At 44.3% G+C, this 72,089-nt stretch overlaps 1 protein-coding gene across 1 annotated transcript; it reads right to left on the minus strand.

Moving 5' to 3' along the window:
- Nucleotides 1-20,560: 20,560 nt before the first annotated feature.
- On the minus strand, nt 20,561-39,237 carry LOC142802940 (uncharacterized). The gene is made up of 6 exons (XM_075888024.1): nt 39,155-39,237; nt 38,244-38,429; nt 37,115-37,399; nt 26,286-26,355; nt 21,715-21,836; nt 20,561-20,716 (listed from the first exon to the last, which is right to left on the minus strand). Exons 1-6 carry the CDS (start codon nt 39,155-39,157, stop codon nt 20,561-20,563), a joined length of 822 nt encoding a protein of 273 aa, XP_075744139.1. The 5' UTR covers nt 39,158-39,237.
- Nucleotides 39,238-72,089: the final 32,852 nt, after the last annotated feature.

The following is a 72,089-nucleotide window of genomic DNA, read 5'->3' on the forward strand; positions in this document are numbered from 1 at the left end:
ACGACATCAGTGCCGGCAGGCTCGCTCTGCGACATGCTGCTAGACAGTGGGCGCAAGCGGCGGCCTGAACGAAGCTCCAGGGGGTAGAGTAGGCTGCAGGGAGGACAGAGGACCAAACATCCCCCTCCACCACGAATGACGTCTTGGTTGCGACAGTGTTTATTCGAGAGAAGACCTCGCAAAATGAACGGGCCGAGTCTGTACATAAACGATGACGATGATGAAGACACACAGAGGCGATGAGGACGAGACAAATTATGGGCGATGGTGATTATGATCATGCAGGTATGAGGACAATAAATGGCCACTATATATATATATATATATATATATATATATATATATATATATATATAGGCAGGCATGGTGGTTGAGTGGCCGTAGCGTTGCATATAGTCTAGTAGATCCTCCGTGAGTGGTCACAACGTGGTTTATTTCGACGTTTCGGCCTAGAGTCTGGCCTTCATCCGGAATAAAGATACAGTTTGTCGGTGCTCAGCTTTATACAATCTCAAATCAGAGGGCACGGTAAGAGGGAAAAAAAGAAAAGAAAAAAAAGAAAAGAAAAGAAAAGGAAAGAAGAAAAAGAAAAAAGAGAAAAATAATATACGGTGAACGCCCCTCGGGTGCCCCCCTTCCACTTTTCCCTCCACTCCCCCCCATCTCTCTCCCCCCTCTCCCCTTCACCTTTCTGATGTCAGCGGTCTGTGTATGTTTCCGTTCACTAGCGCATTCCTCCCGATCAGACGGTCCCTCCTGGCACTGGCGGTTCGGTGTGGGGCAAAAAGGAGCTTTTCAGGAAGTCCTAAGCCTTTAACTGCTCGGGGTCCCGTAAACAATTCGTCGTAGAAGGACGGGGGCCGCGTATTGTGGCAGAGGCTGGTCAGCGGGCATTTTAGGAAGTTCTAAGCCTTTAACTACTCCGCGCCCTGTCAACATTTCGTCGTAAAAATAGGGGTGCCCCGTATTGCGGTAGGCTGTGCAAGCGCGTGCAATGCGAATTCCTGGCCCGCTTCTAAATTACGCGTGTCGTGGGGGCCTCCCGGCTGTGCACATGGTTGCTGTTGGGCATGTCGTGCATGGCACAATTGATTGGGTAGTAAAATAAAACAGAAAACAGACGACAGCTGCACTTAGGAAGAGTAGTTACACTTGGAATTGTTTTAGGTTGTCCAGTGCCCTTCGCAGCTGCAGTGCCGTGAACTCAGTTACTATTTTCATCGTTGCCGTTATTGTTTTCTAATGATTTAATTGCTGCAAGTGTACCAGGATTCTCATTTATTCCTCTATCGAGGGTGTTAAATCGGTGGATAAGGTATGACTCTCGTTGTTCACGTTCTCGATTTGATTTAAATCCCGTCTCTAAGAGCGTTACTGATAGTTTGTCGAATGCATGGTCGGGAAGATTGAGATGTTTTGATAGAGGTAGACTTGGGGCTGATTTCGCATGGGCTCTGTGATTATTGAAGCGAATCCTAAATGGTGTTTCTGTTTGTCCGATGTACTGCATACCACACACGTTGCATTCGAGTAGGTACACCACATTAGAAGAATCGCATGTTAGGTTTCCTCGTATGTTAATCGAAAACTTGGATTGCGTGCTGGTTGCTTTGTCTGTTTCTCGCATCGCCTTACATACAAGACATCGTGGCTTTAAGCAAGGGCGGCATGAATTATTGGGTGGTGATGTGTTAATTTGGGAGTGGACAAGGGTGTCTTTGAGGTTACGTGGTCGTCGGTAAACGACGCCTGGAGCGGATGGGAATGCGCGTTTCAGACGTTCACTTTGTTCCAGAATGTTGTACTGTCGTTTAAGGATTTTGTTTACATTAGGGAAGTTTGTGCTGTAAGTCAAGCAGAGGTTTGTTCGTTGTGGGTCTTCAAGTGGTGGTCGCTTCATAAGTAAGTCTTCACGCTTTAGTTTTCTCGCTTTTTGAACAGCGTCATTAATTACATGTGGGGGGTATTTTTGTTGCTCGAGCATAAGTTTTAGCCTCTGTGAGCTCGTGTCAAAGTCAGCGTCTCTAGAGCAGATTCGCTTAAACTGGTGAGCCTGGCTGTATGGAATACTGTTTTTACAGTGGCGTGGGTGATCGCTTTGGTAATGAAGGTATTGTTGTCGATCCGTTGGTTTGCGATATAGGGTTGTAGAGAGCTTCTCTTCTTCTATCGTTATGGTAACATCAAGAAAATTTACGGTAACTTGCGAGTATGTGTGTGTGATGTGTATGTTCGGGTGTACAGCATTGTAAGTGTCTATAAAGCTGAGAAGTTCGTCCTCGCTGTGGGTCCAAATAAGAAAGATGTCGTCTATGTATCTTCTGTATAACATTGGTTTCAAGGAACTTTGTGCGAGAAATTCAGATTCTAGCTTTCCCATAAATATGTTGGCATAATTAGGTGCCATTTTGGTGCCCATAGCGGTCCCGCTGATTTGTCGAAAGTACTCTTGGTTAAACTCGAATGAATTTAATTCGAGGACCATCCTCGTCAATGTTGCAATGGCAGAGAAATCTGGGGTGTTAGATTGTCTATGGTTTGTGTACATGTTTCTTAGTGCAGCTATGCCGTCATCGTGAGGAATATTTGTATATAATGAAGAGACATCAAGGGTAACCAAGTACGAGTTTTTCGGCACACAGATACCCGCAATGTCTCGAAGAAAATGTGTGGTGTCTTTTATGTACGACGTGAGGGTGCATGGAATGTGGCTTATTAGTTTGTCCACGTACCCTGATATGGGTTCAGTTATTGTACCGATGCCTGATATGATTGGTCGACCTGGGTTGCCGTGTTTATGAATTTTTGGGAGGATGTAGAAGCGACCTGGACGAGGGTATGCTGCTTGCATCAGTTTGTGGTCAGTGTTGGTTATCTTTTCTGCGTCCAACAGTTTCTTTAGTTCTGTTGATACGATACGTTTGTATTCGTCTGTCGGATCACCTGGGAGGCGTTCGTAAAATCTTGAGTCGTCTAGTTGGCGGTATGCTTCTTGTAGGTAGTTGGTTGTATTAAGGACTACAATTGCTCCTCCTTTGTCAGCGGTTTTATTGTTATGTCTGTCCTAGATGCCAAATTTTTCATGCTTATTTTTTCAGATTTGGTCAAGTTTTCTCGGTTTCCTTTCTGTCTGTGGTATTCGTGTACTATATCTTTCTGTACACCCGAACATACACTTCACACACACATACTCGCAAGTTACCGTAAATTTTCTTGATGTTACCATAACGATAGAAGAAGAGAAGCTCTCTACAACCCTATATCGCAAACCAACTGATCGACAACAATACCTTCATTACCAAAGCGATCACCCACGCCACTGTAAAAACAGTATTCCATACAGCCAGGCTCACCGGTTTAAGCGAATCTGCTCTAGAAACGCTGACTTTGACACGAGCTCACAGAGGCTAAAACTTATGCTCGAGCAACAAAAATACCCCCCACATGTAATTAATGACGCTGTTCAAAAAGCGAGAAAACTAAAGCGTGAAGACTTACTTATGAAGCGACCACCACGAGAAGACCCACAACGAACAAGCCTCTGCTTGACTTACAGCACAAACTTCCCTAATGTAAACAAAATCCTTAAACGACATTACAACATTCTGGAACAAAGTGAACGTCTGAAACGCGCATTCCCATCCGCTCCAGGCGTCGTTTACCGACGACCACATAACCTCAAAGACACCCTTGTCCACTCCCAAATTAACACATCACCACCCAATAATTCATGCCGCCCTTGCTTAAAGCCACGATGTCTTGTATGTAAGGCGATGCGAGAAACAGACAAAGCAACCAGCACGCAATCCAAGTTTTCGATTAACATACGAGGAAACCTAACATGCGATTCTTCTAATGTGGTGTACCTACTCGAATGCAACGTGTGTGGTATGCAGTACATCGGACAAACAGAAACACCATTTAGGATTCGCTTCAATAATCACAGAGCCCATGCGAAATCAGCCCCAAGTCTACCTCTATCAAAACATCTCAATCTTCCCGACCATGCATTCGACAAACTATCAGTAACGCTCTTAGAGACGGGATTTAAATCAAATCGAGAACGTGAACAACGAGAGTCATACCTTATCCACCGATTTAACACCCTCGATAGAGGAATAAATGAGAATCCTGGTACACTTGCAGCAATTAAATCATTAGAAAACAATAACGGCAACGATGAAAATAGTAACTGAGTTCACGGCACTGCAGCTGCGAAGGGCACTGGACAACCTAAAACAATTCCAAGTGTAACTACTCTTCCTAAGTGCAGCTGTCGTCTGTTTTCTGTTTTATTTTACTACCCAAATAATTGTGCCATGCACGACATGCCCAACAGCAACCATGTGCACAGCCGGGAGGCCCCCACGACACGCGTAATTTAGAAGCGGGCCAGGAATTCACATTGCACGCGCTTGCACAGCCTACCGCAATACGGGGCACCCCTATTTTTACGACGAAATGTTGACAGGGCGCGGAGTAGTTAAAGGCTTAGAACTTCCTAAAATGCCCGCTGACCAGCCTCTGCCACAATACGCGGCCCCCGTCCTTCTACGACGAATTGTTTACGGGACCCCGAGCAGTTAAAGGCTTAGGACTTCCTGAAAAGCTCTTTTTTGCCCCACACCGAACCGCCAGTGCCAGGAGGGACCGTCTGATCGGGAGGAATGCGCTAGTGAACGGAAACATACACAGACCGCTGACATCAGAAAGGTGAAGGGGAGAGGGGGGAGAGAGATGGTGGGGAGTGGAGGGAAAAGTGGAAGGGGGGCACCCGAGGGGCGTTCACCGTATATTATTTTTCTCTTTTTTCTTTTTTTCTTTCCTTTTCTTTTCTTTTCTTTTTTTCTTTTCTTTTTTTCCCTCTTACCTTGCCCTCTGATTTGAGATTGTATAAAGCTGAGCACCGACAAACTGTATCTTTATTCCTGATGAAGGCCAGACTCTAGGCCGAAACGTCGAAATAAACCACGTTGTGACCACTCACGGAGGATCTACTAGACTATATATTGCCACGAGGAATTGTTAAGGCGCAGTACAACGCAGACGTTGTTAAAAGAGGAACGCTGACGGCATCGCTACGACTCATGAAGCCCGCCGGAAGGCACGAGCCGGCCCAGCCTGTGCACGAGCTGCTACCGAGCAGCGGAAAAGAAGAGAAGAAGAGGACGACGAGCGTTCGCTGCTTTCTCCCAGCTACTGTGTAGTTCTTTTGGCTTTGGGCACAAGTTCGCCCTTATTAAACCTTGTAAATAGGACGTCCCGGTTGTGAGGTTGTTATATCCGTTACATTTTCTGGTGGAGGTGCGGGGTACATGATTCCGAGCCCCACGCAAGAGCGAAGTCCAAGCACTGACCAGCCGCAACCAGTGGAGCTTACACCGGTGCACCAACGAGTCAGCCGCCGTATCCGAGGAGAGTTGCCAGAATTTGGGCCACTCCCTTCTGTATCAAGGGCATCGGTGACGGAGACAAGCGCCGCCACCACCATGACGAGCCAAGTTACGCCGGCACAACTCATCGTAAGCCAACCGGTCATCCCAAAGGTGTTTCATGGTGACCCATACGAGGACGCCGAAGACTGGTTAGAGCATTTCGAGAGAGTGGGAAATCTAAATCAGTGGAACGAGGAAGGCAAGCTGCGTAACGTCTACATTGCGTTGGAAGACTCTGCACGAGTGTGGTACGAAAACCACGAGGCATCTCTGACGTCGTGGCAAGAGTTTCGGCGGCAGCTACTGAGTACGTTCGCCAACAGTGATCGCCGGGAAAAGGCGGAAGCAGCTCTCCGCACACGGATTCAACGAACGAACGAAACTGTCGCGATGTACATCGAAGACATGTCCCGCCTTTTCAAGCGAGCTGATCCTGGCATGACGGAAGACAAGAAAGTGCGCCACCTCATGCACGGGGTAAAGCAAGAATTGTTCGCGGGACTCATCCGCAATCCGCCCCGTACTGTTGCTGAGTTTCGGTCGGAAGCAACAACCATCGAAACGACGCTTCAGCAGAGAGCCCGACAGTACAACCGCGACGTAGCCGGTGCATCCGCAGGAGTCTACTCAGCAGGCGTCGTGGATAATCTTGACACATTGCGCGAGCTCGTCCGGTCTGTTGTCAGGGAAGAATTAAGGAAACTGCAGTCACCTGATGTCACCCCCGAGCTGTCTCTTGCTGAAGTTGTCCGAGACGAAATTCGACAGGCCATGCGGGAGCCGCGGAGTGATGTGCCGGCGACACGACGGGCGGTAACGTACTCCGAGGTGCTCAGGCGACCTACTCTGCACTGTTCGCCGATCGAGACACCAAGTACTTATGTGCAGACAATGCGCAGCCCGCCTGAAATCGTAGAGGCAACACGCACTCCACCTCGTGCGAGAGAGATGATGCCACGGAAGAGCGATGTGTGGCGAGATGCCACACGTAGGCCCTTGTGTTTCCACTGTGGAGAGGCTGGCCACCTGTACCGATTCTGCCGATATCGTCAAGCTGGTCTTAGGGGATTCGCCATCAATGCACCGTGTCCGCGAAACGGCGAAAGACCTTCCGAGATTGAAGAATACCTATGCTCACGTCGGGAATTTGACCCGCCTCGTCGTCATCAACCACGCTCACCATCCCCTATGCGCTACCGCTCGTCTAGCCCACGTCCCTTCCCAAGCACGTCTAGGCAGCGTTCGCCTAGCCCAAATCCGGGAAACTGAAGAGGGCGACCTGTGGAGGCGAGGCCGCTGGCGACTTGGGATGTGAAGATCCTCCACTGCGGTACGAGCCTGATAACGACGACTGTTTCCAGGTAAAGGAGTGCAGCACAGAGAAAATTACTTCAGACTTGCCGTTGGTGATTGACGGACTAGAGCTCAATGCTTTGATCGATACTGGTGCGGATTATTCTGTGATAAGTTACGAATTAGCGAAGCGACTCAAGAAAGTTCTGACCGAATGGGGTGGACCTCAAGTACGTACTGCAGGTGGTCACCTCATAACCCCTTCCGGCCGATGTACCGCAAGGGTCATGATACGGGGCTTCACTTACGTCGGTGACTTTGTCGTCCTGCCTGTGTGCTCGAGGGAAGTGATACTGGGAATGGATTTCCTACAAGCTAATGGTGCGATTATCAATTTACAGAGGTCGAGCGTGTCCTTTTCGACGGAGCAAGCTTTAAAGGTAGCACGATCAGATGAACGATGTACCACTCCACTGCGCGTCGTCGACGATGATGTGACTGTACCGCCACGGAGCAGTATAATGGTTCTCGTGCATAATGATGCATTCAGCGACTACGAGGGTGTGGCGGAGAGCAACGTGGATGTTTTCTTGAAAAGAGGCGTTTGTGTGGCACGAGGGATTATCCAGCTGCGAAACGGGTGCACAGACATCCTCTTGACGAATTTCGGTAACGAATTCCAGCACATCGCAAAAGGGACGGCAATAGCGTTTCTTCATGAGTTCTGTGAAGTGCCAGAAATATGCAGTCTTGAAACGACGTCACCGAATGTGAAACTTCCATCTGATGCCTGCGACACAATATACGTAAATCCTAATCTTTCAGAGATTCAACGTCAAAAGCTATACGACCTCGTGCGGGAATTTGGCAGCTGTTTCTCCAACAGTTCAAAGGTACGGCGCACGAGCATTACAAAACACAGGATCATAACGGACGAGACAACCAGGCCGGTATGCCAGCACCCGTATCGTGTTTCCCCTAACGAAAGGGAAGTCATCAAGAAGCAGGTACGAGAAATGCTTGAAGATGATGTTATCCAGCCTTCTAACAGCCCGTGGTCATCTCCCGTGGTGCTTGTCAAGAAGAAGGATAACACGCTACGGTTTTGTGTCGACTACAGGAAACTGAATGCTGTGACTAAACGGGATGTATATCCCCTTCCACGCATCGACGACACGTTAGATCGACTTCGGTGTGCCAAGTTCTTCTCATCACTAGATCTGAAAAGTGGATACTGGCAGATCGAGGTTGATGAACGTGATCGCGAAAAGACTGCTTTTGTTACCCCGGACGGACTTTACGAATTTAAGGCTCTCCCGTTTGGTCTCTGTTGTGCGCCGGCAACGTTCCAACGCATGATGGACACTGTGCTTTCCGGATTGAAGTGGCAGTGTTGCCTAGTGTACCTAGACGACGTGGTCATCTTCGCGGCTACATTTGAGGAGCACATCAAGCGCCTTCGGTCAGTGTTAGAGGCAATCCGTTCGGCAGATTTGACAATCAAGCCAGAGAAGTGCCGATTAGCTTTCGAAGAGCTTCGTTTTCTTGGGCATGTCGTCAGCGCCCAAGGTGTTCGCCCTGATCCTGATAAGACGGCCGCCGTCGCAAGGTTTCCGGTGCCAACAGACAAAAAGTCAGTACGGAGATTTCTAGGTCTATGTGCGTACTATAGACGATTTGTGAGAAATTTTTCAAAGATCGCAGAACCCTTAACGAGACTTACGAGAGAAGATGTGCCTTTCCAGTGGCAAAACGAGCAACAAAGCGCCTTCAACGAATTGAGAAAGAGGTTAGAAAACCCCCCGATTCTTTCTCACTTTGATGAGACAGCCGACACGGAAATACACACAGATGCCAGTAACATCGGCCTTGGATGCGTTCTAATACAGTGGCAGAAAGGTGAAGAAAAAGTGATAGCTTATGCCAGTCGGACTCTAACAAAAGCAGAGACAAACTATTCGGCCACGGAAAAAGAATGCCTTGCCGTCGTCTGGGCCATCAGTAAATTTCGGCCGTACCTATATGGTAGACCATTCAAGGCAGTCAGCGATCACCATGCGCTTTGCTGGCTGGCGAACATAAAGGAACCATCTGGACGACTAGCAAGGTGGAGCCTCAGACTGCAAGAATACGATATAACCGTCGTATACCGATCTGGCAAAAAACATACCGATGCCGACTGTTTGTCACGGGCTCCTACAGACACACCACTATCAGAAGAAGACGACTTTCCGTTCGTAGGAATTGTCGAGACCACTCAAATAGCCGAACTCCAACGTACAGACAAAGAATTACTCCCGCTTATCGAACACCTGCAAGGAATTGACGTACAAGTACCCCGTATATTTTCTCGAAGCCTCGCATTGTTCTGCCTCCGAGGAAACGTTCTCTACAAGAGAAACTTCAAGCCCAACCGCGAAAAGTTCCTGCTTGTCGTTCCAGCAACTATGCGACAAGAAATACTTCGAGCGTGTCACGATGAGCCCACATCTGGACATTTGGGTGTGACGCGAACGCTTGCAAGGATCAGTCTCCATTATTATTGGCCCAAGCTACTAGCTTCAGTGCAACACTACGTCAAAACATGCCGCGAGTGCCAAAGACGAAAAACACCACGTTCTAAACCAGCGGGCCTTCTACAACCTATAGATCCACCGAAAGCGCCTTTCCGCCAAGTTGGAATGGACCTCCTTGGACCCTTCCCGACATCTTTACTCGGCAAGAAATGGATCGTTGTGGCCACTGATTATTTAACTAGATACGCCGAAACAGACTCTTTGGAACGAGGAACGGCAGCAGAAGTGGCCCAATTCTTCGTACACAAAATAGTCCTGCGACATGGCGCTCCAACGGTTGTAATCACCGATCGCGGAACGGCTTTCACGGCGCAACTTTTGAAGTGCCTGCTCAACATGACTCACACTGTTCATAGGAAAACCACTGCATATCATCCTCAATGCAATGGCCTGACCGAACGCCTTAACAGAACTTTAGCGGACATGATATCCATGTATGTGGATGTCGAGCACAAAAAGTGGGACGAAATTTTACCATACGTCACTTTCGCCTACAATACGGCTGTGCAAGAGACCACCAAAATCACCCCATTTGAACTAGTTTACGGTCGTGCTGTTACCACAACACTGGATGCTATGTTACCAATAGACCAAGATGACTACCCCCCCGATCTTGACGACTTTCTACAAAGAGCGGAAGAAGCCCGCCAGTTAGCAAGATACCGAATACGCCACCAACACCGCATCGATGCCGACCGCTACAACCGAGGAAGACTTGACACGCGATATGACGTTGGCGACAAAGTGTGGATATGGACTCCAGTACGACGACGAGGCCTCTCCGAAAAACTCATTTCACGGTATTTTGGCCCCTACGAGATCGTACAGCGACACAATGACCTCGTCTACGAAGTCAAGCCTGCAGGCCACCTGCATTCGAGGCGACGCAATCCCACGGAGCGTGTACACATTGTACGGATGAAACCGTACTACGACCGATTCCAAACCTAGCCACCCCAATACCTTGACGTACTGCAACCTCATTTTTACAAACTTGCACACACAAAAAAAAAAAAAAAAAAAACAGCCTCATCGCAAGCATCGGGGCGATGCCGCTTGAGAGGGGGGATAATGCCACGAGGAATTGTTAAGGCGCAGTACAACGCAGACGTTGTTAAAAGAGGAACGCTGACGGCATCGCTACGACTCATGAAGCCCGCCGGAAGGCACGAGCCGGCCCAGCCTGTGCACGAGCTGCTACCGAGCAGCGGAAAAGAAGAGAAGAAGAGGACGACGAGCGTTCGCTGCTTTCTCCCAGCTACTGTGTAGTTCTTTTGGCTTTGGGCACAAGTTCGCCCTTATTAAACCTTGTAAATAGGACGTCCCGGTTGTGAGGTTGTTATATCCGTTACAATATATATATATATATATATATATATATATATATATATATATATATATATTCATATATATATAGGATATGGCACAACGGGAGCGTTGTCAACAAGGATAAATATATTTCCCAACAGTTTCGGGAGGGGTCCTCCCCTCATCAGGGGATGAGTTATACCCCTGTCACACGGGCACCCGTGAAGACCGTTTAACTCCCTCGTCTTTACGACAGAGAAGATGCGGTTGATGTCACACGGACACCCTTACGCAAACAAAGGTGAACGAGCATTTCGCAAAGGACGTTCAACGATCTCCCTTCGCAGCGAAACGAGGTACTCTCGTCCTCAGTAGTCTACAGGTCAGAGAAAAATTTCGAGCACTAAGTTGCCACAGTGAAAGAATAATACATTTTAGCAATATTAAACGTTCTTTCGTTGTAGTACTCATTCACAACGCGTGTTTGTTTACAATATTTACGCCCGCCAGAGTCACTTACTCTCAACACCGATGCCCTACACACCATGCCTCGCGAGTCGGGCCGGCCGGCGCCAGCCGATCAACGTCATTACCAGCGCAATATCGCACCGCTTCGTCACGTCGTCCGCTGTGTCACTCATGGCTGAAAAACACAAAATGTGTGCTAACGAGGCAAGGAAGCATAAGAACTTTCGTACCGGGCATGTACACAGGCAACAAAACAACTAAAAGCACAATGTGGCCAGCGTCACTAGCAGCATTGCTACATTTAGCAAATGCGTTTTTATTTGAAATTATTTTTAATGGTTTGTTCGTCGCATACCTACTTTATAGTCCTTTTTGTAAAAACCGCATAACGAGGATTCACAAAAAAATCAATACGGATCAAATTAGAATACTTTTCCGAAAATCAAACAGCGCCAGCTGAGCCCCCTCGCGGCAACTGTTACAACCTTGTTTTTGCCGTGTGACACTGCCACAGCTCCTTCTCCGTCGAACCCCCTAGGAGAGATTTACGTTGACGGTATTGAACGGAGTTTGGTGGTGGCCGTGTGACAGGGGTATTATACTGACATGAACTTCCTAACTTCGTTGCTGCCGCGTCCCTCTCGCCTTGAAAGATGTTTGCGAGAGTGAGAGGGAACTAAAAAAAGGAAAGAAAGAATAAAAAAGAAAAAAGAAAAAAAAGGAAGCAAAAAGACGAAAAGAAAAAAGAAAAAAAGAAAAAGAAAGAAAAGCAAGAAAGTAAAAAAGAACCACTGTCAACACTGAGAACAAAACCAACTGTCCGTGTACGTCCACATTCGGTTTTTATCACGTGCTGTTCAGTTCTCGACGTGTGTCAGGCCACTCAAGATTGTCACCGCGGTGGCGGGAGGGGTCCGTGACGGCGTGCGTAAAGAAAGGGTTTCGCCTTAATGGGTCGGTCGGCTCTTTACCTTTAATCTTCGTCCGTTTTACTTCAATGGTCATCAAGTGGTAGGCAAACATAAACACTTTGTATGTGCATGTGAAAAAAAAATAAAAAAATAAAAAAGAGAAAAACAAAAAACAAGAGAGGACAGTGTACACGTACGAGTCTGTCAGAAAAAACAACCATGGTCTCCAGCTATCAATCTTTGTCATCAATTTCCTCCTGGCTTACTTCTCGGAGGCAGGAGAGTTTCCGGGGTCCTCGTTGATGCCGGCTACTAATTAATGTTCGACATTTGAAACTGGACTACTAACGTCCCTGGAGACTACTCCAGGGACGTTCAGTAGTCCCTGGAGTAGTCTCCAGGGGACTACTGAACGTCCCTTTGTTTTACAATATAACGGTGCGCGTCGACGTTCTGCTGTTGAATGATGCGGTGCCGTACTAGTTGTCGCACCTCTTCTGCCCTTTATACATAATCGCTGATGTCAGGGTCCTCTTCGTTAATGTAGTTGACAGGAAACATCGCGTCTATTGTCGCTTTTACTGTCTGATCATAAACAAGTTGAAATGGCTTCAAGTGGGTTGTCTCTTGTATTGCGGTATCGTACGCCATTGTAGCAAAAGGTAATATGGTGGCCCAAGTACGTTGCTCGACGTCCACATACATCGCGATTATGTCAGAAAGCGTCCTGTTCAGCCCTTCAGGTAAATCATTTTTTGCGGATGGTACGCTGTAGTTCTTCTGCGGTCGGTGGGCGTTAGTTTCATGACAGACTGTACTAGCCTGGCAGCAAACGCAGAACCTTTGCAGTTATAAGGAGTTTAAGTGAGCCATGTCGCAGAAGTCGCAGGACTATCTGGGTCACAAAAAACTGAGCCACTTCATTTGCAGTTCCTTTTGTGAGAGATCACGTCTTGGCATATCGGGTCATGTAGTCGGTTGCGAAAACTATTTACCGTTTCCGGAACGATGACATGAGAAATGGTCTTATTAATTCCGTTCCCCGCCTGCTCAAATGGGACTTTGGGTGGCTCTGTCACTTTTAAAAGACCCGCTGGCTTTAGGGGCGGTACTTTTTGCCTTTGGCATTCTCGATACGATTTGACATAGTGATGTACTGACTCCTGTGATTTCGGCCAGTAATATCTCTGACGGATGCTTGCCAAAGTCCTACTGATGCCCAAGTGACCTGTCGCTGTGTCATCACGACACGCTTCTAGAAGTTTCGCTTGCAATGACGATGGTATCAGAAGTAGCAACGTCTTACCGGTGCGTTTGAAGTTCCTTTTGTAGATAACGTTGTTGCGGAGGACGTATTAACGAAATCCACGGACGAAAACTCGCCATACTTCGACATGCTGCCCACTAAGTATTGAATGAGCAGGAGTAATTCTGCGTTCATTCCCTGACCAAGAGCCATCTCCGACATTTTCAGAGATCCAAGAAACGAGGAATCTTGTTTATGCACAGGAGATGAGTGCTGGACTGGTGCTAGTGACAAGCAATCCGCGTCATTGCACTTGTGACCGGACTTGTAGACTACGGTGATGTCACATGCCTGTAGACGCAGGCTTCATCTAGCAATTCTTTTGGAAGGATCCTAGAGTTTTGCAACCCAACACAATACAATATGGTCACTGATCGCTCGGAATGGTGTACTATATAAATATGGATGAAACTTAATGATGACCCATATAACTGCGAGTGATTCCTTTTCTGTGGCTGAGCAGTTATACTAGGTTTTTCGACAGAGTGCGACTTGCATATGCAATAACTTTTTCTGCCCCGTTGTGCCATTGAACAAAAATAGCATTAACGCCAACGTTGCTGGCGTCCGTATGAATGTCTGTTTTGGCATCTTCATCAAAATTAGCAAGTATGGAAGGTGACTGCAAACGCCGGCGTAACTCGCAAAAGCATTTTTTTGCTCTTGCTGCGAGATAAATGTTACACTTTTTATTGTAAGCCGAGTGAGTTGTTCCGCAATCTATAGATATTTTTGAGGAATCGCCTATAGTAAGCAGAAAGCTCCAGAAAACGCCTGAGAGCTTTTTTGTTTCTTGGCCTTGAGAAATTTGAAACCACAGTGATCTTATCCGCAGCTAGGTGGACACCATCAGAACTAACATTGTGCCCGAGAAACCAAAGCACACCGAATCTGAAGTGACACTTTACAGGTTTGATCGTAAGTGCCGCGGCGCGATAAGCGCCTAGTGCAGTTCTCATTGTTTCTACCTGCTACTCGAACATAGTGGAAATAATTCCTACGTCATCAAGATACACAAGGCATGACTGCCATTTGAGGCCGAAAAACACCGCGTTCATCATCCTCTGGAAGGTAGCGGGAGCAGAACAGAAGCCGAACGGGAGTATTGTGGTTTCATAGAGTCTGTCGGGTGTAACAAATGCTGTCTTCTCACGATCTAGTTTATCCACTTCTATTTGCCAGTACCCGCTCTTCAATCCAATGATGAAAGAAAATTGGCACCGTATCTGCACGTTACACTGCAAATGTTGTCGAAAATGATAGTGTTGCGTCTAGAGAGAGTGAACAAAACGTTTATTTGATGTTCTGCGCTAGAAAATCGGTGAATGGTAATCTGAAGAAGCTGCGTCAGAGTGACTCAAGCATGCAGTGAAGGTGAACGAGCGCCCCTTCTCACTGGCATTTATCTGAGAGTTATCTTGAAAAACGAAGCATGTGCGGCGTGCGAGCCCGTCTCGGAGGTGATAAAGTATCGAACGCAAGGCGACGAGTAGGTGCTGTCACCGTGCCGTCTTAGCAAAGCATTGAAAACACTTGCCTTTTCGTGCAAGCTTTGCGTCGTCAGCGGAGCGTGATAGGCGCTACGGCCTATAATATTACTGATGCATGTTTTTTTTCTAACAAAAAGGCACGCATACAAACTATTGACGTGTTCTTATTGTGCCTCATTGATGCGCAGTAATTGCTTTTTAACGCTGAATCTTGAACAATATTGGTCGGCAGTATGGGTCGGCTGTTTGGGTTATCGTTAAGCGCCGTTCAAATTTTAGGGTATCGTTAAGTGGACTCGTGGGTGTAGATACACGTCCCACTTCGTGACTAGGTTCAGTTTCCTGTAGTCAACACAGACCCGCATGGGGTTGTCATTTTTCTTGACAAGTCCTACCAGCGATGCCTCTTGGCTTTTGGATGGCTGTATCACATTGTCGTCGAGGTTCTCCTCTACTCGATTATTCATCACCTCCCCATCTTTTGGAGCAACTGGGTATGGATGCTGACGTACTGGTACATATTCTTCGACTACAATGTGGTGCTTTCCAATGGCAGTACGTCCGGCTTTCGACATAAAGGAAAAAAACACTCAGTGAATTTCTTGATCAGGTCCGCAACCTGGTCTTTCTGTTGGGATGACAGCTCTTGGTTATTAATATCTATTTTTTAAATGACACTGTCTACTGTTGAGGCATTTGGTGGTGTTTTTTTATGGTGCAAACATCCGAAACTTGTAGGTAGTTGTGAAGGGATGCCATGACTGTTCCCTCCACAATATGCTGTCCCTGGTTGGTAAAATTGGTCAATAGCACAGCTGTATATATGTTACGCAGGTGCACTAGACTTCTCGCCACGCATATTCCTTTTTTTCCAGCAGCTATTCTGGCATATTCACGAAAAATATATGTTTTCACAGCAACTGTCACGCTGCTACAGGGTGGCACTGTCGCTCCTTCATCCACAATACGAAGTGGCGAAACAATTGGTTGCTCCGCATGACATAGAGCAACAGCATTCTCTGTAGAAAAATAAAATTGGATTTCTGCAAGTCGATGATGGCACTGTTTGCTTGCAGGAACTCCATGCCCAGAATTGCCTCAGGGCGACAATCAGGGAGAAAAATGAAGCCGCTGACATACACGAGACCTCTAATTCCTACTCTCGCTGTGCGAAATTCTACAGGGCTGAATAGGTGCCCGCCGGTGGTGCATATCAGCGGTCCGGTAGAATGAGTGAGCACTTTCTTCAGTTTCTTTTCGAGTAGTCTGCACCAGTGTTGATTAACGCTATTGTCTCGAAATCGTAAATTCTGACTTGCAGTTCGGATGTTACGATGTCATTACTGCACTTGTCCGCCTTATCCGTTATTTTGTCAGTGACGTGATCAGATCCTGTTAACGACGAAGAATTTTCTGCTTTCCGAAAATCAGAAGCCCCGCCTCCACAGGTCACTGGTTCTAGTTTTCTCGTCGTGGGCTTGGTGAACGACGCCTCGGGAAAGTAGATGATGAACGTGGACTCAGCGACCTATTATTGCGCAGTGTTGCGATAGACCACGATTCAAGTTGCCATGTGTTCGGAGAAGCATAGTACGAAGATAGAAATTGTTTGATTTCGTAAGTACGCTCACCATAACGAGGGAAGAGTGCATTCACTAGGAAGCCACGTAGCCCGACGCGACGATAGTGGCATGTCCGATAAGGATGACCTACCCCCCCCCCCCCCACGGTAGTAGCAGAGGGCCCGCCGGTCTACAGTGTGACATATATCATTTTTGGGGTCTCACTTCTGGCATTGGTGCAGGCGTACTGCAAGGAAACGCTGGCGGCACAACAGAAGCCTGTGCAAAGTTCGTGCATCTGAGGTCTTGCCGTACGATTTGCGCGTACGTCAGCTGTGGCTGAGGTTCTGGTTGCACGTGGTGGAGCATCTGAGGCTGTGGTTGAAGAATTGCTTGCCGTATTTCTTCACCTACAACGTCTGCGATTGAGGGCATCGCTGGAGGACTTTGGATGAGTTGCAGTTTCTCGAGCTCCTCCTCAACGACAACCCCAACCACTTCCCGGAGGACATCAATGTTGGTCGGATGGGTTGTTGACACCACCCTAACAGAAGAAATGCCGATGTCTCTCTTGTAGAGTTAGGCACGCCACCGCAGAGTTTTTTTTATTGTGGTTGCGTCGGAGTGAAACTCCGCCATAGTTCGGGAAGAATTACGCACCAGGCATGCAAACATCTCTTTTTTTACTCCGCGTATTAGGCGCAGCAACTTCTCCTCGGCCATGTTTTGGTCGGCTCGGCGGAAAAGCCACGACATGTCTTCTATGCACATGGCCATGCTCAGTTATTCCGTTGGTTTCTCGCCAGAAGAGCAGCCTCTGCCTTCTCTTTGCGGTCTGTGTTCGCATAGGTTGCAAATACTTCTCGTCAGAGTTCGTCCCACGACCGCAAGGGCGCTTTGTGGCTCTCACACCGCGTACGTAGCGAATCTTGCAGGGCCACGCAAACGAGACGAAGTTTCCGAGCTTCGGCCCAAATATTCAAACGGGCAACGCGTTCGAAGCCTTCGAGCCATGCAGTCCTCAGCATCTTCAAAAGTGTAACGTGAAGGCCTCTTGCGCACGTAGTGAATCTATGATGAGGTGAGACGAAGATGGCATCGACTGTGTGGTCGTCGCAGTGACGCCTGTGCTTCAGGTCTCCACAGGTTTGGATGGATCGATTAGAAGGGCAAATTTGGGCTGCTCACCACGTAGCCGGCAACTCATGCGTTGGTAGACAGGCATTAGTGCTGCTGACTGCAATCTGCCATCTGGGCTTCTCTCCCTAGCCTGCGGTGGGCCTGGAATCGTACCCAGCACCTCTGCCAGAATGTTTTTGATAAATAAAACGGTTTGTACTACAAAATCAAATTATTTAGGGCGAACTTGTGCCCCTAAACTCAAAACTAAATGGTCGGCCAAAAATGCCCCTTGCTCGCTGTCTCGAACTTCGTCGGTCTCTTCTTCTTGAACCCTCGAGTATTCTGCCGGTCCCGCGGCATAGCATCGTGCATAGCATCGGACAATTAATCAGCTGCCCGCTCATCATAGGTTCACGTGCTACGTGACGCCAAAACATGCGCATAAGAGTGTTTTCACACTCGTTGTTTGGCTTATAGATGGCGCTGACTGTCACTTCTACGTCTGAACTCACATATAAACCCAAAAAAGTTCCACAGCGGAAGGCCGCTGTGGTAGCTCAGTGGTTAGAGCATCGAACGCGTTATTCGAAGGTCGTAGGTTCGATTCCTGCTCATGGCTGGTTATTTTTTCATCCACATTTTTTTCTTCTTATTTACATTCCATTGGTTCTAATAACTTTCCCGGTACATTCCTTGGCATTACTGTCTGTTTTATCTCATTAATATTGTGTTAAAACACGGAAAAACGAGCCCTCAGGTATACACTTCTTTCCCTTACTTTATTGAACCAGGGTCTCGTACTGGCAGACTTGGTGTGTTTAGGTTGTATAAAGAGGGACAATTATTCAGCTGCCCGCTCATAATAAGTTCACGTGCTACGTGATGCCAAAACATGCGCATAACAGTGTTTTCACACTCCTTGTTTGGCTTATAGATGGCGCTGACTGTCACTCCTACTTCTAAATTCACATAAAAACCCAAAAAAGTGGATGGAGGGAAGGCCGCTGTGGTAGCTAAGTGGTTAGAGCATTGAACGCGTTATTCGAAGGTCGTAGGTTTGATTCCTGCTCACGGCTGGTTATTTTTTCATCCACTTTTTCTTCTTCTTATTCACATTCCTTTGGTTCTAATAACTTCCCCTGTACATTCCTTGGCATTACTGTCTGTTATATCTCATTAGTATTGTGTTAAAACACGGAAAAACGAGCCCTTAGGTATACACTTCTTTCCCTTAATATATATTTATACATACATACATATATATATATATATATATATATATATATATATATATATATATATATATGTGTGTGTGTGTGTGTGTGTATGTGTATGTGTGTGTGTGTGTGTGTGCGTGTGAGGGGGTGAAAAAGACACAGCAGCTGTGGCGCGCGGGCAGCTAAAAAGAGGCAGATAAAGAACAGCTAGCCCAGTGAACGGCCTTTGTATCTCGTCTCACTCATTAAATTAGCGGCGTCTGAGAACTGAACCTTGCAGCTGAAGCTGCTGCCTCCGTGAGTCTTCGGAAGCAGGAGTCTCTTCATCTGGGAAACGTCATACACGCTTCCTTGCTCCTGGATTCTACGATCCTGCCACTGCCGGTAGAACTTACGCCACCACGCGAGGGCGGCGTTTGAGTATCCTTAGTGACCAAAGGGCATGTTAATCTCGCCACCGTCAAGATGATGCACATCCTCCTGTCGGCCGAGAACGCTGTTCACAGTTCCCCTGGCAACAAGCTCTCGCTCAGATCTGAATCGGCACATGGGCTGATAATAATGTGTGCTGTTCGAGCTCCTTGTGAAGAAGATCCCACAGCCGTGGGCGCAGCCACCAGATCTTCATTGAACAACATTGCCACTGGCTCCACATGTGGATCAGTAAACAGCGTCGCGTAGCTGCGGCGTATCATCGCGCAACTCTGAGCTATGCCTAAACATTACCAGTGTCGAGTTTTGCTTCGTTTCCTGCCATCCTGCCGGTATTAAGTGCCGCTGACGCCATTTTAGACGTAGTGCCTTACACGGCTATGAGTCCAGCCTACCTGAGGATTGCAGAGAGCTGCAAAGTGCCCTCACGCAACTCTAAGACCAGCTGGGCTGTCTCGAGTGGGCACTCTCTGTATTTTCGTTCACAGTTCCACCATCGCAAGCCGTCAGTGAGATACCGAAGTTGGACGGTGTTAAGAGCGATGCTAATGACTGGGTGACAACCGTGAGTGTTCTGGGAGCTCGAGAAGCCTGGATGGAGACGCAGATATGGTGTATGGCCACAGACCGTCTTGGAAATGATACTACGGCACGACTTCGGTACGAAGGCATCGGGCAGCAGTGCTGGGCGGACAGGCGCTGCGAGCTCATAGCTCCCTACGGCCGGATTCTTTACCACCTCTCTGCCCTCACTGAGCTCAACAAAACTGCAACCAAGCATGAAGCTCAAAATAGGTGCATCTTCGGTGTTGTAGCTGCGCACGACAGCAAATATGCTCAGGCTGCATACGCTGTGTCAGGATCCAACATAAATGCACCACAGCCATAAATATCACAGCGAGTCTCTTTCAATATCCCCGATTGCTGTTCAGGATGCCTCTTTTGTGCGCATTCGTTTTCCAACATCCATCTGCACAAGTGACAAATGTATGCCTACGAGGGCAGATGCATATTGGAAACGTCGCAAACTAAAGTCGAAGCTCATCCCGTCGTCACGGTTCATAAGTACGAGAAACGTTGTTCGCCATGCCTTCCATGTCGTCTGAATCCCCAAGAAAATGAGACTGAAGCGCACTAGTGAAAGAGGCTTTTACACCTGCATCTGACCCCGTGTTAGACCATCTCGCTGTGGTCGCAGGCATTTAGTGTTCGAAACAGCTCCACAAGAACATGCTTTACGACTCACTGCATTTCAACGGGACCAGCGCCTGCTAGTGCTACGACTATCCAGGCCAATGTCGCCTACTGGCCAGGCCTCGTAAGCAAGCTTCAGCGTCAACTGTCTCAACCACTACGATGCCGCCAGCACCACCCACCGGAAACACGCCTGCAAGTTTTAATACTACATCACAAGTAACAGACCAACTGTAGCTACAGATCTCACTCTGCCTGCCTGGAAATACACTGACAGATCTCCTGCAGCACTGCAGCAGAGTGGTAAAGGTCGTAGACCACCGCAACACAAGGTTTGCGCCACGCGCAAGCATTTACAGGGACATAGTGAATGACCACGGTGACATTGCCTGTGTCGGCCACCTGAGCAGTCAGAAACTCTTATGTTCTATTCAAACGTGGTGAAATCCGGCCACTCCAAAGCAGCCAGTATTTCCCACAGATACATGATCAGCAGCCCGTGCATTCACAGCCATGACCGAGTGAAATGACGAAAAGTGGCGCTGAAGCTCTGGCGCGCGAGCAGCTAGAGCGAAGTATATATATAAAAAACCAGGACATAAAGTGCAGTCCGCCCTGCGAAGCGTGTTGTATCTTGTCTCTCGCCCATATATATATATATATATATATATATATATATATATATAATATATATATATATATATATATATATATATATATATATATATATAGGCAGACATGGTCGTTGAGTGGCCGTAGCGTTGCATACAGTCAAGTAGATCCTCCGTGAGCGGTCACAACGTGGTTTATTTCGACGTTTCGGCCTAGTGTCTGGCCTTCATCAGGATGATGAAGGCCGGACTCAAGGCCGAAACGTCGAAATAAACCACGTTGTGACCACTCACGGAGGATCGACTTGATTATATATATATATCAATATATATAAATATATATATATATATATATATATATATATATATATATATATATATATATATATATATATATATATATATATATATATATATATATATAATATATATATATATATATATATATATATATATATATATATATATATATATATAGTGTGAGACCACATCAGGTACAACAGAACGATCGTTGTATCTTCAATATAGGTGCGCGAGCCAGCAACCAAACACGCGGCGTGAGACTATGATTATAATGATCACGATGATTTGATTGCACAGGTGAGGATAATGAACTACACAGTGAGCGCTCACATCATATCCCCCCTTCATGAAAACGGTCAGCAAGACGTCTGTTTAGGAAGGGTATGAGTGCCAGATACAAGGCTTCAGGTGAGACACATGGGTGGTCTCGGTCCCGTAACGACTGCCATCAGAAGCCCGGCTAACCGTAGTGACGTGATAACTCACGGCCATTGTTCGTTCAAGCACGGTGTAAGGACTCAGGTATCTGTGAACGAACTTTACACAGAGGCCGGGTGTGCAAACAGGTGCCAAGAGGAGCACTTCTTCGCCGGGGTAGAATGACACAACTGTACGTGTGGCATCACAATGAACTTTTCACTGGGCCTAAATGGTAGAGGTGTTGGGGCGGGCAATTTTTCGGTGGTGATTGACATGGGCAGCGAACTTTTCTTGCTGCGGATGGGCTTCATCCGAGTTTTATGGGTGTCGCTTTGATTGCCGAAACCCTCAAGAAAGCACTCGGTCATGGAGATTTCGAAGCTACCACGGGGTGGTCGACTCAACCAGCAGCTCCCGTGAATATACGTTGAAGACAACAAGACACCCACGAGAAGACTTCTGCATATCAACATACACCAAGAGCCCCACACCCACCCAACATCACAGATGAGTTCCCGACGATCAGCGAAACTGTGACTCCCGCGAGCCACAAGCACGCCCTCACCATCATCAACAGCGCACCACTACTAGGGGGGAAGTCTGCAGAACAGCCAACACGCGTCCCTCCATTGCGGATGTCGAGACCAAAAGCACTACACAACAGCACCACTACACCACTCCTCAAAAGGAAGCCTGCTGAACTACGAAACCGCGTCCCCCTATTGCGGACCCCGGAACTGCCAACGAACACGTTCGCCGGGAGCCCAAACCCGAAATTCTCCCCACAACGACGAAGGTCTGCCGGACATAACTACAACCTGCGCACCTCATCAGTGCCAACCCCGCACCCAAAAGAAGATTGACCTCTAAAATGTAAGTCCAGCTCATCGCTTCCCAGTTGCAGTGCCACTTTCGTTAAAGTACGAAAACTTGCTGACAAACGAATCAGACATGAAATGCATCAATCAATATTGCAAGTGTACCTTCGTGCTAGAATAGCCCCCAAGGGTATGACACTTTCCCTCACACCAGCCGCTACAAATCTATATTAACACGACCAAATACCTTGAAAAAACGTCCTCCTTGAGGCATCTCTTAAATTAAGAAAACTCGCTCTCAATCACAGTGATAAGCAGGTAAAGAAACTGGTCGCTATGACCAACACCATTCTCCGCCACAACACTTTATCGAACGAAGAAATCACGCGATTAACAGAATTTGAACAAAATAAATACCAAGCCATCATGACCGCAAAAATTTATAAACTCTAAAGAGACCATGTGCCCGAACCCGCGTTCCCTGATATAGTTCCTTATCACTACAACACCACCACCCAGGAAATCACTAATGATACAGACGAGCATCCATCTAGGAACACACCCTGTGACACTGGGGTTGTAAACTTATCGGACACGAGCTTGTCACTTGACGAAGAAAAACTGCTATCTAAGAGACTAAGCTTCTGCCCGACCACAAAATTTTTAGATAAATTCCACTTGCTCCGAGACCTCGACAACTTCGCTTGAAGCTCAAGGTTGCGCGAATATTTCTTGGACAGGCCTTCTAACCACGAAACAATTCACCGTCGTAAATCAAATGATTGGGCACCGAACAGTCATCGAGACAAGTGCTTGGACCTTTATATCACCGCAGTACAAAAAGATATAGTACACGAATACCACAGACAGAAAGGAAACCGAGAAAACTTGACAAAATCTGAAAAAATAAGTATGAAAAATTCGGCATCTAGGACAGACATAACAATAAAACCCGCTGACAAAGGAGGAGCAATCGTAGTCCTTAATACAACCAACTACTTACAAGAATCATACCGCCAACTAGACGACTCAAGATTTTACGAACGCCTCCCAGGTGATCCGACAGACGAACACAAACGTATCGTATCAACAGAACAAAAGAAACTGTTGAATGCAGAAAAGATAACCAACACTGACCACAAACTGATGCAAGCAGCATACCCTCGTGCTTGTCGCTTCTACATCCTCCCAAAAATTCATAAACCCGGTAACCCAGGTCGACCAATCATATCAGGCATCGGTACAATAACTGAACCCATATCAGGGTACGTGGACAAACTAATAGGCCACATTCCATGCACCTTCGCGTCATACATAAAAGACACCACACATTTTCTTCGAGACATTGCAGGTATCTGTGTGCCGCAAAACTCGTACTTGGTTACTCTTGATGTCTCTTCATTATATACAAATATTCCTCACGATGACGGCATAGCTGCATTACAAAACATGTAAACAAACCATAGACAATCTAACACCCCAGATTTCTCTGCCATTTCAACTTTGACGAGGATGGTCCTCAAATTAGATTCATTCGAGTTAAACCAAAAGTATTTTCGACAAAACAGTGGGACCGCTATGGGCACCAAAATGGCACCTAATTATGCCAACATATTTATGGCAAAAGCTTGAATCTGAATTTCTTGCACAAAGTTCCTTGAAACCAATGTTATACAGAAGATACATAGACGACATATTCCTTATTTGGACCTACAGCGAGGACAAACTTCTCAGCTTTATCGACACTTACAATGCGGTACATCCGAACATACACTTCACACACACATACTCGCAAGTTACCGTAAATTTTCTTGATGTTACCATAACGATAGAAGAAGAGAAGCTCTCTACAACCCTATTTTGCAAACCAACGGGTCGACAACAATACCCTTCATTACCAAAGCGATCACCCACGCCACTGTAAAAACAGTATTCCATACAGCCAGGCTCACCGGTTTAAGCGAATCTGCTCTAGAGACGCTGACTTTGACACGAGCTCACAGAGGCTAAAACTTATGCTCGAGAAACAAAAATACCCCCCACATGTAATTATTGACGCTGTTCAAAAAGCTAGAAAACTGAAGCGTGAAGACTTACTTATGAAGCGACCACCACGAGAAGACCCACAACGAACAAACCTCTGCTTGACTTACAGCACAAACTTCCCCAATGTAAACAAAATCCTTAAACGACATTACAACATTCTGGAACAAAGTGAACGTCTGAAACGCGCATTCTCATCCGCTCCTGGCGTCATTTACCGACGACCACGTAACCTCAAAGACACTCTTGTCCACTCCCAAATTAACACATCAACCCCCAATAATTTATGCCGCCCTTGTTTAAAGCCAAGATGTCTTGTATGTAAGGCGATGCGAGAAACAGACAAAGCAACCAGCACGCAATCCAAGTTTTCGATTAACATACGAGGAAACCTATCATGCGATTCCTCTAATGTGGTATACTTACTCGAATGCAACGTGTGTGGTATGCAGTACATCGTACAAACAGAAACACCATTTAGGATTCGCTTCAATAATCACAGAGCCTATGCGAAATCAGCCCCAAGTCTACCTCTATCAAAACATCTCAATCTTCCCGACCATGCATTCGACAAACTATCAGTAACGCTCTTAGAGACGGGATTTAAATCAAATCGAGAACGTGAACAATGAGAGTCATACCTTATCCACCGATTTAACACCCTCGATAGAGGAATAGATGAGAATCCTGGTACACTTGCAGCAATTAAAGGTATAAAAAACAAGAACGGCAACAATGAAAATAGTAACTGAGTTCACGGCACTGCAGCTGCGTAGGGCACTGGACAACCCAAAAAAATTCCAAGTGTAACTACTCCTCCTAAGTGCAGCTGTCGTCTGTTTTATGTTTTATTTTACTACCCAATCAATTGTGCCATGCATGACATGCCCAACAGCAATCCTGTACACAGGCGGTAGGCCCCCACTACACGCGTAATCCAGAAGCGGGCAAGGAATTCGCATTGCACCCCCTTGCACAGCCTACCGCAATACGGGGCACCCCTCTTTTTACGACGAAGTGTTGACAGGGCGCGGAGTAGTTAAAGGCTTAGAACTTCCTAAAATGCCCACTTACCAGCTTCTGCCACAATACGTGGCACCCCTCCTTCTACGACGAATTGTTTACGGGACTCCGAGTAGTTAAAGGCTTAGGACTTCCTGAAAAGCTCTTTTTTTGCCCCACACCGAACCGCCAGTGCCAGGAGGGGCCGTGTGATCAGGAGGAATGCGTTAGTGAACTGAAACATATACAGACCGCTGACATCAGAAAGGTGAAGGGGAGAAGGGGGAGAGAGATGAAGGGGGAAGTGGAGGGAAGAGTGGTAGGGGGCACCCGAGGGGCGTCCACCGTCTATTATTTCTCTTTTCTTCTGCTCTTTTTTTATTCTTCTTCTTTTTTTCTTTTTTCCTTTTTTCTTTTCTGTCTTTTTTCCTCTTTCCTTAGCCTCTGATTTGAGATTGTATAGAGCTGAGCACCAACAAACTGTATCTTTAATCCTGATGAAGGCCAGACTCTAGGCCGAAACGTCGAAATAAACCACGTTTTGAACGCTTACCGAGGATCTACTGGACAATATATATATATATATATATATATATATATATATATATATATATATATATATATATATATATATATTTATATATATATATATACTTTGCAACAAGCGCATCTGTTTTTTGACACATTAGCTGTCACTTTAAGTTACCTCCCGTTGGTTTGACGAGGCGAAAGACACACAGGATTGGTACATGGCGGCCGCTTTCTGAAACGCACTCTGATTGGATGATGGTGCTTTTGCAGAAACGAGGTCTGAAAATGTCCCAACCTTTATGGACTCTTGGATCTGTAAAAAACACAAAATGACTTCAATTCATCTCTTTAGAGTATGTTCCTTCTCACGTAAACCGTTTTAAATGTTTCTTGAAGAAGAGTATTAGTTGCTTTAACATGATGCGCTAGGCCATCTAAAATGCAGATCGAAACTGCTAGAACCCATTTTTTACGCTTGAAAAGAACAAGTATTTTTTTCATTGTGTTAATATACTCCTGTAGCTTAGTTTCAACTGAACAGCGTATATCGTAGGAAGGCCAAAATGCTACCCCCGTCTTCCCTATTAAAAAAAAAATGAACTCGTGTGTGTAATCCGTGGAGAGAACGAGGAAGATTGACAAGTGTAGTGAAACGGTACAGTGAATAACTTGGACCCCACTGGTAAGCACTCAAATTATAGTGCACTTTACGAGCTAGAACTCACACAACCATGAATGGCCAATACGGTCATGCACAAAATACTTAGATGACAGCGTGCGTAACCGGTGGTGTAAGGTGTCAGAGAAAATTGAAACATGAATCTACTTACCCACATTACTTAACGTGGTTTTAATATGTTTACGCCCAAACATAAAGTAATCCTGAAACATCTCTCATAAGTAATGAAAGGACACATACAGCAGAAAGCAGGGATTTTCGTCAACAACACAGCAACGTCTGTCAGCGGGGTATGGTGCGGAGATTTCCCAAGCGCCGCGTGAAGTTCGAACTTCGACATGCACAATCTTTTCATAACAGAAGACTGTAGAGTGTCGTCAGATGGTCTTCGTTAAAAAGACCGTTTGTTTTGGATATAGCTGACAAACTGTTAGTGCCGTTTGGAACAGACTTCGATTGTTCGCCACGCACTGGGCGCCACAATAAATTATCTGTTAAATCACATGCTCACACCGGAATACCATAGAGAGGAAGAAATTGCAGGAAAACAAAGCTACGTAGCTTTTTCATGCGTTATTCCTTTCTGTGTGGCCTGAAGATTGTTTTTGAAAGCAATTGAAGCCCATCTATATGGTCATGAGTATGTTATACTAAATTCAGGTATAGTGCCGATTATGAACTAGGGGGGGGGGGGGGAATTACTTAGGTTAAGATGAGGCAATGTGAGGAAGAAGGCGAAAGCGATGTTTTCACTTTGCCGACATCTAACATAATAAGGATGCCCTTTTCCTTGTTTCTCTATTGCAATGATAGGTACTAGGAGTTGCCCACATTTTTATTGTAAAAGTTGTAGGTTGCTACGACCAATCGCACTGGCAAAATTACGGGGCTAGTGTCAGTATGTTTGTGACGTGTTGAAGCGGGGCGAAATTCTGTTTGGTCAAATTTTTGAATCCGTGCATGTCGCTAGTCCAGTGTGACTACAGCCACAGCGTTTATTATGTTGCTTTATTCTACTAGCAACATACAACAAAAATTTTAGTTCATTTGGGAACCGGAAAGAAGCACTAATTTTTTGGGGCAAAACGGGACTAAAAGGTATCGAAGTGTTTTTGGCAATGTCTTACTAGGTGAAAAATATACACACATTTATTATATTGTTACGACGTGGGAAGAACAGGACACAGGACGATGGCGCGACTAGGAGAAACAAGGTCTCTGATAACAGAACAATAGAGCAGCCACTTCAACGTCATCTTCTTCGGAGAAACCCGGGGTTGCTTTCCACTCTTTTCACTTCGTCGTCCGCTGCCATCCTGCCTGACCTTTAGCCGTGACATTAGCCACCCAATAAAGAAAACATCGCCCCAATGCTTTACAATCAAAGTGGTTTGTACTCGGTAGCAACGCATGAGCTCAGTTGAAGAAACAAAGTTTCATCCGAATCACGTGCACAACTTCTGGTGCGTTCCGTTGACGCCGGGATTCGGGCGCAGTATCGGGAACAACTTCATAATATTGTCACTGAGACGTCGTTCAACTTTATACAGCCCGCAGTACCAGCTTAACAGCTTTTCTGAGAGCCCATGATGCCGACTGGGAGTCCAGACCAAAACTTTCTCTCCCAGCTCAAATGAGACTGGTCGTCGATGAAGGTTGTAAAGTCTCGAATCGTAATCCAGCTGGTGAGTAATACGTAGGCGCGCAAGTTGTCGGGCTACTTCGGCAAGCTTAATGATATGTTGAGCATCCGTTTCGGCAACTTTGCACTCGTGGGGCAGCATAGCATCAAGCGTAGTCATGATTTCATGACCATGAAGAAGGTGGAATGACGTTGTTCTTGTTGTTTCTTGATGAGCCGTGTTATAGGCGAACGTGGTATACCGCCGCAAGACCTCACCAACTTTTTATGCTGCACATCGCCGTACATGCAGAGCACACCCACAAGTGTTTTGTTGAGGCGCTCCGTAAGAACATTCACTTGTGAATGATGCATCGTTGTTCGCCAGTGAGATGTGCCGCTAAGTCTTAAAACAGTCTGTAATAGTTCGCCTGCGAATGCAGTTCCCTGTTCAGTTATTACCACTGACGGAGAGCCATACTTCAGCATCACATCCTCAAATAAATTCGGGCTGCTTCATTCGCCGTGCACTTCTCTAGAGCCTTGGTTTCGCCGTAGCGAGTGAGGTAATCTGGGGTTACTATAATCCGTCTTGTGGCCTGCCACTGAGATTGGGAAATCGGCCCAGAAGATCTATTCCGACTTGGGCGAATAGAGTAACAGATACGTCAATCAAATGGAAGAGACCTGCTGGTTTCATGAGTAGAACTTTTCTGTGGCAATCAAGGCACGTCCGAACATAGTGTTGAAGGGTGGCCGTTATTCTTGGCCAGTAGTATCTCTGCCTCACTCTGCAGAGCATACATGTGTAACCCAAGTGGCCGGATGTTGGTTCATCATGGCATGCCTGTATTGCTTAGTTTTGTAGAGATGTTGAAACGACGAGTAAGTGGTTGTTTGCGCGTGGCATGAAGTTCATCCTATACAGGACGTCGTTATGCAAGCCAAAATGACCATAGCACTCTCGCAAGCAGTCTTGGTACAGCTGAAGTGCGACCCTCCAAATAAACGAATTATTTTTCACCGTTCCTGGTAGTATCGCTGCAGCTATGCGACAGTAGCCATGTTTACAACTTCGACAATGGCTGCATCGTCATCTGCTGCAATCGCAGGTTCGTATGGTGCATGAGAAAGGCGATCGGCGTCTGACTGTACCTTCCACGTTCTGTAGACCACAGTCATGTAAAAGCCTGGAAGCTTGCGGCTCCAGCGTGCCAACCGCCCTGTTGGGTCTTTTAAATTTGCCGGCTAGCAGGAGTGACGATAGCTGACAACATTAAAGGACGACCATACAGGTATGGGCAGAATTTCACCGCTGCCCGCACCACCGCAAGGTACTCTTTTTTCATACTCCAGCTTTAGTGCACACACACAAGGACAAATACGATAGCCACTCTATCGCATTTGTCCTCGTCTGTGTGCGCTAAAGCTACAGTATGCAAAGGACCAACAAGCCTGTCCTTCCGTATTCCTGCACTCTTTTTCCGTAGTGGCATAATTCTCTTCCGCAGGTGAAAGAGCGCTGCTCGCGTAAGCGATTACTCGTTCGGCGCCATCCTGCCACTGCACGAGTACAGCTCCTAAGCTAAAATTCCTGGCGTCGGTGTGCGCTGCTCTCGGGGAATCATCATCAAAGTGTGCGACGACGGCTGGCTTCTTGAGGCGTTGTGGCAGCTCGTCTAACGCTTTTTGTACTTCATCATTTCATACAAATGCAACGTGTTCTATGGTAAGGCGGGTGAATGGTGAGGCAATACGTGAGAAGTACTCAATGAAGTGTCGTTAGTAAGCACACAGTCCGAAAAATTGTCTGACCACCTTTTTTGTAAGTCAACACAGGAAAATTTGTAACGGCAGCTATTTTTTCAGGCTCAGGCCTCACACTTTCACTGCGGACGAGTTTACAGAAACAGAAGCTGTTCGAAGACAAAGTGGCATTTTTCCGGCTTAGGTGTTAGTCCAGAAAAACGGATAGCTTGAAATACTGAATGGAGTTCTTTGATGTGTGCGCCGAATGTGGTGGTGACATCGTCTAAATATATTAAGCACGTCTTCTACTTGAGGCCTGATAGTACGGTGTTCCTTACCTGCTGGAACATTGCCCATACCTAGCACAAGTCAAATGGAAGTACTTATATTCAAAAAATAATCAGGTGTCACGCAGCTTTTTTTCTCTCACTCTTTCGTTGACTACTATATGTCAATACCCGCTCTTTAAGTCCATCGACGAGAAATGCCGTAGCCGATCGAGTGAATCGTCGATACATAGTAGTGGGTAGACATCTTTTTTTGTGACCTGATTCCGCTTGTAGTAATCCAAGTAGAAACGTAAGGTGCAGTCTTTCTTCTTCCCCATTACAACCGGCAAAGCCAAAGGGCTTTTCGACGGCTGAATAACGTCATCTTCAAGCATCTGTCTGGTCTTCGATGCCTTCTTGTTTCCGAGGGGCTGCCCGGTATAGGATTTGCCTGATGTGTCTAGTCCTGTCATTTGTTGTAATTCAATATTTCGTCAGTGGCGCTTGACAAACTCGGGGACGACGAAGAGAAACAATCTTCATACTTGTTAATAAGCATCAAGATACTCTGCTTCTGCGCCGGCAGCAAACTTGGGCCAATATCAACAGATAGAGGTTCGAGTCTTAAACTGACCCTCTGTGGTTCTCACGTTTGGGCCGGTCCATGCTGTTCTCACTTTCTTTAGGTAGTCGGCAAGTTTACGGCTGATAATAGAGAAGTCCGCACCAGTATCTACCAGCTCTGTTGCTGGGCATCCGTCTATGCAGATGTCAAGGTTGGCGCTTATGATTTTGAGTGATGTCGGTGACGTCACATCGTCCTTCATATTGTCCGTTGTATGATCTGCGGTATCACCCGTCGTATCGCGCTGTCGTGAAGATGTTGGGGTGGGGTAGAATTTCTACGGGCGGCAACCTTACGCAAAAGGTCGCTGCTGTTAGTTTCTCTGACGAGGACTAGGGGACCTGGCTCGGACCACCTCAGCGCAACTGCGGTGCTGCGGCGAGTCAGGCGCAGGTGAACGAGAGTGGAGTCAACGATGCAGCACATCGGATGGCTGTGATTGCGGGTCTGCATTGCTGTTATGGCGGTTCTTAAGATGAGCATGAGGGGATTTTTTTTAGTAAGTTATGATGTCTATCGTCACGGTATGCGCAAATGCGGAAAACATGGCCGGCTCCTCCGCAATGGAAGCATAGTGGTCAATGGTTGACGTGTGCCGCATGTCCGACTTACGGATGAAGGGTGGACTGGTGGGCAGCGTTCGCGACCAAGATGCAGATGTCGGTGGATGGTAAACGTTTGCATAGGCACGTTAGACTGTGGATACGGCGATGGCGGATCAGAAGCTGGATCCACGGCTCGTTGGAATCCCTTGGCTGACGTCGCAATAATCCAGTGGGGACGACTTGTACGTCACTAGAGTAGGTCGGTGGACGGCAGATGCATAGCTCACAGACAGCTAGTCTGAGAGCAAATCAGGCAACGAGAATGCCTGGTGGATTTCTCGCCACACAATTTCTGCAACTGAAGCCACGGCATGCTCTTGAAAAGCCACAAGGAGGACTTAAATCTCTTCACAAACGACCTCACGAATGATCTCATGCAGAGAGCACTCACTGCCGGCACTCAAAGGAGAGAGGCTAATAGATGCGTTGTTCGAATGGTTGTGGTAAGGGTATCGTTGCTGCAGTGCTCGCTCGATTGATCAAATTCCGCTAAGCTTGTCGGCGGGTTGCGTAGGAGACCAGAAAACAGCTCTTCTTGAACGCCTCTCATCAAATTTCCGAGTTTCTTAGCTTCAGGAGTCTCGGGGCCAGCCCGTCAGAATAGGCCAGTGATGTCTTCCGCAATTATGGCGACGCTCTCGATGGGTTTTTGGATGCGCGCCTCAATGAGCTGCAAAGCAGAATCACGGCGGTCGTTGTTTGCGAATGTCCCCAAAATTTGCTGCCTCAATTCATTCCATGAAGACAGTGTTGACTCGTGGTTCTCATATCACATTTGAGTGCTGTCCACCGAAGCAAATTAGTCGCGTAAAATCTTTTTTTGAATGGACCAGCGGATGACCTTGGCGACTCGCTTTACTAGACTAACCAGTGCTCAACGCGTTCAGAAACCTTACCTTGAAAGGTCTCTGAAATCCGAGGCTGATATACAATAAGTTGTGAAGGCCCCACAGTAGCCATTTCTTCAGGCATGGTGTGTTGCTGAAGAAGTTCGAGGGGGATTGCCTCGGGACTAAGGCCTCGCTGTCGGCGACTGCCACGTTGCACCTGAGAGTAAGCACTGCAGGAATGGGTTGTGGTGGTGTACTCGAAGTGCATGACACGGAGGTGTCCCAAGCATAAGTTGGAGAAGTACATCACCTCCACCAGTGTCGCAACGTTGAAAGACCAGGACACAGGAAAAACAAATTATGTATTGAAAGAACAGAAATGCAGGCGCTTCAACGTCGTCTTCTTCGGAGAAACCCGTGGTTGCTCTATGCGCTTGCCACTTCGTCGTCCTCTGCCATCCTGCCCGGCCTTTAGCCGGGACAATATACTATACATATTTCTTTAAGGGGGTTCAGACGTACAAGAGAATAGTATATCAAGTTTCCTGGAATGAAAACAACATGAAAAGTCAATGACTGCTGTTCAAGAAAAGGTTCCTTCTAGTCGTGCTGCGTCGTGGCTGTTCTGCGTTCACAAAAAAGCTCCCCAGAGGCGCACAAAGAATTTGAAAGAGCCTCCTTAGTTGATCACAAAGGCGTCTTAGCGGCGAGTTTCAGTGTTTCCTCAATACAAAAAATAAAACAAGCTGTAGGAAGTGGAAATCCAGCAGTTTTATATCCCGACAAATTTGAAAGTCACAAACGGCCATTCATTGTTCTTAAGTGACACAGCAAAAAGAGGCAACAAAAATGCGTCAAAATAAATTATATTCTCAAAATTCTTAAAAATCCACTTAGGGGTAGCAGTGTTTGAGCAACAAAGGGCCCGTGTCTTTCTCAATTGACTGCATGCACTACAAAAACCAGGCTGGTGAAGACGGCGTGTTGGCCCGTGCAGGAAACTTCAAACGATTCTACTGCAAAGACTGCAGGGAAATTTTTTTTTCACAGCATCTTATCTTGCCCTACGCAACTTCTCATGAGGCCCTGCAGGTTGGGGCAAACTGAGACATTTGGTGCGATTTTTATTTGATTGCGAAATAAATTTTTCAGAGTTCCAACACCGTGATATTTATGCAGCACATACCGCAGCAATACCCAAATAAATGTTTATGCATTGACGTTATACGAAAATAAGTGAAATATATATTATATTCACTGTTTTCAAAACTTGGCCGCCTTGTGCCCCAACTTTTGGTTCAATCGGTAACGACACTCGATAGCGACAGCGGCCAAGAACGAAATTCTCCCGACAAAGAGAAAATGTTGTGTCCCTGGTGAGGTTTGTAACGCGATAAGCATTAGCCCTCTCTATAGAGCGAATAAATATGAAGTTCCCTCCCGCAAAAAGAAAAGTTTCAGGTTGTGATCCGCAGTACATTTCTTTTTTCAACCTATAAGTGAAGTGGCTGCCCAGGAGTTTGAACATTGTAGCCCGACTGGTTTCGCTAGTAACATGCACGTTTTCCCGAACATACATTGGTACGATCATTGATGTACACGGTAGGCCACATTATTAATGATGCAGGAGAGGACGTTTGTTTTTTTGCTTTTTATCACAAACTTCCCTTTTGCCGAATGCCTGTGTTGTGTACTACCTCGACACTAAATGTTTTCCAGACAAGGACATCCTGTAGACTGCCTGACTGTTTGCTGCCCCACGTCTCACCATTTACACGCCGAGATCTTTGACGCTTTGCTTACGTGCAGTGTTGTTTCACATGTAGATATGATGTCCACATCGATTAAAGAAGTGTCAGCTGACTTGCTCAAGCAAGCAGTTCTACGACGACTCTATTACTCAAAGCGTGGCAGAGTTACGACAAAAGCGAGAAAAGTCACGAAACGCAGGAAAAGCCCGTTCGAGCAAATTTCTTGATTTTTCACATCGCTCGCGCTTTTCTCGAAACCCACAATGACGGTGAAGCCACGGAATAGTTACTACGCATCTGTGCCGTCAACTACTTCTGCGCGCAATTTGGCATATAATATGTCGTTTCGTCCCAATCTACGGCAAATTTCTTGCGGTTGCCTTTATTCTATCCGCCAAGAAACCTAAAAACAACGCTAAATAGAGCCTGAACCAAACTTATATATACAAACTTAGGTTGTGCCAAATAGATGGCATGCGTAGTTTTCTAGATTCCGAGAGACAAATTCTCGCCAAAAACGAATAGCGAACTTTTCGACCATTTCATTGTTTAGAATTTCACTGTCGATTGAACTCAATTGCAGATACCACTACCTAAATTCAAGACTTTCGTATCTAGCAGTTAACTGCCAGTCACGTAAGCTGACTGATGTGGTTCTCCACTGCAACATTTTTTGAATTTTGATCCAAGTTTGAAGCCTTAGAACTGTTGAAGTCCTAGAAACAGTAAACGTAAAGTGCTGCGGCTAAATGACGGAATCAGAGAAGAGGCAAGTGCGTTTAGGAAAAGACGTTAAAAGAGCGTAAATACCAGAAAAAAAGAACAAAAACGCTTTCTTGGAGTGCTTCCTAGCTATTTTCGTGGTGTTTTAGGCGTCAAAATTTTGTTTCATAAATCTGTATCAACTAGCGCGGAAACAACTACCTCTAAGTGCACGTACATTTCAGACCATGTGGTTTGCTTGGCTGTGGCTGCGGTGGCTGGGCTTTTCCGGAATTTTCCAGATGTGCCAACCTTTCGTGTCACTGCTTGTCGCCGTCGTACAGAGACGCCGGCTCAAGTCTTTCTTGCACCTATTCCAACTGAACTGGTGTGTTTATGCTCTTCCACCTGCACGTCGCAGCCGCCTACTAAAGTTTCTTGCGCGTTCTCACACCTGCGCTTTCATCGCCGATCTTTTCTTGGGAATGAGCCTTTCGCTGACTCAATAAGTTATCAGAGCCATGAATGTTCAACGCTCTTTATAGGAGATGACGTCACGTATTAGACAATTTATAACGTTATATACAATTAATAAAGACTTCTGCGGTTGATAAAATCATATAAATGCCAGGCTCAGGGTTTCTCATTGAAGTGTAATAAAATTCAGGATTTTTAATATGACCTGTATTTCTTCTTTTTATATGACTATAGCATCAAACATGGCAATCATGTCTGTATAGCATAACAGGCGTTGTTCGGAGTATTTAATTGATGCCAATATTTGTCAAGAGGAAAATCAATTAGGTGATGGAAACTATCTCTTTCGTAGTGTGTGGTTTGGTATGCATCCGAGGTGAGTTCTCTTGTTGTCCGTTTTATTCATTCTCTAGATCTTTACTGTTTTTTTCTTGCGTATTTACAACCACTTTATAAGTTTCTACCAGGCAACGGTTCTGTCTTCGTGAACTAGAAAAAAAAAATACATCACCGCACACTAAATGAGACCAACTGCGGATGCGAAACAGCAGAAGATGGTGAACGTCAGCCGCAGAAATTCGTGTAAGTGACCTCAAGTAGGGGCACCGACAATCAGACCTTCTTCCTGAGTAACGCTGCCAGTGTCCATGAATAAAGCAGTGCTCAACAGCCGTCTTCTTAACACACACGCCAAAGACATTCTGTGCAAGGAAAATGTGGAACGCCACATGACCGACGATAAATGGCTGCCAAGTGATCATGTGTACTGAGGAAGCTTGTTGCCTTCAGCGCCGGCTCGCGGGAGTAATGGGGGAGCGTAGAAAAAGGGGAAGGACGCGCATGCGCAGTGGGGGGACGGGCACGACCCCCGCTGCGCACGACGTGCCCGTCCCCGCTGCGCAGGGACGGGCACGACCCCCGCCATAAGTCTTTCTCTTATAAAACCAAATGCCCGAGCTCTAAACCAATAGACGTTCACGCTCGCGTGCTGCCCTGCTGGAAGTTGAGTGCTCGTTGCATACGCTGACGAAGGTCACTCAGAGAGACGAATAGACGAGTTCACTGCAGACCGCGGAGTTACATTGCCACAAGACAACTACAGCCCCAAGAGAAGTTCCGAGTCCGTGAAGGAAAACGTCATATTCTTCCATGCAATCAGGCATACAGTGTAGCCCTAAGTATTCTAATAAAGAAGAAGGCACTTACTAACGGTGAGAACGCCTTCCAACGCGTTCCTGAAAAGATTAATTTGCACTTTCTTTGCACAACCCTCGAGCATTTCGATTGATATAAAATAGCTCATCACTCACCCCACCTATCTGCTTGTCTTTCCCGCTTTCTAAACACAAAAACCTGAACCGACAGTCATGTGCGAATCACTGAAACCAAAGCGGTCAGAAAAAAAGCACGAATGCACTGCTCGATGAAAGGGATTAGGTTTGGTCATCGCGGAGCTGAATACCACCTTTTTAAGCGATCACAAAGCTATCATCACTGTCATCACTTTAGCATAATAACCGTTACGGCTCGTTTGCACGAAAGTGCAGTGGCTAAAGGGTAAAAATAAATGTTCAACGTGGTGAAAAGGCCAATTAGAGCACCTCTTGAGACCCGTATCCCATCATGTGCCGCGTTTTATACAGCTTCGCTGGACGTACACAATCACAAGGAGAGATGGTGACAAAAATTTTAGGCATATTTCTATTAACGGAAAATATATGAAGCAATGCTATAAGAATTGACTCAGCGGCTATGATGACGTACTTGTAGGGAGACGTACGTCCCTCTGAATTTCCCACAGACGTACTGGTAAAAGTCATTGCAAGGGTCCGCGTAGAAGTCGAGTTTCGACCGCAGCGCCTTGGTAATGTAGCGGCAAAGAGGCCCGACACATTCATCTACAGCTACGTGAGATGACGGAAGAAGACGGCTCTGTTCAGGCGGCCCAGTTGATGAGGTATTTGTAATCACAGATGGAGGCTCTCTCTTTGACCGTGTTACCCGGGGCGTCTGAACTTTTGGAACATATAGAGCAGATAAAGTGTCCACCTGTTTGTAAAGCAGAAAACAAAGTAATTCATATAGAAGTGATGCCTCCATTTAGCAATTTCGCAGTGCACTTATGAAACGAAAAATGACATCCGGTCTACGTAATGCCACACAAGAGAAATCGCTAATGTTCTGCTATAGTTTTGTCGTAACTGAATCTATACCTAAATTTGTTGTAGTGGAAATACCACGCGAGAACGAGAGGGCCTGTTTGCACAACACTAGCGATTTTGTTGTTTTTCCTTATTTTTGACAAGCTCATACCCTTCTTTGTAGATGTGTTCAGTTTCGGTTAATATTTTATTGCATGACCTTCTTTACGACCTGCTCGTAGTCATTATGTTCACATAGGCGCTTAGTTATTGGAAGAACGCCACTCAATATTGGATATTACCGAGTTTAAGTGACAGCCTCGCTTGGGAGCTTGGCTAACCATACTGCATCAAGAAGTGCAGAACATGTAAGCTTTTCTATGCTAAGTGTTTCTGACTGGGCAATTAAGTAATAGTTCGGAGCGTGATGCGTTAAATTCGGCGCTGCAAAAAAAAATCATTTATTTAGCTGTTGATCTTGAGTTGTGGGTGAAAACCGGCAAGTGCGTTTTTTTGGCTTATGCTAGCCAAATAAAAGTTCGAATTGCTTGTGTATTATGCATAGAGCTTCAGCCTTACTCTAGGGTGGACTAGAGAGGAAAAGAGACAACGAACGATACCGTGGTGAGTGACGCTGCAGAGCGACAAAAAAGAACACAAGTTAGAAAATCGAGTGATAGCAGAGCTACTATTGTGCATACCATTCCATGCTATCCCCTTCATTGAATTAGGAACACAACCTGTGTCCTCACCGTGATGTCAACCTTGACTGGTGACTCTTCGGTGAGCAGGTATGCGAGTACAAATACCCAGCACAGTAGTCCTAGCGTGAGAATGATCGGGCTGGTTAGGAAAAATGTAATCCAACGTCGCTTGTGGCCATCCCCACTGTCGATATGCGGCAGTCGGCAATGGTTGAAGAGACAATCTTCTGACACCTGGATGCTCCCCGCGCACATCAAAAATATGAGTTCCCTATGCTGTGAGAAGTTTGTAGGCGATACTAAAACTTTCGGGTCATCAGAAAACTTGGAAGAACTTAGACGGACAAAAATTCTACGTTTGCTTTGAAACTGCTTCAGCCTATGATTAGTCAGTCGTCTAAGCTGTAGGCTAGAAAATTATATCGCACGAAGTAAGATAGCGATTCCACTGTAGGTACGGGCCATGATGCTTTTTCTACACCAGCGTTCTCGAAGTTAAACGCATTTTACAGAGCCGGGAACAGCCGTTTGCAAAGCGGGAGAACAATGAGAAATACGTGCCTCGTGGCAAGAAGAATCTATCTCCAAAACGTGATTTGCATGTCTCAGTATATATGCTATAGAATACTTGTTTTAGTAGGTGCTGCCTAATATAGGTTTAACGGTAACATAACTGCGAGCTTGATAGCTGTCGTACGACACGTCAAGTTCTACGCACAAAAGTATCGTAAATGTAAGAAGTGGTGGTAATATAAAACTTCCCCGTGGTTTCATGCTCGCTCCATTTGCCATCTTGCACGCCAAAGATAATACTATTGCTGTTCCAGGTACTGCAATTCTGACGATAAGACAAGAAAATGTTAAGGATTGCGTTGAAGGCTTCTATTAGGGCATCTCTCATCGCGCGTGGTTCGCCCGTGGACGTGAGGTTAGCAATTGAGTCAGAAAAGTCACATTACCATGGTGTGATCGTGGACCTTCCAGAAGGAGAGCGGGTGATGATTTACTCCGCTTGCGAAGTCTGAAATCAAGGAACGTTTTTTTGTTCTTGTTCTTGTTCATCTATTATCCGTGACGCATACCCACTACACGGGATTTCATTATTAGAGGTTAGAATAAAACTGATGATAACGATGATGCCTTCACTCTAATGGCACTCACCCACAAAGGTGGATGGGCCAACTACCAAATGTAAAAAAATCGTCAAGTTAAAGACCTAAGAAGCTACACAACCATTGTAGCTTTTAAAAAAATGTGGATAGTGAATGAAAACTTTAAAAGCACAAAACAGTTGGACTATCAGGTGAGATTTTTGAAGCACATAGCGACGGAACTGAGACCGATAATGTACACAAACATGGTCATGCATTCTTTATTTTTGTTAAAATATACCGCTCGGCAGGCACTCATGTGGCTATAACCTGCCGTGGTGCCAACAAGTAACAAAATACTGCAACATTATTTCTAGCTTAAGCTTTTCAAAAAGCCAAACCATACTTTTTTTCTGATAAAAAATTAGCAGGGGAAACGTTAAAGTAAATATTTTGTTATTTCTGTTTCCTTCAGAAACCGACATAAAGGTGACGTCTTGAGCCCAGCTTCATGTATACGTACTAAATCAACTAATTTAAAGCTCTCATTGGGCTACTATAATTGCTATGAGCTAATTTTCAGTTATGCCAATATTGTCGAAAAGACGCCAGGCTAATGTTCTAAATAGAGCCTTTGAAAAAATGCCCACTCCCGTTTACTTTTCGTAGATAAGTTCATAAGTAGAAATAACTCTATCTATTCTGAATTTAAGTACATGGTATTTTGTTAAGCCCGTTAAATATCTAGAAAGTAAATGTTTAGTATCAAATGGAAATATATTGTCAAATATAATTTTTCTTTTTGCGAATGAATTTACAACAATGTAGTTTATTACCTGTGAGTGTTGTTGGTATTGAATGATCAAAACTGGTGCTTGATACATGCGAAGACAAGGCTCACTAGAGAATGTTCACGGTTCAGTTAGGCTTACAAACTGGAAGCGTGTTTGCGATGATATGTATATATTCAAATATGTTTTGATGGTAAGAATGTTGAATCTGCAAACTAAGAAGGATCTTTTGGCTTCTTAACAAAAAAATATTATTCAGGGTAAGCTATAACGCGATGGCGTGAAAGAACTTGTTGCGTTGTTGGTTGAGAGCGAAGGAACGGCGGGAACATTACGCTTCCTTTTTAAAAGTAGAACGCGATACTTGCATGCTGCCGTAGTTCGGACTTCATCCGTTTAGCGCACGCTTTTATTTGTAGGATGTTACTCGAGCAGCTTGTATTGTGCATTACTACAATGTGATATTTAAATTTGAAAGCGGCTTGTGTCCGTGAAGCTTTCACGTAGGGCTGCAATCTTTGTAAGGGTTAGCATGTTTTAAATTACGAGCAATCACGCGCATAAAACGTTTTAAAAATTGATATGCACCCACTACATGGTCTTAAAGGAATTTGCACAGCAACATGTGTGCCTTTTGGGCCTTTTGTAATTGGTGGCCTGCTTTATCCACAGAGTTCATATGATAGTCACATGTTGTGATGCCCTATGTCAATGTGCGCATCTAATACCCCATATTACTGCAATATCGCATGTTGTACTGTGAAGTCTGCATACAAGACGCCTGTGTTTGCAAAGCGTGAAGGGTATTTTCACTGCAATTTCAAGCGCTCGAAGGTATATTCCCTGCGTTTCTAACAATACGCACGGTTGTGTAGTGGAACACCTTCTTGCCACGCAAACGGCCCGAGTTTGATCTTCACTCACACGGGGAGATATTTATTATTTATTTTAGTTCTATCTTTCTCAAATTTCTGCTCTTGTAGAAGGTCATTATTTTTTCTCACGACCAAGGATGCTGACACCGACGCCGCGATTTCCATGAAAAAACTTCTTTAACGCAATTTTGATAACACTGTCTTATTATCTTCCCTAGCTACACACCAGGTGACAAGATAGTGATCTGGATTTCCATAATCTGACGCGTATTGTCTGAAAAAATATTGAGACGATAATTTTACGTCTTAATGATTCGCTCGACAATTGAGCGATGTAAGCTACGAAGTTATTCTCAAGAGTTAACAATGACTGTAGTTTCAAAGGCAAAAAGCATTCACCCGCAGTCGTGCATGTCGTGCAGATGAAACCGTGCTCATTAAAGATCATATTATTTCTTGGGAATCTTCGACGAAAACGTTTTGGTCTGTCTGTCTGTAAATGTGTCTGTTTGTCCGCCCTCAAGGATATTCTAAACAACACCAGACGATACTCCGGAAGGCCAACCCCATCCGCAGTGCCCACCAATATTGCTGAATATTTAGCGTTCATACTTGTGTGATATTGTCAATTAAATAGTAATTATTGCGCATATCTGAGACCCTTGACAACACGTCAATATTCTGTATATGTGACTTTTTACTAAAAGAAGACATACATAAGTAATTCTAAGGACCGTAGCGCTTACCACGTTGCGCTGAAGATGCAACGCTTGCACGAAAAGGCAAGTGTTTCCAACGCTTTGCCAAGACGACACGGTGGTGTCACCTACCCGTCGCCTTGCGCTTCACACCTTACCGCTTGCAAAACAGACGTGCACGCCACGCTTTTCGTTTTCCAAGATAACTCCCAGATAGCACTCATGTCTCACGTGTGACGTGGCTTGATGCGCTCGTTCGCCTCCGCTGCACGCTCGAGGCACTCAAACGCAGCGCCTTCTGAATACCATTCACCGATTTTCTTGCGGAGAACATAAATAATTGTTTTGTTCACTTTATTCAGACGCAAGACTATCGTCTTTTGACGGCATTTACAGTGCAACATGCCCATTAGGGCCGATTATTTAGTCCGCTATCGCTTGATAGATATGTGGGCTTTACGTTCCAAAACGACCGTATATTTATGAGAGACACCTTAGTGCAGGGCTTGGGAATTTCGACCACCTGGAGTTCTTCAACGTGCACCGAAATCTGAGCATGCGGGCCTACAACATTTCCGCCTCCTGCGGAAATGCAGCCGCCGCAGCCGGGATTCAATCCCGTGACCTGCGGGTCAGCTGCCGAGTACCTTAGCCACTAGACCACCGCGGCGGGGCAGTCCGCTATCGCTTTCCATGTGGGTTTCATCAATGCATACGTGTACGCTTTCTCAAGAGAAGCGCCTAGGTTGCGCTTTGGGACAGCGCCTATTTCGGAGGGAGGCAAATATCAAGTTCTTGTGGCAGGAACGCAAGAAACGCGACAATACAATTACGCATGTGCTACGTTATGGGAAGATAGAAGTGAGTAAGAAGAACTTGCTTGCATTTAGTACACGGAAGAAACAACCTGCTGGTCTTGTTTCAACCTCTGTGTTAGAATGTCTGCTTTTATATGACGACAATGCTATTGTTAAAATTTTTACACACCCTAGGTTCCTTCTATATGTCAACAATGCACGAACATTTTATAACGGTCACACTACGGACAAGGCAATAAAGAAAGAAAATACTGTTACTGGATTGTTGAGAGAATGGTCAAGGGTAAATGAATTGCTCAGAAATCCTAAAAAAAGCCAAACTGTGCACTTGAGGTCTTTAATTGTAGTTGTTGCTCCTAAAAAACCATGTAGTAGTTTACAAAAATTAAGCAGACATGATAAGTTATTTTGGGTCACTTGTACTTGCTTTAGTTTCGCCAGTAAACAGAGAAAAGTTACATCAGGCAGCTTGTTTTCGTTTCAAATATCTATTTGATTTCCCTCTCGGCTAAAACTAACAATATGTCGTGCTGTCTTGCAATAACACAATATTTACCGTTTGTTTCGCGACAGAATGTAACAAAAAAAAACTCAGCTTGAAAGAGTGCTTGTATTGAAAAAAAAAAGATGTGAGACATATTGCTGGCATCAGTCTGAGCGGCCACAGTGGAGAGTTATTTGTGAATTATGAAGTTCTCCGCGTTATCAGTATTTTCGAAGTATAAATATTGTTTTTTGACCATCTGCTTTTATCAGCATCTATTTTAAACGAGTTTTTGACACATTAACAACTTCAACCCTAAGAGACAAAGCTGTTTGTAGTGGCACGGCCGCTGGATGAAAACGTGCGCGGGTACGGCCCGTCGCGTGCTCCGAAACCGGCGTGACAGATCTATTTCCCGAACCAGCGCTGCGGCGCCACCGGAGGGGGACGGTTTTCCCGAGCGTCCACGGAATCGCATGCGCGGTGCACTTGAGGTAGTTACGATTGAGCGTTTGCATCTTTGCGTGACCCGCGAAATCTTCTTTTAATATCCGTCTGGCGTGTGCCCACCAGGTAATTACCAATCTTGCCTTTAGATACCTGCAGCTCTTGCAAGTTTTTGGTATTGTCTTACCCGAGATATAACCTTGCACACCGATCAGTTTTCGAGGAAGTAAGAATGGCGAGTACATTTTGCTCGAATCCTACAAGATCAAAACTAACAGATCTTGAAGAGCTACACCTTTTTAATGCACCTAAATTGATTATAGTAAATGTGAGTGTGTCGCATCAGAAAACATGCCTTCAGATTTATTCATTTCATTTAGAATACGTAACCTCAGCAATTGCAGTTGCCACTGTTCCTTTAACCCAAAATAAGATAGACTTTTTACTTCCTCAAAACGCGTCTATAGTATTCATACAATACAGTATCAGGTGCAACAGCCACGAAATATACTCAGCATATGTGCGATCTCATAACTGTGGACTCGAACTTCTTGGAAATTTCAAAGACTATAACTTAAATTCTGGCAATCAAGCAAGCAATAATGAAGTGAATGATGTAATAAACTGTGAGACAAAAAGAGCGATGAAATGCTGAAAATGCAAACACGTTGCGTTCCGTTGGCGTTCCTGCGCTTTTCAATGTTTTCTTCTCTTTCTGTCCCGACGTTGTTATGATAGATAGTACAGTTAATTCAACAGTGAACACATAATCGGAAGAGTATTCGTAAAAATGTTTTATTTATGCTCAATTTAGGGCTGATGCTGGCATTTTAAGCTTTTTTACTTCTTTAAAACTGTGCATAACAAACCGACTTGACAATTGCTCCAGCTTGTGCACCGAATTTTCGGCTTCTGTGTCTATCGACAATAAGACCTGCCGTTCAGCCTTTTTATGTTAGCCTCTTCACGTGCACTGGCTAATCCCGATAGCACTTCAAGGCGCTTGTCTTTCAGCAGTGCCCATAATGCGGTGCCGTCATTAATAATTAGTCTTTATTTGTTCTACTATGTATTGCCAACAAATTGGCACCTGGGCTCGCTCAAACGAAGGCACGTCAAGTGTACTCAACTTCCCTACAGCAGCCGTGGTATTGCGATGTGTAAACATAATAAAAATGTGGTTGTCAGTTGAGCGGGCCGTATATATGTGTATAACTGGGGCAGTGTATGTCGCGCATAAATCAATATAGCTTGAGTTTATCCCTGCAGTCTCATGATTTTGTTTCAGGAGTTAAGGCCTGTTATTGTCAGCGTCATTGTTGCTATGTATATATATATATATATATATATATATATATATATATATATATATATATATATATATATATATATATATATATATATATATAATCTGCTCTACGTAGTAAGAACAATCAATGCGTTTATATGCCACCTCTACTACTTTCGCAGCCTCTTCAGTAAAGTTACGAGAAGCGCGTCACCCTTGTAGAAAGCAGTTTAGTACAGCGTTTGAAGCTTAATTGCTTTTCGGCACACTATCATGTACTGTATAACATGAAAAATATTCAAATTATGTTTCTTATACATGCTTTCAGCATATAAAATCTATTAACGTCTATTGTCAAGTGCGCAAAAAATTATTTGCCAAGCATTCCGGCGGAAAAAACGCCAAAGGGCACTGTTGGCTATGTCGTCGCTTTCTGAGTGTTTTTCGGTGTCGTCACCCTGATTTCTTTCCTTGCAAAAAGCCCCATGACAATAACTTGGAAAGCTACGCAACAATAAATTAATAAAAGTGTAACTATTCATAGACAGTTTGAAAATGTTTGAAAAATAAACGTCACGAAAATCAAAATACGTTAGTTCAAGACATCGTCATAAATAGAACAACGACTTCGTTCCGCATTCAGTGCCACATCATTGAGCTACATGCGTTGTGAGTTTTTCTTTCAGCCTCAAACAAGAAGCTAGTTCTGAAAAAAAAAGTCAGGTGTTCGGCATGCACAGACGCAATCAACTTTTTAACTAGATAGCACCTCGTTGTCTACTAAATACGTGATATGTCGTCGCTTTTATAAATGAGATAAAAAAACATTGTTTAGAACAACTGAGTGGGTCACTGTTATGACAAATATTAACTAATTTGCTGCGGCTGCTGCCCCGAGAGAGCCACCGCCACTCGTTTCCCCGTCCCTCCCGTCCCCGCCCCGTCGCGCTGCAGCACCCGTAATTTCTACTACGGGTGCTGCAGCGCCCGTAGTAGAAAGCCGCCCGACGCGTAAGGCCGTACCGTGCACTCTTTCATCTAGCGGCCGTGGTACTGGACGTGGACTTTTCTTCGGGCAAGAACAGCCTAGGGATACCAAACCCTGCAATTTTTCCTCTCAATGATCCTAAACACATGAAACGGATGCTATCACTAACAACTTAACAACATACAAATTCTTTTTAATAGGCAGTCTACAGGGTCCATGTGTCTGAGTAATATACTAATTGAGTATATCTGTTTTGTTGGAACTAGCCTAGCTCAAGCTTTTTTTATTTAACCTTACAACTGTACATACAATGCTGTCAGTTTTGCTCGAAAAGTAGACATATTATTATTATTATTATTATTAATATTATTATTATTATCATTAATATCATCATCATCATCATCATCATCATCTAGGACACCCTGTGCTTGTGCATCACACATAATACCACGCTGAACTTACTTTCGCTGTTTGTGATTGCTGTAGCAGCACGAAAAATCTGCCTTTCCGTGTTTTCAAAGAGCCTGAACAACTTTTTATGGACTTTCACCTCTGAAGAAAGTTTGGAATATCGATACTTCAGAGTAGGCCTTTAAAAGGAAATCTATGTAGAGCGCGTAGAACTTTGCATGCTTTCAAGCGCACAAATGCAGAGCACCAGCGAATGAACGCAGGCGAAACACGATTGAGAGTCGTAAAAGAAGAAAAATAAAGCTGGAAGAATTTATTATTTTACAATAAAGAGTATTTTAATATCTTCATTCACCTTTTAGAATGTGACATATGGTGTCTTCTGAAGAAAAATTTATTTAACTTTTTTTCAAGTGTGAAGAAAAAGAACAAGACTCACGTTGGACAGATATTTTGTGAGGCTACCACTTGAAAAAGTTCTTTTATAGCCCAAAACACGCGCGAAAGCTCTCCGCTGTGAAACAACATGCATGTGTTAGTGCCATTCACCTTTAATTAAGGAATAGCCGTTTCTACTTTTTCAAACTGTCTATGAATGATCGCATTTTACTAATGTATTGTAGCGTAGCTTTCCAAGATATTGTCATGGGGATTTTTTCAAGGAAAGAAATCAGGGTGACCACACCGTAGAACACTCACTATCAACGACTTAGCCAACAGTGCCCTTTACGGCAGTGCGGGCATTTGAACCACATGCAACCAACAAAATCGCTGTGTCTATACTCTACTCACTTGTTCTGAATTATTTGCATGTTCCATCGCGCAATGCATGAGGGATTCGCTGTTACCCGAGTGATCACCGGCGCTTCACCCACTCATCATCATTCACTTTATGTATATGTGGTGATATTTCTTAATTCAGTTCACGTGTGTATCTGTGTGAGCGTTCAATTATATTTAGGGTAATATTGTTTGGCATTCGCAGATTGCCTGAAGCCTTTCGTACGAAAGCATTATAGGAGGACTTGCGACTTCAGAAGCATATTTGTTATCCGATGGTATGACATATACTTCTGAATAGTCATTGTTTCTTTCAATAAACGCTGAAGGTGCTTTTTCTTGCTGCTGGAACTCCAATTGACTGATTTTTGGCAAACGGTGATGTGCAATGCGTTGGGAAAAAGTTGTGGAAAGGCATTTGCTGTCTAGTTCAAAAGCACACTGTCAGATGTCACATAAATGAACAAAAATGGACTTTTCCTCACATTATCAAGTCTGTCTATAATCTCAAGCTGTAGTGACGAAATCACAGAACAATCAAGAACATTCAAAGCTATGGTGACTTCAGTCCACAGTAATGATAAAACGAAACCATTATGCGAATTCAGACAAGTTTCTCTGGGTTCCATGTTCTTTCCTTGCCACAGCAATCTCAACCTTGTCGCAGCAAGTCTAATATTGCCGCCACGTTAGCCAAGATATGGCACGACCATAAAACTCCCTGGCCGCTCATGAAAAATGTGTCAAAGATAAAAATATAATTCAACATCAATCGTTCACGTCTCACGTATACTTCAGAGCTGAAAAACAATTTTAAAGCCAGTTATAACAATAATGTTTAAAATATGATTGTAGCACAAAGCACTTTATCATTTCTAATAAATCAGTCAGTGGGACGATAAACGAATATAATAACACACTGAACAGTCTACCGAGCCCCGTAAGATACCACTTCGAGGCAGAGTGCTCGAGAAACGAGACGATAGTTATAGCACGAGAACAGAACGATGACAATGGGACAAGAAGTGTCCCTTTGTCGTCATTCTGTTTTCTCGCTATAACTGTCCTAATGTCATACCAACTAGCTGAAACCACTATCCTTCTAAGCTCGAGAAACGTTTAGTTTATTTTGCCTGAATGTATAAATAAAGCCAAAATAATTCCTGTTTTCAAGAAGGGAGATAAGCGTCTCACATCTAATTATCGACCTATAGCTATACTCTCATTCTTTAGCAAAGTTGTTGAAAAACTAATAGTAACACGCTTGTCTTCCTATTTTTCAAAATTTCATGTCTTATCAACTAATCAATTTGGATTTAGGGAGGGATACTCAACTGATTTAGCATTAATTTACTTGACAGATAAAATCCGGCAGGCAATTGATGCAGGTAGTTTGACGGGGGCGCTCTTTATTGATTTGTCTAAAGCATTCGATTCACTTGTTCACAATATACTATTTGCTAATTTAGAGTCTATTGGAATAGCAGGCCCGCCACTGAAATTACTACGTAACTACTTAAAAGATGGAGAATATATTGTGTCTATATCTAACACTTACTCACACCCTAAAACAAGTAACATTGGGGTACCGCAGGGATCAATATTAGGACCTCTCTTACTTTTAATATACATCAATGATCTTTCACAATGCCTAAAATCATCTGACTGTATTCTTTACGCTGACGACACTACTATTTTCTGCTCAGATAACCACCTTGATTCATTAATCTACAAGCTTAACCACGACGCGGACAGCATAGTTACCTGGTGCCGGCAAAATAAACTACAGATAAATGCTACAAAATCTCAGTTCGTCATCTTTTCTTCTAAGCATAGGATTTATTCAGGTTCACCATCTTTAACTTTCGCTTCAAACACACTTTATCCTACTGACAGTGTCATGTTTCTCGGAGTCACATTAGATAAGCACCTAAAATTTGATGAGCATGTTTCATCGTTAACAAAGAAGACAGCTTATGGCATTAGGATATTAATTAATGTTCGCAATTTTTTCCATATGAACACACTAATATCCCTTTATTACGCTTTCATTCATACGTATATTAATTATTGCATATCATCATGGGGAAACACGTATCCAGTCCATTTATCTCCATTGCAACACACTCAAAATCAGGCTATTCGCATCATGACACATAGCACCTACACATCAGAAGCATTGCCTTTGCTCACCTCTAACGGTATCCTGTCGGTGGGAAAACTACATAAATATTCCCTCGCAATACTAATCCACAAATCCATCAGCGGAAAGCTCCCGTTCCCTATAATCATCAAAAGCCAGTATCCTTACTCTTTGTCAACACGTTTCGCATCCAGCAATAGCTTCTTATTACCGAAACCCAGAACTAATTATGGTAAGTTCACTAATAACTTTTCAGCCACACAACTATGGAACTCATTACCATGCCATGTTAAAAATATCTCCAATTTCCACGCATTCAAAATCAACCTTCGGAATTATCTGCATTCAGCATAGTCATTTCATCATTTCATCATCTCTGCTTTCTTTTGTAATTTTTAAATAATCCACGATGTTTCAGTGTTAATAGCTTCTTTTTGAGTGTTTACTTTGTGTACACATCTTTGTTGCGTTAAAGTACTTTTGTTTACTCAGCTCTTATGGGAGGTCCCCTGTACAGTCTCTTGACTTTGGGACCTCCCTCTGTATCAGTAGTAAACCCCATTGTAACCACCATTTGTAACCAATCAATTTCAATAAACTTTCAAACTTTCAAACTTTCAAGAACAAGCGCGGTTGGTACAGCGCCACAAACAGAAAGTTCAATGTGCCGTGATCTACCAAAAGGTGCACCTTTCTTGAGGGTTCATCACCGTCCCTTCCACACAACCAAATGCTTTTGAGAATTCGGGCATGTTCCTTAGGGGCACAATGCACCGGGAACGGTCTGGTGCATATCGCTTCGTTATTCTGCCGCTCCAAGCACACCACGTGGAGCACTGGCTCACGAAGAACAGTTGCTCCGGGGACAGGTCAAGGCCTGCTAGTCGTACTCGTCTTTGTTCCTCTGGAAACGCTATGTAAGCGGAATAAGCAAGCCTGGTTCCGACTAAGTCAGCTAGATTCTCAGAGTCCGTGTTGTCATCCAACTTCACTTGCTGGGCACGCAAAGACAGCTGCAAAGAACAGTTACACTGGTTATCAGCCTAATCAACGCAGTGCTACTCGGAATACAGATAACTTGGCATACATAGCTTAATGAGCTTGATTCTTAAAATAGCTGAGCCAGTTTTTGTTTTGAAATGTGAAAATGAAATATATATTTTTTATTTTAATGCCTTCGCCTAACTCTATGTCTATATCCGTGCCATGCGACGAACGTTGAAACCGTCATCTTCACGGGTTTTTCCTGGACGTGACGGTTTTTTTTTCTTTTTCTAGAACTACCACGACGTCTGAATGGATGTGGTTGTAGAACCACTAACGATAATTTTAAACAAAGAAACGAACACCCGTCAGCGACTCCTCGTCGAATCCCGGCATGTTCGGCAGACATCGGGGACATCGATTCACGCGTACATTGCCTCTCTGAACTGTACCCACGAGTCACGGTGAGCGTTTCACGCACTGCAAGAAATAATTTATAGGCGGCGCACATCTCGGGCCTCTCTACCATTCAAGAAGAAGCCAGACCGGCTTCGAAACCTGGAGTTTTTCTAATATATTTTTTATTTTCTCATTACCTGAGATTTTATCCCAAACAGGCCTAGTTCTGCGAAATGCTCACCTGTGAGCCTCATTGAAACAGAGAACAGTTGAAGCACTATATGGTAAGCTGGTATCAGATGTGTGAAAACATTTTGCTAGAAATGAATCTCTAAATGATGCCAATATGTGACGTCTTCACAAAGGCTTGGGAATGTTCCAATAAAAGAAAGAGTTCAATAAAAACACGTTTCTGAAATTAACAGCCGTAGCTCAGTTCTCGTGAGCATTGTTTTTTGCATACGACACAAAATTTGCTGTTTTGCAAATAAGTAACTTTTATAAAGGATGACTTAACTCGCTGAATCTTTACTTGGTGCTGGAAATGGGATTTACAAAGTTCGAGAGCTCCTTCAGTATCCCCCATTGCAAGATTCGAGATAAGGAAAGTATTCGTCTACCATTTACGCAAGCTGCAAAAAAGTCCGCGAAACACACAAAAAACAGCACGAGAAAAGCACATTCATGTGTCACGAAGAGCCAGAATGATTATGTAGCTGAAGGCCTGCAGGACAGTTCGGGATGGTCGTGTTAGGCTTCTGGGCCCGAATTCACAAAGCTTTCTCTTTGGCTACGCATTTTCTTAGCCAAAAATTCTCTTATCTGGAGGGATTACTATAGCGTGGGTATGAATTTAACTTATTCGGCACTTAAGAGGGCAAGGAGGACAGACGATAGCCGATGAAACGACAAGGAAAGAAAGAAGTGTGTGCCGATAATATCAAGGTAGCACGCAAAGCGTCTAGCATCGAGAGTATACGATGATAGCCAATGATTTGCTGCATCTAAGTTTCAGTTCCGCGAGCGTCTGCTACAGCGCTTACGGGATGCCGCGTACGTTGTAATAGACGTTTTGGTGGGCTGTGCAAAGCCAAGCACTCGCCTTTAATCAACGACTGTAGCTAAACATACTAATTGCTTGATGGCCTTAAGCCACCGAGCAAGCCATGCACTATCTCGCCAAGTACGAGTAAACAACACTCCAGGTGCACCACATAAATGAAACCACACATAAATCGATGCATGCAATGTTTGAAAATGTGCCTTGAATGTCTTCCCTTATTTAAAGCGACCACTTACCTTACATTTCATTGAAGCTGCGCTGCTACTTAACTAATTCCGTGCAATCTAGCACGGTATAGTGGTGAACGTAAAGGTGTTTTGTACCTATAGTCAAAGGTAGCCTTTGTTACAATATTCTTATTACAAGACACATGAGCGACTTTGGTGCCTGCAGACGAATTGTGCTAAAATAGATAACAGCAGTAATCAAATGAAATTGTGAGCGCAATTTCGCTGGTTCCATGCACCGCAGCATTTTTATAAAGCCGAAATGCGAGAACGTGCATACGCTTACGCTTAGGTATATGTCTACGTAAAATGAGGGAGACTCGTCGAGAGGTGTCTCAGTGCTAATGCTTTTCACAAAACACGGTGCAAATATTTCGTCCAGCGTTGTTTGAGTGCGCAAACAAAGCAAGGGACGTGTATACGAGTCTGGAAGTCGAAAGACGTTATCATACGTGCGAAAAGGATGAAGAGAGAGAGAGAGAGAGAGACTCTCGTTTCGGCTTCGCGAAAGCTTGAAATTGATAGATAATAAAGATAATTTTCTGGCCCAGCAGACGTCAGGGAAAGTCTCCGCAAAGCAGCGTCAGATGCTCGGAGATCATAAAAAAGAGGGGTACGCGTTATATGGGTGTGACAGCCACTCAGAAAGCGAGATGAAGTGTGACGGTCCTTAGATGTGAGAATCATTGCTAATTAGGAAAGTTGAGTTAATGAGCCAAAACTTTCCTAAATAACGATAATGGAAGCAAACTGAGCATTCATGTAGTGAAAGTGACACTAGTGACAGTTAACTCATAATAGTTGATTAGCGTTGTCACGGGCTGTTATATATTTTTATTTTCTTATTTATACTTGGCAAACTATGAGAAGGTAGCCTACGTTAGAGCCGGCAATCCCAACGTCATGACAGTAATGTACAAGAATAAATAGCGCACGGTTATACAGTCACACGTGGCGGTTTCTATCTTTTAGTAACCTTGGGCAAACGCATTCTAACTATTTTTTCTATTTTTGACAAAGTTTCACCGGGCGTTTTTGCATTTGGCTTCATTCGAAGGAATGACGATATATCAGCAATAGGGCGAATGCAAGCACTGCTGCAGTGGACGAGCGGTTACAGCGCTCAACTACAATTTACGAGGTACTTGGTTCGATTTGCAGAATCACTGAGCACTTTTTTTTTCAAGAGGTTGCCCGGCCTGACATTATGAGTGGTCGCGGGTACTAATTTTTTGAGAAGTAGGCTTTGGCACTTGCTTCTTTCACTCCCCTTTTGACCCAAAAGCGCTGTATTGTGCTCCTTCAAAAATTAAACAATTCAGGGTTCATAATTTTTTCCTCCATTCTCTCTTATCGCAAAAGTGTCCAATGCTGAAATACCAATATTATACCTGGTATATTACTTTTCACGTGTTTGGATATTCGACCAGCAAGCAGTCTTCACGGTGTTTTGAAGAAAATCTACACATGCAGTGAGCTAACTGCTTGCAGCCAAGTTGACTGCCTTTGTACGGACACGCTTTCGTGCTAATTTGGTGGGCATCATCACATGCAGCAAGACCAAAGAGCATGGACAGTTAGAGCGGACGCGAACAGAGTGATTAGTTTGTGTCTTCTCTCCCGCTATTTGTCATGCTGCACGCTTCAGTGTAATGTCGCTGTCAATGGTTAAAATGAACTATAGCAGTTAATCGAGTTCTGCTGAGAGGGTCCCCTATTGTCCAGAATGGAACAGAACAATGGCAATTTGATTTGTGAGATAAAGAGATACCCTGCTTTTGGTTACTAGAATAAATTTCTAAACTGAAGTTTATTTTTATTAACAACAGTTCCAGTGCAGATGAAAGGTGCATGGACAAAATTCGTGTATTCAGCTCGACTAGGTTTCTGACCTTAATTTTAATTGCGAACCGGTATCACAGTATGCATAAATATCACACACATATACAACCACGGGTGATAGCTTGCTTATTCTGATTAAAATTGAAAGGTTGAAATCGACATATTCAACCAACGCACTGTGTACGAGATATGCCATGTAGAGTAGCTATGCTCTAAACTGATCTTCGCAGGTCCGTTCCATTTTACCCAATTTCTTGCCCATGACTGTAGGTTGGTAAATAAAACAACTTCTTCTAACACACATATTCTGTGTAAGATTACATTTATTTTTATGCATTACAAAATAAATTGAAATATGTAATGGCTCAAAAGAGAAATAACTAGAAACAAATTCAGCCATATCATTACCAAACTTACTCACCAATGATAAACGGATTCTCATTTAAAAGATACATACATACATACATACATACATACATACATACATACATACATACATACATACATACATACATACATACATACATACAGACATACATACATACATACATATACGCACACACACATATACATATGTACACCCATACGTACATACATACACACACTCAGGTGTAAATAATAAAATGAATGGCTATAAAACAACAATTCTAATAAACTCATTTTGAATATACTACAGAAAGTAACTTACGAGAGAAATCCACCGGCACTGTTATGTCTGAACACGGTGTTTCTCGAACCATCTCGCAAAAGCTAGATGCATAGTTTTCCGCTGATGCCCAGTGACAAGCACTCTTTATAAAAAACACAAGAATAAAGCCTTTGACAATGTCATGCTAAAGAAAAGGGCTGTGCATCAATATTTTGTACATGTCTGCAATATCAATCTGTTTATTTACATAGCTTGGCTCAATCACAAGCCACTAACAAAGCATGTTAGGACACTTGGGCTGAAAGTTGGCACAGCGCGAGTAAATTCTAGACAATACATGAATAATACAATTATAAGCTACTAAGCTGCCTGGTGCAAACAGTGTTTATATTGACAACTATAGGTGCCATTTCGTTTCCCCAAAACACTTCTCAAAAGTAGAATCAACTTTATTTAGGTAAAAGTTTCTATTCTGGCGCGTCGTGGTGGCTCAACGGTGGAAGTGACTCTTTCGGCCAAGAAAACAAAGACCAATTATTTTTCCAGTTCGTGAATTCACACCATGCTAGTATTGAGGCAGCTGGTAGGAGTGCTTTTGGAGAGAGGAAACCACCACATTCCCACCAGTTGTGGGCTTGGGTAGCAAATTCACTTGGACAAAAATGATGAAAAACACTCCTCAAGAAGACTTCAAAGTTTGCACACCAACACAGTTCCCATACAGCTGTCTATTAGTCTGCTTGAAAAATATTGAGTTTACTGGTGGGAAAAGACTGTACACTAGGTGAGGTGATGCTCCAGTGCACTGCATGTATGTCTTGCTGCTGGCCTCAACTGCGATGTTGCTCAGCACATATGTGTAAAATAACAACTAATACTGTGCCACTGCAAAGTAATTATGGGTCATTTGCATGAAACAGGGACCACAATAAAAGAACGTAACATTTGCCTTCACAACGTTCAAAAACTGTAAATAAACTTCCACAGAGTTTTCACAGTTCATCTGAGGATAGTAATATTGGTTGTAAACACATTCTTACTTCCACTAACAAACTATTTTAAGATGCCAGATTCAATCTTAGAGTATACCAGCACTTTTGTAGGGCTAAACAATTGTACAGGCACCTAGAAAAACACAAGTGAATGCATGCTATAGCTACATATAAAAATAAATACTTTTATTTCTAGTCTGAGTAGAGCTGCATAGATGATAAGTCACTTGCATTACATTATGAACAAACCTATCCGAGCAAAGTATACATTTAAAAAGTTACACTTACACAGTAGATAAGTAGACTGTTGAAGGACGGAAAGGCAGTGGCATAATAACCAAGCACTAAAATCTACTGTTAAGATATACTAGGAGTAGTGATGATCCTCTTCCTTCTAAATAAAATAATCCACATAGATTCACTTCCCAGAGCTTATACACTCATGGCATCATTGGTGCTATACAAATGAGTGTACACTGAAGGATTACATCGACTAAGTACATGATGACTGCATCCATGGCTTTACTTCTTGTACTACAAAGAATGCAAACACAGTTACCATTGGCGACCACGGATGCTGTGCTTTCTGGCATGCATATGTAGAAACACGCAGGCACCTAACACACATGTTAAAAACTTCAGCTCAAAAATATTTGCCCACAAACACTACAGCAGCCTTTAAATTAGTGTCATAGTTTGGTATCTTCCATGCAAAATTTAAATAATTTCGTATGCAAGCAAAGAAACTGCTGAATAATGCACTGCTAAGAAGTTAAGCAGCAGCTGCTCCTGACATCACAATGCGCTCTTTCTGCTGTTGTAAACTTTGAGCAGGAGAACAGTCACTAGCAGTCCTTTTATACTTGTTGGTCTTCTGTGCTCTGTTCTTGATACACTGTACATGACCGTGGAGCACCGAACCCCTTGTTACTGCTGGAACTTAGAAAAATACAGATCATTGTTACAACCATGCTACGTGCAAGAGTGTATAGTTGTCAATTATGTGCTCATATTTACAGATATTGTATTTTCAGAAGCCAATGACAAGCCTCAACGCACACACACACAAACAGTGAAGACTGAAAATATATTTAATATGATACAAGAGAAAAACTACAATGTTATAGATGAAGGCATGAAACTTCCGCCAGACATAAAAAGCCATTAAAGTTTCTTCTATTTTGACTTTACACTAGGTGCGAGAAGCAGACCACAAATAAGTTCACTAAGAAATACAAGTTAGACTGCATTACAACGCAACAGCCAATGTTCCTAACTTTAAGGCTGTGTAACATAGCCAGCTCACCGTACTGCGTATAGGAGCAAATGGGCAGTCTAGAAGACACAAAGAACTTGTGGATTATGAGTGTGCTTGTTGCTGACATCTATTATTCTAAATGAAGAAAACCTGTCAAAAATGCACTTCACCAGAGGAAATAATCATACGCAACGAACACAACGGGCTCCTACAGGTGCCACCAACACTCACCATTATTGTTGATACCAGTGTCTTGCCGGATGGATATGCTGCGTCCTGCACAGAACACCAAAGGAGCGCTCCATGACTTGGATTGCATGTGTGCTAGCTGCATCGCTCTGCTGCTGAAATAGCCTAGCCACAGACAGAGAAATGAGAAGCCATGGCTTTGAAACACACTGAACGTCACCTTTAGAGATCAACAATGCATACTTAGGTCAGGTACAATTTGTAGAAAAATATATCACAATGCAATCGTGGTGAACATGTTCGGCTGAAACATAAGCAACGGCACTGAGAGAGAAAAAGCTACATTAGGTAAAAGATGCAGTTACTGGCCCTATGTCATCTGAAGCTTCTTCAATAGGTCTTTCTCCTTACAAGTTGTGAACAGCCAGGCAATTTTCACCCACTTGCTATTTCCTTCCAGAGCACTTGATCCACAGAGGGAGTCACACGCTCGAGAGCTCAATAATGAATCAAAGTATTTGTGCTCGTTTCAAAGCACAAGCTTTTGAGCCTCAGATTATTGGAGTTTCATTCATAAGCTGCAGGCTTTCCGCTTTCAACATTTCTCAATTATCTTGCAATTTAGTTCTATAAATGTTGAATAAGAATTATGTGTAAGAATATTACAGGTATCCACTGAAAGCAACCATGCTTTGGTTTTCAATTTGTGCACAGTAAGTGGTGTTCACGTAATCGTATGTATTAAAGAAAAACTTACCTTGCAGCCAGCCGTTATGCAGTTTTGTGCGCTCGAAGCTCCCAAGCAGATCGCAGTCCTTCCAGATGAGGCTGCCATGCATGCTTCCACGCCCCATCCGCTGAATGATAACAGTCCCAGCTGTGACATAGGCTTGCATAGTTAGGGAGAACGCGTCCTTCCTATTTTTGTACAGGTGCTCCAAGTAATGATGAGGATTGATGTGCCAGAATGTTTAACCGATGAATCACAGGACCTTAACAAACCAATCTCTGCGATCTGTGAAGAGCCAAAAACGAGATATTTAAAAACAATCATTAAAGCACTCACTTCTAATAGTTATTTGAGGAAGCTATCACTTCGTTAATGTGACCAAAATCTGCTATAATCACTTTGAAATAAACTGAAGCCTCATGTAAAATTTACGTACCGCAATATATATGTCCTACATAAGTATAGTACTAGCACAGTGGTAATCGTCTATAGAACTTATTTTCCAAAATAACTTACATTTTTCAAGTGCAACCTGGCTTCTAAAAAATAAATTCACATTAACTTTCCAACTATCAAACGTGGTCAATCGACAGGCCCAACCTCATAATCAAACAAGAGCTCACTTGTATCAAATCACAAAAAACTTTGTATGTATTTGCTTCATAATATATGTATGTATATAACAGTAGTAGTATATTTTTCATGTTTCAACTTACCATAGAGAAACATTACATCTGATGGGCTTAAGAACTTGCACACGTTATTGAACTGCGTGAATTATAGTACTGGTGAAATTTAGTTCTGCAAGGTGAACTCACTGATGGCAGCATTTAGTAGCCGTCGGTGTCATGAGGAACCAAGTACGGCCAACAGGCAAAGGGCATCTGCAGAGTGGAAGCTGCCAATGACAGCAATGAAGGGCTGGCCAGGCGTGCACATCCATTGATAAAGTGTAAGAACTTGCCATGACCGGCTGTTGTCAAGGCTCTAGTGCCGTGAAAAACGATGGCCAGACGAACTCGGAAACCTGTACTTAGGCGATATTGGCCTACAACTTCATCCAAAGCAAGGCACCGGTGAAATCTTTGCTTTTTCTGGGGGCCGGAGGGAAGCTTGACGTTCACGGGCTCTCACTGCCCCATAGAACTCTCAAGTTGTTACCGAAGAACAGTCTAGGCGCGCTTCCAAATTAACACGATCCACAACAGAATGTAGCATCTGGCAGTTTTGGTTGATCACATCACAGCGCTAGGACTATGGTTATCACAAAAAGGAGAAGTGACGACTTAATAAACAAAAGCGCCAAGCTGCCCCACCACAACTTCACCGGGCAAAACAGTTATCAACGCTGTCTTTCAATTTTCGGTCACACGAGCACAGCTTGTTCACAAGTCTTGGAACGTCAACACAGCACCACTGTTCACAACGAACATCGTTTCACTCCCGAACAGTACATTGCTCTCAAGTAAATAGAAGCGTACGGGCTAACTAGTGGTGAAGCAAGAACCGAGCGCGTAGTTCATACGTTTCCGTACGTTTTTAGGGTCACTCAAGTAACGTGTCAAAACGCTGTCAATCCGAAATGTCGCACATCACCCAACTGAGAGACTGGAAAGTCAAGCGAACGAACTGTTACCGGCACACAAACACACATTGCAGGCTTCTCGAGTGCTAGTTGCCGTCGATACATCGACGCCGATCTCCGCTTGATAACCACACCGACGCACAGGCTTCGCTGCGCTTCACCGTACACCATTGCACTGCCACAGCTTTCTGCACTGCTCACACGCACTGAAAGAGCTGCTGTAATCACAACACATCCGGTCAAACGCTGAAGTTACTCGTGCGAGAAGCATTTGCTGAAAGTCGCACCGACCGATATGCTGTTTACGACGCCATGTTGTTTTCGACAACTGCACCGCACGTAAGAGAGCTCTTAGAAAGTACTTGCACTATTTTCACGGCGTGAAAAAAATTTCTCTTATGTGCGAGGGGGGTGATATGACGAACAGGACAGGCGTGCCAGATGAAAGAAGTGTTTTGGCAACGTCACGGAGTGAGCTAATGTAGAGGTTATTGCTTCACAACCAATAACAAGCTGTGCCTTTCGGCCAAGCCGTCGTCTGCTCGCGTTTGTCGTCTGCTTCGATCAGAGCATGCGACAGGGGATTCGCCTTCGCAACGCTATTATTCTCAGGTCAAGTGGTCACTACGTCGCACAAGATACATGTTAGTGGCTCGCTCTACCTTTGAATGATGTTCGTGCGCCAAGTTAAATGACTGGTAATTGACGCAGGGATGAATTGAGCCAAGGTTTGCTCCAGAATCGTGAAGGTTTGCATATTTTCGGTGTCATACATAGTTACTAGGGTCATTTCATTCCGATTGCTTGCCATAATATCACGGTCTATATCGGTGTCTGAACAGTGAAGGTGAAAATGCATTATTTGTTTGTAGTTCCATGCGTAATCACGCGCACCCCTAATACGCTTTGGTTTACAAAGTACGCTTTGTTCCACATCGTCCCAAAGTGTATCGACAGCTGTATTTCAGAGATCGCAACCATTGGACAGTTAGAGCCAATGAAAATACACTAGAGCACAAACTTTAGGAACCACTCACTGGAAACTTTCTCTCATTTTTATTTCCAATAGCTTGCAAAGAATGTCCTCCCATTAACCTCTTTGGTGGTAATTTCCACCAATGAGGCAAGGATCTCGAGTCTCACTTTTAATTGGATGAGATGGGGCGCAACACAACAACATAACAAATAAGGTTGATCCTATGTCATGTCGCGTTCGAATGCACCGACCATTCACGTATCACATTGGTTTTCATCCAACCACAAATCTTAACATGCGTAGTTTTATGCCATTGACGCCCAATAGAATTCTTCAATTACTGCGACTTTGAACTTATTGGACGGTGGTGGTTGTCAACACCATTCACTGCGTACAAGGGAAACAACACGCGAAGCTCAAAGTGCCGAAAGAGATAAAAGCGCACCAGCAGCCATCAGGCAGTCCTTAATGGGCGTGAATTTACTCAAAACCAGCCAGGGCACCAAAGTATACCACTGTGGCAACAGGTTCTAAGTAGCCACATTGTTCCTAAGAGTGGTCCGGACCACTCTTGGGATTTTCTCTCAGCCATGCTGTTTTTACGCACAATTTCGCTTCGTGAATCCACTTACGAGCACTTTTTGGTGACGTAAGCAAATATAGCAACTGCATCACCATCGCTGACATGTTCCCGGGCAGTCACAGCGCGCTTTATTTGCAGCGGCCGATGTGACAACTATGGCCTCTTACGACGTTTTTTTGTTTCGTGAATCGACTTACGCAACAAAATTTCTCTTGCGCAAAAATGTTTTCGTAAGTGAGCTTTGTGAATCCGGGCCCTGTTCTATAGCATCTAAGCGTACGCTAATAAAAGGACTACTTGGCGCGCGACTGGCCGCTGAACAACCCCTGTTCCCTTCTTCCATTTTAATACTTATTACATGAACCTCATACTTATACGAGACTGTGTTCGCAATTTGCTCCACTGGCAGCGTCTCTAAAATGGAGGACTTCAGCAAGTACACAAAACACAGTCATTGGGCCTTCGGTGCCTGATAGTGCGCTCTGTAACGACCTTAAAACTCTTGGTGGTTTCACACAAGAAAGAACAGTGATGAAAGTGTCGGTTGCATGCTATTTTCGCCCAGGAACACTGCACAAAGGCGGAATTACCTTATGGCAGCCGTAGTTAAATACAAATAAATAATACGCGAAAACTCACTGACCATTGATTAGAATACACATATCAGGGAAGTTGTTTATAGAAGGAAGGTGTAGGCTACCACAGTAACAAAGACCTATTTTTACGCCTTCCTAATAATGACTATTACGCAAAACGTAGGGCCCGACTTCTTGCGTAATTGCCTTGAAGTGAGAGGTGGTTGCAGCTTTGCCACCAGTTTTATAGCACCAATGACCTGTTACGTTGCTCATCACTAAATCACGTGAAAGAAGGCTGTGGTTGCTCTCGCTCTCGCTTGAAGGTGCTAAAAGCAGCCGCCGGAGTACGCCAACCACGCGCTTGCGTGTACGTTTTCATAAAAATTTAAAATGCATGGCGAATAATTCACATTCCTGGAAATCTTATCCTTTCGCAACGTCAGACGACTTCTTCATAACAGGCTAACGCCACGTTTCTTGTATTCGTGTTCAACGTGTTCCAACGTTTTCGAGAGCTCTTCACAAGTAGTATGCCATTACATACAGTGATCTGAAGGACGAAGCACAACCACTATTCTCCGAAAATGCTGCATCATGCTGCGAAGTTTATCTCGAGAAAGTGACCAAGGCTAAAGGTATTGAGTAACACACAATGTTTTGAAGCTGCTGCACCCCTTCTTCATGGGTCTCGTGATAGGTTGTTGAATCACCAGATGTTGCAACGCCAGTTTCACCACTGTCAAATGTTGGTTCGAATGAACATCTCATCATGAATGCATGAATAATGATGTTTTTGTCGTGGCAGCATAAGTGGTTAAATAAAGACGTAGCATTTTTTAGCGAAATTTGGTAACACTTCCCGTATCTGTCTATCTATATATAGCCTCCTACGACTTTTAGCTCTTCTGGCCGTTTCGAAAATGTGATTTATACCAAAACTGATATGACATAGCATCACTGTATGGCGAGTGGAACTAACTAGTCATAACATGAAGATCATGATATGCATGCAATGAATGTCGTAATATACATGTCACGGGCTTGATGCTCTTGCGGTAGTTTCGTTCATATGACATATTGTAAAACTGGTATGGTATGACATGACTTCATAACGAACATAAGTGACAGGCCCTTACGTGGAAATCAGGACCCGCATGTCATGTAAGTAATGACTAAACGCCACGCTCATGGTGTGCTCGCTGTCGTTTCGCTGGCTTTACATATACCAATTTTTTTATTACTTGACGTGAATTGATGACGGAGATAAATGACACGTCCAACCATAGTACTCACGATATGCGTGTGATATAAAACATGACTACATGTTACGCTCACAACGCTCTCACGGCCGTTTTTGCTAGATTAACATACACCAACTTTAGTGTTACGTCATGTGAATGCACGACGAAAATAAATGACACATGCAAATATGGTAATAATGACATGCGTGTCATGTAAAGACATGACTGTAAGACACGCTCATGACGCGCTCGCCACGGTTTCCTAGATTCACATATACCAAATTCGGTATTACGTGACGTGAAAGAATGACGAATGTAAATGACACGTCCAAGCATGATAATCATGATATGCGGGTTATGTAACACGTACATGACTACATGCTACGCTGACAGCGCGCTCGCTACCGTTTCGCTAGCTTCGCATATACAAAATTTCATATTCCGTGACATGAATAGACCGCGCAGGTGAATTACACGTTCAACCTTGAAAACAATGACATGCATCTGAAGTAAAATGTGTCTACATTTTGTGCTCAAAGTGCGCTCACGAATGTTCCGCTCGTTTCACATATACTATGTTTGGTGTGACGTGACGTGAACGAACGACGAACACAATTGTTGGAGCAACCATGGTAATCATGCCATGGAAGTCATGTAGGCGTAATTCACATCCACTTTGAATCGTTCTTCTGATTTGAAAGCGACATATGTACCTTCCTCATTTATTAAAGTCTTACTGTACGTGCGATCTGTCAATATGTTTAGATTACATTCATGCATGCCAAAGAAATACGTATAGGTGGCAACAATGCTTTCTTATAGTGTGTTCTACGCCCCGCCGTGGTGGTCTAGTGGCTAAGGTACTCGGCTGCTGACCCGCAGGTCGCGGGTTCGAAACCCGGCTGCGGCGGCTGCATTTCCGATGGAGGCGGAAATGTTGTAGGCCCGTTTACTCAGATTTGTGTGCACGTTAAAGAACCCCAGGTGGTCAAAATTTCAGGAGCCCTCCACTACGGCGTCTCTCATAATCATATGGTGGTTTTGGGACGTTAAACCCCACAAATCTATCTATAGTGTGTTCTATAATCTTAGAGGAGATGGAGAACCAATATCACAGGTAAACCCAACGTTCTTTTGTAGCAACACTGCATTACCCAGATATGCACAACCTTTGTTGTTGCTTTTTCTCATAGCATAATTTCACTTTTGAGATGCTTATTCCAGCCTGTGTTTCCGCATGCAGGTTATGCCTTGATCCTGTGCTTTCAAATAAAGCGAAGGCGATGAAGGTGCCGAGTTTCGAAGCATCATTCTTTCAAGGAGGTGGGAAAACTTAGTAAAATGCTATGACTGCTACATTGTTATAGAAAGATAAAATGTCACACCTGTCATAAGCGCTGTAACGTAAGCATGAGTGCTTTTTAAAACATGAATCAATAAAACACATGAAGCACTGATGCCCAGTGAGTGCATCGATCATTTCGATGTCATCAGGATTCAGGAACAATCCCTACCTATTCGCTGTTGTAGATCTCTACGTATAACTGGCACCGCGTAAATATTTCGAAGACAAAACACATTTATTCGTGAACAGCGCTCATTCTGTTTTCATTTTATTTGTACTCGGCCCGCGTTTCGACCAAGCGTAGAAACGTACTTGGCTTCCGATTTTAACACACGTTTTTTCCCCTCGCCACAAGGTGGACACTTTGGCTTTTTTTCATCTTGCTAAAACATCGACGCCCACTGTAACGTTGCCATCAGAAACGTCTTCATCGGACTTTACAATAGCATCTGGAACAATTCCGGACCGGAGACACCACGTTCCGCCATCTGACCTCGGCAAAAACGTATGCACGGGGCCTCTTTGCCGCTTCCTGTCAGAGTGGTTGCGGAACAGCCTAGACCACACTGTTGACCCATGTAGGGACTTCTACAAATATGCCTGCACGCACTTCAGAGGCGAGAACCAGTTCAAACACGTAAGTGGGAATGGCTACCGTCGCGCTCCCACGGACAACGTTAGTAATTTTTCTTCGCTTGGCGCTGTGCTTCTGATGCCTAGAGCATAACGAATGCAATAAACACATTTACGTGTTCAGTCTTTGGTTAATAAATGCCACAAAGGCGGTGCGGTGACGTTATATGGTGAGACCAATCTTACCAATACTCACTAATGAATGTTGATTTTTTGGGTGATTGGGTTACAATAAACTAGTATTCACAAGTTATAGATATATTTGTATTCTAATTAGTGGTCAAATTAAGAATATTTTGGAAGGATAAGCTGCATTGCCTAGTACTTTTTTGAGACACAATATTAGAATCGCGAAATGCATTTTTTGCACTTATTGAAACTTATTCTCAGAAAGTTTGATTGTAGTATTACGTAGAAAAGCTAGCTGAGGCTTTGAAACTTGAAACGCTCGTGCTTGTAGAGTGTACACTATTGAGATGGTAGTTACAAAAGCTAGATTCCATAAACTTAAATCTCGCGTACAGTGCTAAGCTTACCAATTTGTAGACTCCATGTGTACGAGTAATTGGTACGTGGTTTCATTAGATGATCTCCTTAAAGCACGAATCAGTTGGTACTTATCGAAGTTGCTGAAGTTATCGTTCATACACACGCACCGCAGTGAAAAGAGAATGTGTTTTTTTGCGTTCTTTTTGGTGAGCATCTTAATGAAATGTCATGTCAGATGAACTACACTTCACGTAAAGCGGGACAGCAAATACGCAGTTTACGCTTGATAAATCTGCTTATTGTTGCGCAGCTTTTCCAATACTAACGCCGTGGGTGTTTTGGGCATTACTGCAAGCGACTTTAGGTTACTTGGTCGATGGCGTCATTACGCAAATTTTTTCCATGAACGGGATGTTTTTTTTTTTCATGCACTGACGTTTTAGATGTCAAGCTCAAACTGGTTCGCGTCGCAACCACTCTTAGGCTGCGGTTAGACTTGAGAAGTTGGACAAAACGAAAACGCCAGAGCGGCCGCAAAACTACGACCGCGCGCCTCGGCGTTGTTCACATTCGTTCTGCCCCATTCCGCTGCCGCTGCCGTCGCTACCTTGACAATTAATTTCATTTTGCCTGCTTACTGAGAAATAAAGTTCGTATACAATTTAGTGACACAAAGTAGTTAAAAAAGCAGCTCGCACCTTTTCAAACGTTGTTTAGGGAGATACGCCATGTTGTGGCATGCCGACTCGCTGCCGCTGCACCGTCTACTTCCAGAGTTCTCGGCGATCGTAATCCATGTCAGGCTCTCGATGAACGCGTCCTCGTTGAGGCTATCAAGCTTCGTCGTGCTGCACGGGTAGTTTGCGATTTGAGCCAACGCGAGCCATCGCCAACGCCTTTGTCTCCATGTTCAATATGCGGCCGGCTGGTTAGCTCACGTGGCTTGATCTAGCGCAACCAGATCCGCTTTCGCGTGGCGGAAAAGTCGGTCTCGAAGCGATTCTTGCACGCCGGCCGGGCGCCGTGGTTTTCTGGCCGCTTGAGTGGCGAAACGAGCCAGTTTTCAGAACGTTTCGCCGGTTTCGCTCTCTTCGAAGCCACGTGTGAACGTGCCATTGCTGGGCGTGCGCGTCCTCTCCCTCTCTCGCTGTTCTCCTACGCTCACCTCTCTCTCACTTTGCTCTGCGGGTGCAGGGAGTGTGTTCTAACCTACGGTCGCTAGCCTCTGGTCTCATAGAGTTTCCTAAAATTAACTAGAGGGGACTCTGTCACTGCGACCGTGCAGCGACCATAGGAATGATGGGTAGTACACACATTTGCCTAGTCTTCGTACTTGCGGCTTCATTTATTGCCGTGTTGCAGTTTTCTTTCGAAAGAAAGATTCAACCCTTTTGAAATTCGTGACCTCATTTGTAGAGGTAAGTCTAAAAGAATAAGCTGGTGAAGCGCAACCGCTGAGCATTACCTGATTTTTGTTTCGTGAGAAAACAGCTCTAGGCCACACGAACACACACGGAGCCATAAGCAGGCTAGAAGTACGAAGATCACCCCGCCAAAGTGGTCCAGTGGCTAAGGTACTCGGCTGCTGACCTACAGGTCACGGGATCGAACCCCGGCTGCGGCGGCTGCATTTCCGATGGAGGCGAAAATTTTGTAGGCCCGTTTGCTCAGATTTGAGTGCACGTTACAGAACCCCAGGTGGTCGAAATCTCTGGAGCCCTGCACTACGGCGTCTCTCATAATCTTATGGTGGTTTCGGGACGTTAAACTACGCATATCAATCAAGTACGAAGATTAGACAAATGTTTGTATTACCCATCCTTCTTATGCTTGCTGAAGCGCCGTGCGTTGCCGCTCGTATAGACACTAGCGCTAGAGTTCCCTCTAGTGTATATTAGGAAACTCTATGTCTGCTATGCCCCCCTTCTCTTTTCTTGCAACGCCAATGCAGGAAGCGTTTGCCAGCTCGTTTCGCGGTTAAAAAAAATCATGGTGTATGCACGGAGTGCTCGATGATGAGTGGGGTGAAGTGCCCGTCTCTGTGTTCGTTCTCGCTTCCGTCCGTCTATGCGGCCGTCTGTGCAACCGTCCGTGTGTGCGTTCGTGCGTATGTCCTTTTAACCATGCGTCCATTGGTGCATCTGTGTCTGTCCATCCATTCATCTAACTAGCGAACAACGCAAGTGTCACCATCTCGCATCTTTCATATATTCAGCGTATAGAAGTACCGCCATCCAGCGTACGTTGCAAAGACTAAACAAGAGGTGGCACTCGCGCTCTTTCTTACGGTCAAAGAGGTTACGCCCAGCGAATTTAACGTGGCAACCCTTTCTGGTGAGATATTGCTCAAAGCGCGTCCTTCTTATACTTGTTTTTTTTTGTAAACATCAAATTCAAGGCAAACTTTATTGGAGATTGAGTCGCCAATGTTCGTCTATGTAAGTTATTTCATCGGAAACAACTATCGTTTTATTTATCATTAACGTGCGCGGGTTTCCTCCTCAATTGAAAAGGGTGTGTGCGTGCTGTACCTCTAGTCCGACCGTGGAGGTGGCTCCCTACTACTACTACTACATACATCGCGGACGCACGACCTACGGCATAGAAAGCTTCATCCCCAAAACCGACTGCTCGCTCTGCCCAACAGTCCACTGGCCACACCACCCAGTGACCAGAGGGAGCTGCGTTCCTCACCTGTCCCATTCCAAGTTCGCTGACGTTGGCCATAAGGGGCACGTAGAAAACACGCGTGCACGCGTACCCTGTGCAGCCCGGCCATTATCCGGCCCCACGTGCAGGGAGGGAGACGCGCGCGTTTCGCTGCATTTTCAAGGACACCTTCTCAATGTTGCTAGTTTCATCCGCTAGGATTTGCATTCTGGCGCTGCAGTGGGATTGAAACACTCAACAACACGGTGCCCCTGGATCATGACCTTCAAGGTAGTGCCGGTGGGATGTTTCTTCTGTGCGCTGTTGAACAATAAAAATCCGCCATGTGCGCGTTAAATGAAACCACACTGTGGTTGTCTGTGCCCGGTCACAGTGTTCTGTCTCTCCTTGCCTATTAGCAGCGATACGAAAATTGCTGCAATCGATACAAGGTTTTCTTTAGCAGAAGATGGTGTAAATCTATATATTCACTTTCGCAGGTTGCAAGAGTCAATGAAGTAGCTACACTAACAGAACTTATCAGTGCCCACTTCCCATCATCCAATCAACTCTCGTGGCAGAAAGCAGCTGCATTGTACCAATCCTGCATGTCTTTCACCTCGGCATTCAGAATGGAGGTAAGCGGGGCTATGGCCTTATTACCGAAGACAAAATCTATGTCTGAAATGTTAACGTGCTGAACATGGTAGATGTAAACAAGTTTTCAACAGGCCCCTTTCGTAGGTATTATGTAATTAATCCAGAGCTGCTAAGTAGAAGTTTTGCTGACGTAGTTGACATCATTCTTGCTATCATTAAGCGCCTAATGGCCCTGATCTTGTCCAAATTAAAGCAAAGTTCCCCACGAAAACCTCCCAAAAGGCTGTTTTGTATGAAGGCTATTTTGCATCTACTATTCCCTTCTGGTCAAGTCACAATCATTTTTCTTTCTCAGCCCAATAAAACTGCACCATCTCCGGAAATAAGGCACCAGATTATGAATAGTGGTGCATATGTTTTGCTTCATTAGTACGCAGCAGTGTCACAAGGGTTCTCAGTAGTCAATGAATAAGACCCAAATAGGGCACTGAGAAGTTGGAGGCCAGTGTTTATCTGTACAATGTAGCACGAAGGTCATGGTTGCTTTTCTGTTACGAAATTTATAGTGTGTGAAGAAGCTTCTGTTTCTTTTAAATGACGCAGAACATTGCTCTAACGTTGTTCTGAATACAATATAAAGTGTTAGTGTTGTGAGCGTTGTATGATTTTGCAGAAACGTATTGTCGCTAGCAAGCACTAAATTGAAACTTTCGAAATTGTTATTTACTTCTGCCATGGTTCCTGCAATAAATGATCAGCATTTTCATGTTGAATACGGAAAAACACCAAGTACACAAGAAGCTTTCGGAGACATATATCGATGTGTACCTAATTAAATTCGGTTCCAAGTGCCTTATTGGGTGTGTGGTACTGCACGTCATCCAATTTGTACAAGGCATAACCAGTAAACGTCACGTCTAAACACATAAGCCAGTCGAGATTCATCAACGCTATCTCGCAACTCTTCTATTGCTAGAACAATGTGCTCGGGTACGTACACTGGCGTTTCGGGGTTCCACTGAAGCAGAAGCGCAAGCCAACGCATTCACAACAATGTCAAGACGCGCGCTGCCACGACTTCTTTGCTCTTGTCATGTGAATTTTTGTGCGGCCTGGCTCTCAACAGTGAAACAATAAAAACATATACATGGAAGTGTGGCCCACTTCTGCACATAAGAGAGGCGAAACTGTTTAAAACGGTTGAAAATATTTTGGGCGCGTACCATGAAAAGCTTTAGCTATGGTAACTGCAATCGGAGTAATGTAGCACTTTGTTTAAGATTTGCCACTTACACGTTCCTCGGCCTGTAGCGAAAACGCTGGAAACTTCGATGACAAAAGCCCTTTGACCTGGGCGAGTTGATACATATTTGTATAGGCTTCAGCGCAATTTGGACGAAGACAAATGGAGACACACAGAACACAGACGATGACACATGAATAAATACCGACGTGCTTTACCACTTCATAGTTTAACGACAACCAACGCTCTGTTCGCATTTATGGGTGCAAAGTGTATTCCTGTAATTAGACCTCTTGGAGCGTTCTTTCCTGGACACAGGTTCACACAAATAAGGAGTTTTACCTGTGACATGCCAACAGCTTTTCAATACCAGGTCTTTGCATAAGGGCATACCTGTTTTATTAAATTTATTTAACGCAATTAAACTCAAACAATATAGAATAAAAATCTCAAACACCTATCCTTTGATGACTATCTTTGCTACTACTGTGGCATAGCGTCGAATTGTGATGTCAGTCACTCAGTATTGTCTCAGTCTACCTGCTGATTATATACTTTATGTGTGTAAGCACCCGTAATAATGCGCGGAATATTCGTTCACAGTGTGACTTAGAACTGAAACGTGATTTTCTTTTATTTCAGACGTCAGACCTCGTGAACTATATGAAATAGTTAATGGTGGACTTGCTCAACAGAGATATACTGGGGACTGTCATTCCGGTTGAGATGATGGGGCGCGGCTCTCTCGATCTCGGCGTCGAGGTTGTGATCTCCATTGCCTTCCGCACTAAAGTGTTTTGGTTCAGAAGGAGACTAATGGAGGTATGACACAAAACTATCGGCAACCATGTACAGCTCTCAAAGCAAAGCGGCATCGGGTGTGTGTGAGACATTTATTGTAGGTAAGCTAGTATAACCTTTCAAGGACGAATATTTTTCGTAAAACCCAGGTTTACATAAAAACGTTAATGCTGAACGAAGTAATCTGTTTTGGTACCATTACACCAGATTGCCTGAGTTGTGACCCACTGTGGCTTCGCGGCAACATTTTGGTTACAATAATTGCTCAATTGCAACGTGATCACAATTTTCGCGCTGGGGGTAACTTGAAATGACGTCCACAAAAATATCACTTTTGTTAATACACTGCAACTCGAGCGTCAACTTTAGGTAAAAAAGGCCTGCGAAAAACTCGTGTCACATTCGAATGAGTACGGTACTTTAGAGCTTCAATTGTGGTAGACATAGCACACAGTTTGCATTATGTTGACTCGTGTCTACATGTGGACAAAAAAAATGATGGGGGGATTTAGCGGACACCAGGTTGTGGGCCTCTGGCTTGACTCGAGAACAAAGAAGACAATCTTGCGGCTCAGCTGTTGAGAAGAAGGCGACAGTTTGTATTCTTTGCCGAGCCTGGTGTCTTTTTCAATGAGCATTGGTCCCGTGTATATAAACCCCAAGTGCTATTTGTTCAAACACTTCTAGATGCTTTAAGTGTTAATATATTCGAGATCACACCATCTGTCAAACTAATCGGCCAAGTGCAAATAAAATTTGACGATATCTTCCCCATGAACGCTAAACCCTTGCCCTCTAAGTATTTGATTGGTTTATTAGAACAACACCTGTCTCAATTAGGTACTAGTATAGTAATTGCAACGGATGCATCTATAAGTGGCGAGAAGGCAGGTGTGGGTATTCTTTCTCTCTCATTATTCTGGTCATTTTCATTACGCCTCCCAGATTATACACCAATATTTGAAGCGGAATTAATGGCCGTTATACTAGCTATTCGCAAACTTCCTGCGACTCATTCGACAGCTGGGATAGTGTCTGACTCGTATTCCGTGTGTTCATTTTTATCATCGTCGTCGACATCAGCAGTACTAGAAACTTTTAAATCATTATTCCCAGCAAACATTCGTCTAGTGCGAATGATATGGGTGCCAGGCCATCGTAGTATATTTATAAACGAGATGGCTGACACACTTGCGCGAACATCTCTTGATCTTCCGATTGTTCCAATCATGCCTCCTACAGCTTATGTAACAGCAGCGAGGTTTAGAAAACTTTCCCTTTTTGAAGACTCATCAAAAATCATGATACCGAATCCAGATTTCACGCACCTGCACTTCACATGGAATAATAAATGGTGTCCCACGCGTAAATTGGAAATCTTGATAACAAAATACGTTGCCGTGTACCACCTCTTAATTTCTACTTAAACAGGTCTGGTCTGGTGCCATCCCCTCTGTGCTCAAGTTGTAATGAACCTGAACATATCGACCATTTTCTTATCACATGTCACCGTTTCAAAAATCAAAGAAAAAACTGCTTTGAAATTTTATTCAAAAAAGTATGAATATCACCTAATACTCCCAATTTTTTGTCTTTTGGGGCCACTTCATTGGGACACAGCGACAGGAACATCTGCGGGGCTCTCTGCGAATTCATATATAACACAAAAACATTACCTTGCTGAGTCAACGATCAAATCTCGAATTTTACTAGCCACACTACCACTTATTATTGAGCTGATACACTGCAATGATTCAACTTTCAGGAGAATTACATATAACGATTCCACCTCAGATATTCAACAAATTCTATTATTCCTCCCCCCTTTCTCTTTTTTTTCTTTTTTTTTACATTGCGCCAAATTACTTTTACAGTCAAAACACAGTAATCATATTCCCCTAGTCTAGAAAATCTAAAGGTATTTACTTGCATTAACCACCGGCTTCTTGGCCAATCCCCCTTAGTGGGTGATAGCCACAAAAGAAAGGAACAAGCAAGCAAGCAAGCAAACACGCTGCTTGGGT

This window comes from Rhipicephalus microplus, chromosome 3 (assembly GCF_043290135.1).
Source record: "Rhipicephalus microplus isolate Deutch F79 chromosome 3, USDA_Rmic, whole genome shotgun sequence".
NCBI lineage: Eukaryota > Metazoa > Arthropoda > Arachnida > Ixodida > Ixodidae > Rhipicephalus > Rhipicephalus microplus.

Coding starts and splice junctions, on each gene's coding strand:
- LOC142802940 (XM_075888024.1), bottom strand. Junction 21,837..26,285: donor AGCACCATCATCCAATCAGA/GTGCGTTTCAGA, acceptor CCACACGTACAG/TTGTGTCATTCTACCCCGGC. Junction 20,717..21,714: donor TGCTTGAACGAACAATGGCC/GTGAGTTATCAC, acceptor CTGACTGCTCAG/GTGGCCGACACAGGCAATGT.